We start from the raw sequence: 72,089 nt of genomic DNA, 5'->3' as shown, positions 1-72,089 counted from the left end.
GAGAGATTGGCAGCGAGAGAGACAAGTCAAGGCACCACTCTGGTATACATGGCACAAACCAGGAACCTTAGGAGTGAAAATCCAGTGCTCTACCAGTTGAACTATTTCCCTAGACTCAGTTTCCAGATATTTCCTAATAAGCATCCGTTTAGTATTATAGTAGAATGTTTCACCTTGATATTAAAATATTTTATTTTCATGTGTGAGCTATATTTATATAGAAAAATTTACTAGTATTAAGAAGGAAATATAAACCACCTATTTTTTTAATTTAGTAGTAATAATTATATTAGAGTATTTGTTTATAGGTTACTTTATAAGTATATAACATAGGTTACTTTAATTTTATGCAAACACACATGGAAATACACAGATGAAATAATTAAATATTTTATTGGTATATATTTTACTCTTTATTCTCTTATAGCAATTCTGGTCTATGTTCTAATTACTATCTCCTGTGTTCATGGTGTTAATCACCCATTAAGATTCTCATGCTAGAAAATCTTTCTTCCTAGGACTCTTAAAAAATGTCAAATATTATGAATACTTTCACATATATAGATTTATTGCTTCCAGGGTTATTGCTGTGATCCAGTGGCTGCATGAATAATCCACTGCCCCTACTGGTCATTTTAATATTCCCCCTTAATTTGTAGTACAAAGAGATATTGAGAGGGAGAGAGGAGAGAGGATTGAAGAAAGAGGAGAGTAGAGGAGAGGAGTGGAGAGGAAAGGAGAGAGGAAGAGAAAGAGAGAGAGAGAGACAGAGAGAGGCCTATAGCACTGTTTCACTGCTTGTGAAGCTTCCATCTTTCCATTCTTCCCGCCCCACAGGTGAGGAACAGGAACCTGAAATTAAGTCCTTTAGCATGGTAATGTGCACTCAACTGGGTATGTCACTGGCCAACTCCTACTCTGATATTTCATGCCTTGATTTATTTGCTTTTAAAATAGGTAAATATATTTTTATTAAAATCATTGAGATAGAGTTACCATTTATAGCATTTTCTCTTATAAAACCATGGGCAAAGTTAAGTCATATAAAACATGCATAAAAACAATCTTAAATACATCAATGCACTAAGTAGAGGGGTTAGGGAGATAGCACAGTGGTCATGCAAAAAAAAAATTCATGCTTGAAGCTCTGAAGTCCCAGGTTCAATCCCCAGCAACATAGGCTAGTGCACTGGTTAAAAAGATTAAGTAGGGAGTCCAGAGGTGGTGCAGAGGGTTAAGCGCACAGACAGGCGTAAGGATCCCGGTTCGACCCCCCCCCCCCCCGGCCTCCCCACCTGCAGGGGAGTCACTTCACAGGCGGTGAAGCAGATCTGCAGGTGTCTAACTTTCTCTCCCCCTCTCTGTCTTCCCCTCCTCTCTCCATTTCTCTTTGTCCTATCCAACAACAATGACATCAATAACAACAACAATGTTAAACAAGGGCAATAAAAGGGAAAATAAATAAGTAAATAAATTAAAAAAAGATTAAGTAGAGATTAAAGAGCAGATTGAGAGTCAGTAGTTACAGAGGAACCAGCTGAGTAAAATTCAAAAATGGAAGTTTAAGTGCTCTGTCTTCTCCAGTTCTGTCTCTCCATTGGCACTTGAAGGATTTCCCCCCCCTCATCCATCACTCCAGACATATATTCTAGATAAGATTAAAAATATTATAAACTAGGGGCAGGGCAGTAATGCAGTGGGTTAAACGCACATGGTGCAAAGCACAAGGACCGGCTTAAGGTTCCCGATTCGAGCCCCCGTCTCCCCACCTGCAGGAGGTCTCTTCAAAGATGGTGAAGCAGGTCTGGAGGTGTCTATCTTTCTGTCCCACTCTGTCTTCTCCTCCTCTCTCGATTTCTCTGTGTCCTATCTAACAACAACGATAGCAATAACAGTAATAATAATAATAACAATGATAAGCAATAAGGGTAACAAAGGGGAAAAAATATCCTCCAGGAGCAGTGGATGTGTAGTGCAGGCACTGAGCCTCAGAGATAACCCTGGAGACAAAAACAATAACAACAACAACAACAACAACAACAACAAAAACAGTCTTTAAAAATATTATAAACCATTCTTCTGGTTATCTTTGTAGTGTCCTTCATCAGTTTTAATTTTCTTCCTTACTACCTACCTTCTACCCTTCCTTCCTTCCTGACTATGTACCATGATTCTGAGTTATACATTCAAAATTTAGTTCACTATCATTAAGTACACTGCATCTTTCCATTCCTAACCTGCTTTGCATCATCAAGGGCACTAATACCCACCATCTTTAGCATCAAGGAAGAGGTAGAGAATATTCACCAGTGAAGGACTAGAATGCTGTATCATCAGTTTGATCTGTGGGATCAGGATGTAGGGTACATCTTTGTTTGAGAAAATGATAAGAAAATCCAGCTGAGGAAGGATGTTGTGAGGTGCTTCCTTTCTCCTGTTCATCTATTCAAAAGGATAACCTGCCTAAGGGTTCCAGGAGTCCATGGAATTTCTAGAAGTACCTGCCAGTTTATTTTTCAGTCTTTAGACCTCTAGATAGCTGCCCTGGGAAAGGATGTATTACTGGCGTGAGTTTCTTCACCTCAAGAGAGCTATGCCCCCTAAGACCCATGTTCTTAGTGACTCACTGGGATGTTAGAAGCACAGCAGTTACACTATTCCCTCAGGGTCAAAGAGCCTTGCCAGAGCAGTTCCCTGAAGAGAGGCCAGATCTACCTGTATGTGTAGAGAGAAGGGGAGTGGAAGGTCATGCTTTTTTTCTTTTGTTATCTGAAATATTAGTTCTGAGACTTCGATTTCTGGAAACATGTAAGATGTCACTATTTTTTAAAATCACTGAATTTTTTTTTGGGGGATAATGATGTACAAAACAGTTGTCACATGCATGTGAGTTATCTCTCTGTGAGAAATGTGTACATACCCACCCACCTACCACCAATTGACATTTTTCTCTGGCTTAGTGTACTGGGTTCTCAATTCTCTTTCAGTCCTCATTCACTTCCTCTTTTAGAGTCCCTGGATATGCTTTAATAGATCATAACTAGAGTTTCATCTTGTACTCTTCCTTTCCTTGTTTATTTTTTAGTGTCGATAGTTCAATGCTAATTATTTAAGAAATTAATTTCATTGGCAAGGAAACTGAGTGGCCTGGGGAGGTTGTAGAAATCTCTGTGGGATGGTCACTGGCACAGAGTCTTGTCCTAGATGAGAGGATACTTAGCAGTCACTGGGTGGGGTTACTTGAGCTCTGTTAGGTGCACAGAGGGACTCAGCAGTTGTTGGGCACCTATATACAAAAGGAAGTGCAACCTGATTGTCTCTGGGGCTGGTATGCAGAGTCTGGTGGTGCAAGTGGGAATTCAGCTATTTTGATGGATCACAGTGTTGGTCATCAGTGAGCTGCTGGTACCCATCTCTGGCTCATCAGGATACGTATGTGGGAGTTGGGATCCACACTTGCCAAAACACAGCAGAACCTGGGGATGGGTGGGTAGATAGGGGAGGCTATGGGTCTGGTGGATGCTCAAACAGAGGTTGAAATCTGCATTCCCCTGAGCACAGTAAGTTCTAGGGTGGAGAAGCTGCTCTGGACATGCCTGTATAAGTTGGGTACACATTTACCAATTATCCATGCAAACACAGAGGAACCTGGGGACAGAAGTTTCTCTGGCTTTCCTGAATATACACAGGGAAGTTGGGGTCTGCACTTGCCACTTGCCACCCCAAACAGAGAGGAAATTGGGGAGACAGGCTGCTTTGGCTCATCTAGTCATACACATGGGAATTGGGAAGCCACATTCCCCGCAGCACAGTAGAACCTGGACTGGGGGCCAAGTCTGACTCTGTGGGCTTCTGACTGAGTAAGGAAATTAGAATGAGGCTCTTCCCATTGGCAATGTAGGCAGGCTGAGACTAGCTATTCTGGAGTAGAAGACTTATTCTGGACTCCATGCACAGGATCTGGCAGGCTTGTGGATGTAGATGGCAGTGATGGGAACTGGGATCTGGAGAATCTGAACAGGGACCTCTTTGGCTTGTTTTTTTTTTTTTTTTTTTCTCTCCTTTTCAGTGCTCTCTGAGTTTCTCTCTCCCTCTGCCTTTGAGTTTTCTGTGTCTCAAAGATTACTTCTATATTTGTTGGTTCATTTATTTTCTGTAGTTGTTGCTTCTTTTGTATCTGTTTCACAGAGAGCAATTCTGGAGCTGCTAGATGGTCACCATCTTCTTTCCCTCCATGCAAGGTTTTTAAGATTAATTATATGCCACCAAATTAGAAAACCTGGAAGAAATGGATAAGTTCCTGGAAGTATACAACCTCCCAAGACTAAGCCAGGAAGACCTAGAAAACATGAATAGACTTATTATGACCAAAATATTGAAGCAGTCATCAAAAGCCTTCCCAACAAGTCTAGGCCCAGACAGCTTCACAAATGAATTCTACAAAACTTTTAAGTAGGAGCTAACACCTACTTTGTAAGATTTTCTGAAACAGCAGACACAGGAACACTTACACCTTCTATGAAGCCAACATTAGCCTGATACTAAAAGCAGACAGAGATCAAACCAAAAAAGAAAACCAGTATCCCTGATGAACATAGATGTTAAGATCCTAAATCCTAGCAACCTGACTACAGCAGTACATCAAAAAAGTTATATACCACAACCAAGTGGGATTTATCCCAGGAATGCAAAGCTGGCTCAATATACATAAATCAATAAATATGATTCATGTGGTCCGGGAGATGGTGCAATGATAAAGCTTCAGACTCTCAAGCATGAGGTTCCCGGCAGATGTCAGATTCTTTCTCTCTCCTCTTATCTTTCTCATAAATAAAAAAATCCTTTAAAAATAAATATGATCCACTAAATCAATAAAAGGAAATTAAAAAAAAAAACCACATGATTATCTCAATAGATGCAGAGAAATCCTTTGACAAGATCCAATATCTCTTCATGGTCAAAACATTAAAAAGAATGGGATGGTGGAAAATTCCTCAAACTAGTAGAATCTATATACACCACTCCAGTGGCCAACATCATATTCAGTGGAAATAAACTGAAAGCTTTGCTTCTATGGTCAGGCACAAGACAGAGCTGCCCACTATGCCCACTGTCTCCATTATTATTCAACAAAGTCTTGGAAGTCCTAGCCATATCAATTAGAGAAGAGAAAGAGATTAAAGTGATACAGATTAGAAGAAAGTCAAAACTATTACTATTCACAGATGATGTGATAGCATACATAGAAAACCCAAAAGAATCCATTTGGAAACTCCTGGGTGTTGTCAAGCAATATAGTAAGTTGGCAGGCTACAAACTCAACATGCAAAGATCAGTAGCATGTAAACACCAAACCAGAAGATGAAATCCAGAAACCAACTCCTTTCAAAATAGCAGCAAAAGCAACCAAATATCTAGGGATAAACCTAACAAAAGAAGTGAGAGACCTTTATACTGAAAACCATGAGACACTTCTCAAGAAAGTAGAAAAAAATATAAAGAAATGGAAAGACATTCTACGCTCATGAATTGCAAGAATTAACATTCTCAAAATTACTATTCTACCCAGACCCATATATAGAAAGAGATAATTATAATGTCATTTCATTTATATGTGGAATCTTAAAAAAAAAAAAATCAGGCATAGCTATAGAACTCTGGTGGCTGATGCTGTATGGAGTTATACCCCTGTAATATAGTACATTATTATGCCACTAATAAAGTTATATTACATTAAAATGAAAACAAATCAAATGAATCTAAGACAAAAATCATAAAAACAAAAGTATATTTGGGAGTTGGATAAGGGCAAGAGATTGCCTCACTTAATAATGACCTTTTTTATCAATATCACACCACCCTATCATTTGGGACCCTAGTCAGGAAATCTTTGGATTTCCACACAAATATGATGGGCCTAGATTTTTAGGGGATCCCTCTCTCCACCATCACTGGTCAATTTCATCAGGAACATCATCATAAGCCCTCTTGTGGAACTTAACTTGACCTTGCCTTCACCATAAAGCAGCAATGACAGGGACTGCTCCAGTCTCCAAATGGAGGCCGGGGTATCTTACCCTGCTACTCAAAGAACACTGATCCTGAAATGAGTGCAGCTTATAACGTTCCCAGCTGTGGCCATGAACTGCAAGCTCAGACCAACAGGGACTCAGAGGTTACACAGGCTTTTGTGCTAAATATAAATTTATATATGGGCCCTGGCTCAGGTGGATGGGGTAAACAGTTATTTATTTTTTTAAAATTTCTATTTATAAAATGGAAACACTGACAAGACCATAGGATAAGAGGGGTACAGTTCCACACAGCTCCCACTACCAGAACTCCATATCCCATCTCCTCCCCTGATAGCTTTCCTGTTCTTTAGCCCTCTGGGAGTATAGACCCAGGGCCATTATGGGTTGCAAAAGATGGAAGGTCTGGCTTCTGTAGTTGCTTCCCCACTGAACATGGGTGTTTACAGGTCGATCCATACTCCCAGCCTGTCTCTCTCTTTCCCTAGTGGGGCAGAGCTCTGGGGAAGTGGGGCTCTAGGACACATTGGTGGGGTTGTCCAGGGAAGTCTGGTTGGCATCATGGTAGCATCTGGAACCTGTTGGCTGAAAAAGAGGTAAGATATAAAGCCAAATAAATTGTTGACTAATCATGAACCTAAAGGCAAGAATATTGCAGATGAAGATTTGGGGTCTTTGTTTTGGAAATAACTAGTAGGTCTACCTTAGCTATATTCCAGAGGGCCCATGACTTTATTAGTTTTTGCCTGAGCCTGATATCTGATATGCAGGTGGGCCTAAGTTATTCTTTTGGGAGATGATGTCTTGGCTGGGAAAAGGACCAGAAAGTTGGATCAGGGAAAAGAGTAGTTCCCAAATGTGGGAAAGGTGCATAAATATTGATGACTATAAACCCCATTAATTTGATCTAGGGCCCATATTCAGTGTAGGAGCCTATGTAACTTCTGCATCCCTGTAGGTCCAAGCTCGCATTCTGTGGTCATGAACAGTTAATTTTACTCATGGATTTTTTTTTTTTTTTTGCAAGAATGGGAGCTACTCTCTGCCCTAATCCAACTTTCTAGCCCTTTTCTCTACTCTGACACCATCTTCTCGGACAATATTTTTGTCTAACTCCATGTTAGCTATCATACTCAATAAAAAACCTGTAATAGTCGTAGGCCCCAGGAACATGCCTAAAATGGACTTGCTAGCCCTAAGGTCCCTGTTCTCATCTACTCTACTCCTACTTTTTGTTTCCTGTTCATCAATTACTTTGTTTCACTTTATATATTTCCGTCTTTCAGCCACCAGGTTGCAGATGCTATCATGATTCCATCCTGACTTCCCTGGGCAGACAACCTCACTAGTGTGTCTTGGATCCTCACCTATCCAGAACCCTACCCCACTAGGGAAAGATAGAGATAGGCTGGGGGTGTGGATTAACCTGCCAACACCCATGTTCAACAGAGAAACAGTTATAGAAGCCAGAACTCCCACCTCTACACCCCAAAATAATTTTGATCCATACCCCTAGTGGGGTAGAAATTATAGGGGAGAAATAACTGGGTGGCTCTGGACTCCAACTCCATCGGGAACCAGAGAGGAGGAAGAAGAGAGGGACCTTTGGATCTGGTAATGGGTGTGTATGTGTGACTTGGAAAGAAAGAGAAGATGGAACCTTAAAAAAAAAGTGCAAATATATGCAAATGTAGATAGATAGCTGTAGAGATAATAGTTGGCGCATGTCTCTAACCTTGGGAGAACTGCTGTAGCTTACAATGAAGTGATCAGGGATCCAGAACTCTGGTGATGGGAGCAGTGTGGACTTGTGCCACTGTTATCTTCTAATTTTGTGAGTCAGTATTAAATAACTAATAAAAATATATTTTGGGAGCTGTAAAGACAGCTCACTGGGTAGGGAGTGTGCTTTGCTATCTGCTTAGATTTAAGCTTTGGCATGATATGGAAGATTTGTTGTGTTGTCTCTTTTTTATACTTAAAAAATTTACTTTATTTATTATTGGATATAGACAGAGAGAAATTGAGAGAGGAAAGGGAGTTACAGGGGGAAAGAGACAGAAACATCTGCAGCTCTGCTTCACCACTTGTGACACTTTCCTCCTGTAGATGGGGACCAGGGAATTGAACCTGGTTTTTTTGCACTGTAATGTGCTTTAGCAGGTGCACCACCACCTGACTCCCTTTTTCCCTCTCTCTCTATGTGAATGAAAAAGCAACCTAGGAACATTGAAATAGTGCATGTATGAGGTCCTGGCTCTGCCAAAAATAAAATAAAATAAAATAAAATAAAATAAAATAGGGAGGGGGTAGATAGCATAATGGTTATACAAACAGTCTCATGCTTGAGGCTACAAAGTCTTAGGTTCAGTCCCCCATACCACCATAATCAGAGCTGAGCATTGCTCTGGTAAAGAAAAAAAAAATAGACTGTAGGATACCATAGTTTATCAGGATTGGAAGAAGTACAAACTTCAAGATAGTTGTTGGGTTCAGGCAAAAATTAGTAAAGTTAATCCACCAATAAAAAAAAAAAGAGAAAACTCAAACTCTAAACTAGAAATAAAACTGCCTATAAATATTTTAAAAAATTAGTAAAGTCTTGGGACCCTTGGGATATATCTAAAATGGACTTTCTACCTTTTTCCACAATGGAGACCCACAAATCTCATCTCCTATATTCTTACCTTTAGGTTCCTAATTATTAAACAATGTTTTCTGCTTCATATCTTTATGCTTTTCAGCCACCAAGTTTCAGATATTACCATGATGCCAACCTGACTTCTCTGGGTAGACAAACTTAGCAATGTTTTCCTAGAACCCCACCTCTCCAGAGCCCTGCCCCACTAGGGAAAGATAGAAACAAGCTGGGTATATGAATCAACCTGCCAATGTCCATGTCCAATAGAGAAGCAATTACAGAAGCCAGACCTCCCACCTTCTGCACCCCATAAAGATCCTGGATCCATACTCCCAGAAGGATAAAGAAGAGGGAAGCCTCCAGTGGAGGGGATGGGATGTGTAACTCTAGTGGTTGGAATTGTGTGGAATTGTACTCCTCCTATCCAACAGACTTGTTAATTGTAATAAAAAAATCAATAAAAACAAAGGCCAAGAAAGAATAAGTTAGATATGTTGATTATGGATTATATAATCAATAATAATGTTGTGCTGCACAGATGTATGTTGCTAAGATGGCAAGTAGATTTATTGTGGTTATTACTTGCAACATATATGAATGTTGATTGACTTGAATTTAAGAAAATATCAAATGCCAATTATGCCTCAATAAAAGGGCTAGGATGGCATTTGCTGCCAAACATAGAAAGACTACTTTCTCTTTTGGAGAAAAAGTAAAATTGAAGTAATAATTCCATTCAGGTTAAATTTAAATGAACAAACCTTTTGTGGGAGGAGGCTTAGTAGTTAGTTGATCAACTTGGCTTGTATGGCGTATTTATAGAGGGGAATAGTGGGGCACAAGTTGTCTGGCAGGTATTTGGAGATGTAGTATTCTAACCATTTAGATTCTACTTTGTTATAACATGGTCACTTTATTCCCATTATAGTAGGTGCTTTCTTTCCCTAGAAGTAAGTCTAGTACTGGTAAGGTTTTGATGCCCTATATGACACTCTTCCTATGGGTAGTTTCTATCAAAATAGTAGGAATTGCAAGAAGGTATGGAGGTTGAAGTGTGGGGAATGGAATTTAGAAATCTTCTGGGAGGTTCACTGCTGATGGCGGTGGTTTAGGAGTACTTCTGAGTGTGGCACTAAGTTTTGAGGAAGCTTCTGGGTATTGGGAGATGCTTGGTGGCGACCATTAGTCCTCATAGAGATGGAGTGCTGATTCCCATATTACCCTTTTCTGTTCCATTTATGGTCAAGTCAATAGTTCAGGAACTTTCTTTGGAAAAAGACAGGTGTCTCAGGTGGTTGATATTTCACGTTCATTTAAGGCTGCTCTTCAGTAATTCTATAATTGGGTCTCAGGGGTCTCTCTCCTCCCTGGGACTGTCAACAATCCCTTGTGATAAAGGGAAGGACATACAGTGAATGGACAGAAGAATTTGGGAGTTAGAAAAGGACATGGGGGATAGAGGAGACAATGGTTATCAGAAGAGTGACAAGTATGATATTTTTAACCATTGCTCGACATTATTTCAGTTCAAACTCAATGAAGGAGAAAGCTGAAGTTTGGAACCGTCAATATTTTTTAGACTTCAATAAGTCTTAGTACATATTCTTCTCCAAACACTTTTTTAGGTTTGCAGTTTCAGGTGAGTTTTTTACTTTTGAGTAACTACAATTTAGTTCAGAGATACTTTTAACAATTAAAGAAAGTTTATTTTTACAGATTTTTCTTTTTGTTAACAGGAACAAGTTTCATTTAAATCAGAGAATCAAAAGGGTCTCTTTTCAAGGCATTTAAAGAAATCCTAGTCTTCTACTGGAATCCAAGGATTGTTGTATTTCCATTGGACTTCTAAGAAGTCAGTTTTTAATCCTTTCTGCTGTATTGCAACCCATTTCTTTTCACTCTGGAGAAGAGCTGTATACATTAATAAATATTCATGAAAACAGCTTCACATGGCATATGTTGCTACCCTCACAGCAATTATTTTCCACATTGGGAATTATTACCTTGCTTTTTGGGTAACAAATTCAGAATATATTTAAATTCGTGATTTTATCTTAAAAATTTTTGGTGTATTTTCTGCTTTACAATAAATGCAAAAGAAGAATCATGAGAGTTAACAGATTAACAAGTCAAACAAAATTAAGATTTATTTACTGCTTGCTTTCTACTTATAAAATAGCTCATTAGATTTTACAAAATTTGAGAATAAAATTTTATCATTTCTCAAAGGTAAACTATATTCTTCAAGCGTTTATTATTGGCATAATTTTTTAATTTTCTTTATTGGGGGCTAATGTTTTACATTCAACAGTAAATACAATAGTTTGTACATGCATAACATTTCCCAGTTTTCCATATAACAATACAACTCCCACTAGGTCCTCTGTCATCCTTCTTAGATCTGTATTCTCCCTGCCCACCCACCCCAAAGTCTTTTACTTTGGTGCAATACATATTGGCATAATTTTTGACAACTTCTACCCCCCCCCAAAAAAAAAACTGTGATAGTTTTAATGGAGGACTCTGCTATATCCTTTGCTTGTATGGTATTGAGTCTCTAATTTGGTGTTTTTTTAGGTTATAGGCATACTTAGCACTATTGCAATTTCTTTATCAGTTAGTATTCATCTTGATCATCTTGACAAATAAATGAGCTACAGTGCAAAGAAATTCATCTAGATTGCAAATTCTTCCTGCATTTATTAAGTTTTCCAACTCCAATTTTTATTAGTGATTTTTAAGATTTATTCATAAAATTATGAGATAACGGGTATAATTCACACTGTTCCCACCACCAAAGTCCTGTGTCCCCAGTCCCTTCACTGGAAACTAGTAGTTCTCCCATGGTGACAGATATGGGTTGACTTTTACTTCTATGACTGTCTATATTTATATATATTTGGCCATTTTTTTCTATGGCCCTGCCTTCTCTTTAAGAGACTCTTACACCTATTGCTACTTCTCAATGTCCTTCCTCTTTTCCTTTTCTCTCTTTGGGTCCTGATGGAATTGGAGTTTAGAGACCTCTGGTCATCTTCCCCTAACATTTCTCCCTCTATAGGAGAATGGAACACAGTTCTTTATGGGTACAGAAGGTGGGAATTCTGGCTTATGTAATTGTTTCTCTGCTGGACATGAATATTGGCAGGTTGATCCATACCCCTCAACTGTTTCTATCTTCCCCTAGTGGGGTGGGGCTCTGGAGAGGTGAGATTCCAGGACACATTGGTGAGGTTGTCTGCCTAGAGAGGGCAGGATGGAATCATAGCACAACCTGCAACTTGGTGGCTGAAAGGTGGTAAAATATAAAGCAGGAAAGATGTTTAATAAACAAGAATTATAAAGTAGGAGTAGAGCAGATGAAATTAGGGATTTTAGGGTGGAAAGACATGAGGAAGTCTATTTTAGGTATGTTCCTGGGACCCCATGATTTTAGTAATTTTTTGTTGGAGCTTAATAACTAACATGCTAGTGGATTAAAAATATTGTCTGAGAAGATGGTGTCAGAGATGAGAATAAGGCTAGAAAGCTAGATCAGGGCAGAGAGTAGCTCCCTAACCTGAAGAAAGTATATAAAAATAATTAACTCTTTATCCCATCAACCTGAACTAGTACACTTGGGTAGCAGGAAGAATTTTCAAGCTGTTGATTGTGGAAGACAAAAGTTTACTATTGATCAAAAATGAATTTGAGCTGATACTGGAATTATCTAGCTAAAACTGAGAGGACATTACATTTGTACTAATGAGGGAGATTATTTGCATAGGTTATGATGGCAGCATTTATTACATGATGACCGAAGCTTTGGAATTAATAGGATAAAGGACTTTGAAGGATTAAAATTGTGATTTTGACAAACCTTTTCACAATTAAAGAATATAAGGAATTGAGAACTCAGGGAAATAGTAAGCAACTAAGAAGGAAGGCAGACGAGGACTCATATAAGTACTTCTTGTTGTGGAAACTTACCTTTATTTTTTTCATTTGGTCTATCTATATCCTAGACTTGTGGAAGATATAGAGGCACACTAAAATTTCTCCCTTAATCATTGCCAGGCAGAAACGTGGATGATTCGCATGGACACTATCTCCATAGAAAACCAAACCATCACCGAATTTATCCTTCTTGGTTTCTATGATATCAGTGAACCGCATCTCCTTTTCTTTATCCTATTCACCATTATCTATGCCTCAATCATTATAGGGAATATGCTAATCATTGTGGCTGTGATTAGTTCGCAGAAACTCCATTCACCCATGTATTTCTTCCTTGGTAATCTGTCTATTTTGGAGATTCTCTATACCTCCACAGTGGTGCCCAAAATGCTGGAGGGCTTTTTGCAGGAAGCAATCATCTCTGTGGCTGGTTGCTTGCTCCAGTTCTTTATCTTTGGTTCTCTAGCTACAGCTGAATGTTTCTTGCTGGCTGTCATGGCATACGACCGCTACCTGGCAATCTGCTATCCACTCCGTTATCCACTCTTAATGGGACCCAGATGGTGTTTGGTGCTGGTGGTCACAGCCTGGCTCTCTGGCTTCATGGTGGATGGACTGGTTGTGGCCCTGATGTTTCATCTGAGATTCTGTGGCTCTAACCATATTGACCACTTTTACTGTGATTTCATGCCTTTGGTGAACCTGGCCTGCTCAGATCCCAGTGTAGCTCAGATGACAACATTCATTCTCTCTGTGGTTTGCCTCACTATTCCCTTTGGACTGATTCTGATATCTTATGCCCGGATAGTGGTTGCTGTGCTGAGAATTCCTGCAGGGGCCAGTAGACGGAAGGCTTTCTCCACATGCTCCTCTCACTTAACTGTAGTGTCCACTTTCTATGGAACTCTCATGGTTTTATACATTGCACCTTCTGCTGTCCACTCTCAACTCCTCTCCAAGGTCTTTGCCCTGCTCTACACTGTAGTTACCCCTCTCTTCAATCCTGTGATCTATACCCTGAGGAATAAAGAAGTTCATCAGGCACTAAGAAGACTTCTCTACAGTAAGCAAACTGAAATACTTGATTGAAGGAAGATGGTGGTATAGACTTTATTTGGACTTTGAATATCTCCATTGGGTCACCTTCCAGACTGAGTCAGGAAAATAACTTTGTCTGGAAGGGAGTATGGATGTCCATGCCCACGTTCAGCGGGGCAGTCATTACAGATGTCAGACCTTCCACCTTCTGCACCCCATAATGACCCTGGGTCCATACTGCCAGAGGGATAAAGAATAGGAAAGCTATCAGGGAGGGGATGAGATAGGGAATTCTGGTGGTAGGAATTGTACCCCTCTTATCCTATGGTTTTGTCAGTGTTCCATATATATATATATTTTTTTTTTTTTCCCTCCAGGGTTATTGCTGGGGCTGGGTGCCTGCACTACAATCTACTGCTTCTAGAGGCTATTTTTTTCTTTTTGTTGGCCTTGTTGTTTATAGTTCTTCTTGTTATTATTGTTGTTGTTGTTGGATAGGACAGAGAGAAATGGAGAGAGGAGGGGAAGAGAGAGAGGGGAGAGAAAGATAGACACCTGCAGACCTGCTTCACTGCTTGTGAAGCGACTCCCTTGCAGGTGGGGAGCCAGGGGATAGAACCAGAAACTTTGCCTTTGTGTTTTGCACCATGTTTGCTTAACCCGTTGCACTACCACACAGCCCCTGTGTTTCCATCTTATAAATAATAAAAAAATTTTGTATGTTTTTCTCTGTGAAACTATTTATAATAAATCTAAAAAAATAGTAGTAGAGCAACAATTTTCAAGCACTAATTTTATTTTTATTATTATTAACTAGGCATGATAATTTATATAAAGATATATGTAAAACAGTAGCAAAAAATAAAACAAATATTAAGTTTGTATTGTATGCATATAAATAAAGTCAAATTTTAGATGTTTATAGTCTGATTTTTTTCTCTGAAAATAGTGCCATGAACATCTTTGTACTTCAGCAAGAATATACTTATTTCCCTGGTCCTTTTTGGTATGACTAAATATAATTGGAATAATTAATTTTCTAATGTGGAAATTTTTAATGTTTTTTACTGTATAAATACAATTCACATAAAAAATTCTATGATAGAATGTTTGGAGTTTAATTTCCAGGTCCAAGGATATGCATATTCATATTAAAACTTAAATCTGAATCTACTTTGTTTTTATTACATAATACTTTAAGTATATGCAGAAGTAGAGATTATTATAATGAACCTCCATACATCTGTCATCTAACTTCAATACCAACATTTGCCAATTTTGTTTCAACTATCTGTAGCTCCTTTTCTCAGATCATATTCTAGATGCTATGTGAATATTCTGTTATATAATTGGTGTGAATATCTATTCTGCACCAAAGCAGAGGACTCTGGGGAGGAAGTAGAGCTAGGGACCTGGTGGGCAAGGCTTTGAGATCCTGGTGCATGATGGTGGAAAGGTACCATCTTGGAATGAGAGTGTTTTGCAGACACCTATCATGGTGAAATGAGAAATTTCACGCATGTGTCAACAACTGAACTTTAAACCATTAACTCTCCAGTTTAAAAAAAAAAAAGAAAGAAAGAAAGGAGGAAATTAAACCTTAGGAATTCCAGAGTTTTTTTTTGTTTGTTTGTTTGCCATAAGATATATTTAAAAAAATTTTTATTTACAAGAAGGAAACATTGACAAAACCATAGAATAAGAGGGATACAACTTCGCACAGTTCCCACCACAAGAACCAGATACCTCCATATCCCATCCCCTCCCCTGATAGCTTTCCTATTCTTTAACCCTCTGGGAGTATGGAACCAAGATCATTGTGGGATGCAGAAGGTGGAAAGTCTGGCTTCTATAATTGCTTCCCCGCTGAACATGGGCGTTGACAGGTCGATCCATACTCCCATCCTGTCACTCTCTTTCCCTAGTGGGGAAGGGCTCTGGGGAAGTGGAACTCCAAGGCACATTGGTGGGGTTGTCTGTCCAGGGAAGTCTGGTCACATCCTTCTAGCATCTGGAACCTGGTGGCTGAAAAGAGAGTTAATATACAAAGCCAAACAAACTGTTGGACAATTATGGACCTAAAGGCTGGAATAGTGCAGATGAAGTGTTGAGGGGGTGTCTTCCATTTTGTAGATAGCTAGTAGGCATATTTTAGTTATATTTCAAAGGGCCTGTAGCTATACTAGTTTTTTTGTTTTGTTTTGTTTTCTGCCTGAGCCTGAAATCTGATATGCAGGTGTATCCTAATTATTGTCTGGGGAGATGATGTCATGGTTGCATAAAGGACCAGAAAGCTGGATCAGGGAAGAGAGTAGCTCCCTAATATGGGAAAGGTGCATAAATATTGTTGACTGTAAATGCCATCGATTTGATGTGATCTGGGGCCCATAATTAGCTTAGGAGCCTGTGTGACCTCTGCATCCCTGTAGATCTGAGCTCACATTCTGTGGTCATGAGCAGGAACTTTCCAAGCTGCCCCAATTTTAGAACCCATCTTCCTCAGGTGGAGCATAGAGTATGTTGTCCATCCTCCCTTCAGAGGATGGAACATTCTCTACCATTGTTGATCCAAGTTGAGGTCAAGGTCCTATGGGGGCCCACAAAGGGGTCTATTTTGCTGTTCCTGATAGAAATGACTGGTAATAATGGAGAAAGGGACTTATTTGAGTTCTGGGCCCATCAAGTCTGTTTGGGAATCTGTTAGGACTACTTTTGGGGGAGGAGGGTCTAGTCAGGATATATATATATATGGTTTGAAACTTATCAGACTCAAACTTCTAACTTACTATAATGAAAAACAAACTAAGAGTGGAGCAGGCATGTAGAATAGCAGTGCCAGGGAATGTGCTATTTTCACCTGGTAATTGAGGAAATCTCATCCATATCTCATTAGTACCACTGTCATCTTGCCGAGACCCCCAAACATCAAGCTTTTTGAGTAGAAACCACATTCTTGAATAAAATCTACTCTAGACACAGTCTAAACAACTAAAACAAATGTACAAAGCAACACACTATCCAAGTGAAGCATTATATTTTGCTAACTCTTTAGAGGGGTCTCCACCTCTGCTTCTAGCCTTCACAATATTCAACTATTAGATTCCCTCGACATACTTTTGATCATTGATATCCAGTTGAAGAGTGACCATTGAGAGGAAGAAGAAGAAGAGAAGAAGAAGGAGAAGGAGAAGAATAGGGAGAAGGAGAAGGAGAAGGAGGAGGAGGAGAAGAAGGAGAAGAAGAAGAAGAAGAAGAAGAAGAAGAAGGAGAAGGAGAAGGAGAAGGAGAAGGAGAAGGAGAAGGAGAAGGAGGAGAAGGAGAAGGAGGAGAAGGAGAAGGAGAAGGAGGAGAGGGAGAGGGAGAGGGAGAGGGAGACGGAGAGGGAGAGGGAGAGGGAGAAGGGGAAGGGGAAGGGGAAGGGGAAGAGGAAGGAGAAGGACAACAACAAGAAGTGAAACTGCATTTAGGACCAGAAGAGATATTAACTATAATTATTCACTCACTAATTTTTATTTCAAAATAATTACTGAAATATGTTGTAAGATATCATTAAGTTATATGTACAAAGAAAGTATTCACTCTAGATGATTCAGGAAGAAAGTCAAAGCTAAGAATTGGTCAGAGCAGATCCTGAACAAGGAATCCAGTCTGAGAATCTCAGGGTTACTCTTCCTCATTAGGACTTTGTCTAATATATATAACTAGAATGGTTCTCCTGTTTAAAGTTAATCATGACATATTTAGTCAGACCCCACAATGCAAAATGTACAATAACATAAACTATAGAGGGGGCACAAATAAATAATTCACATTCACTGTTTGCACACAATGCATGTTATAATGAGAAAGAAAAGACAGACATCTAGTGACAGAGGTCGTTAGAGTGCATTGTTTTTATACCACAGTGTAGTAAATTCTTTCTCATCACACTTTTTTTCTTTTTAAAAATTTTTTTACTGGGAGTCGGGCTGTAGCGCAGCGGGTTAAGTGCAGGTGGCGCAAAGCACAAGGACCGTCATAAGGATCCCGGTTCGAACCCCGGCTCCCCACCCGCAGGGGAGTCGCTTCACAGGTAGTGAAGCAGGTCTGCAGGTGTCTATCTTTCTCTCCTCCTCTCTGTCTTCCCCTCCTTTCTCCATTTCTCTCTGTCCTATCCAACAACGACGACAACAACAATAATAACTACAACAATAAAACAACAAGGGCAACAAAAGGGAATAAATAAATAAAATAAAATATTAAAATTTTTTTTTTACTATATTTATTGGATAGAGACAACCAGAAATCGAGAAGGTAGGGGGGAGATAGAGAGGGAGAAACAGAGACACCTGCAGCACTGCTTCACCACTTACAAAGCTTTCCCCCTACAGGTGAGGAGCTGGGGTTCAAACCCAGGTTCTTGAATATTGTAACATGTTTGATCAAACAGGTATGCCACCACCTGGTCACTCTCATCACACTTTGACGTTGTGTGACACATGATTATTTTGCTGGGAAAATCCATGAGTAACATCTGATGTTATTAATGAGGGCAGGGGAAAGGATTATAGTGGAGGAAGATGGCATTTTGGTCATGAGTATGGTGTGATAAAATATATTTTGAGGAGGTGTGGGACAAAATATTTTTTTAAAATTTTGTTAGTGATTTAATAATGTGGTATAAGAGGGGTGCAATGCCCACCACCAGAGTTCTATATCCCTACCTTCTGTTGGAAGTTTCCCTATTCTTTATCCGTCTGGGAGTATAAACTAAAGATCTTTATGGGGAGCAGAAAGTAGAAGGCATGGCTTCTGTAATTGCTTCTCTGCTGGACATGGGTGTTGACAGGTTGACCTATATCCCTAGCCTTTTTCTATCTTTCCCTAATGGGGTAGGGCTCTGGGGATGTGTGGTTCCAGGACACATTTTTTGAGGTGGTCTGCCCAGGGAAGTCAGGTTGGTGTCATGGTAGCATCCGCAACTTGGTGGCTGAAAATCATTAAGATGTAAAACAGAACAAATTGTTTAATAATCAGGAATCTAAAGGTAAATATATAGCAAATGGAATTTTGAGTTTCATGCTGTATGTTGGAAGGAGCTAAGAAGTCAATTTTAGGTATATTTCAAGGGGCCCATGCCTTTACTAATTTTTGACTGAGCCCAGTAAATAACATGCAGGTGGGCTAGGCATATTGTCTGGGAAGATGGTGTCAGAGTTGAGGATAGGAGTAGAAATTTGGATAAAGGCAAAGAGAAGCTCCCAAATGTAGGAAAAGTATATAAATACCACTAACTGTATACCCCATTGATCTGACGTAGGACCCATGTCTATTCATGTTTATGTGGAAAATATTCTTTAATTCTTTTAGGAAAGTAAAAATATTGCTTAAAGTTCCTCTTATTATTACCTAATTTTTAGATCTCAGGTCAGTAATATCTGTAGACACTATCAAGTATAGCACAAACACACACACACACACACACACACACACACACACACACACACACACACACAACATTATGGAAAATGAGGGTTAAATGAAAAGGGTGAGCAACTTCCTAGTCTCCTAGTGGTGATACTACTATTGTCATTGATGGGGATAGTATCAAATACAGTTAATTTTATGGTAATTATGATGCCAACAAAGATAATGTCAACTATAGTAAAGTTGCTTTGGTGAGAGTGTGCTTTACTAGGTCACTGATATAAATGGTAATCTGGATAATAAGAGGAGTAGTGATGATAGTAAATGATCAAGTTTTAATGACATCAGTGCTAATTAGAGGACGATTTAAAGAACAGATATTCAGTCATCCTTAGGCATGTGTGTGTGTGTCTATGAATATAGACATATTTTCCCTTTTTATAATACCTATCCTTCTGTTTGACTCTGGATAGCACTGTATAACAATGTATCAACATGAATATATATTTACATTTATTTATACTGTGAATATATTTAATGATATTTTGGATTATATACTCTAAATTGTTTTCAATACTAGTATCATTGGAAAATTATTCATGAATCTTGATTATAGATGCCAGTTATATTAGTGGTTTAGTAAACAAATCCTCATCACCAACACACACACACAAGCACTCATTGTATACATGAATATACATACATATATACAACTACAGTGGTACTCAGAATCGAATTTTCTTCATCTATTACAGTGTAGTGATGAAGTGAGGTGTGATTTTTATTCCAAAGTACTTCTTTGTGAGGGACTTTCTTAATGCCCTGTTTTTTTTATGTGCAGAGCCCTTTTCAAAGAACTCTTTACATCCTTATTTCTCAGACTATAAATGAAAGGGTTTAGTGTAGGTGTTACTAAGGTATACATGACAGCAGCAAACAACTCCCCTACAGTATGGGAATTTGAAGGGGGCTTCAGGTAGGTGGCAAAAACTGTAGTATAGAATAGGATGACCATGGACAGGTGGGAACTGCAGGTGGCCAGGGTTTTCTTTTTCCCCTTTGTTGATGGAACCTTAGCTACAGCATGGAATATATGGGCATAAGAACTTATGATGCAGAGGAGAGGGCTGATTCCTAAAAATCCAGCGAGAGCCATCATCAATTCTTCATTGAGGTGAGTATCAGAACAAGAAAGTTGAAATAGTGGAGCAAAATCACAGAAAAAGTGGGGAATCTCATGGTTTGTGTAGAAATATAGCCGGGATAGCAATATAGTATGGACCAGAGAGACAGAATGTGCTACACACCAGGAACAGCCCACTAGCAGTCCACATCTGCAAGGAGTCATTAGCAGTGGATAGTGCAGAGGATGGCAGACAGCAGCATATCGATCAATAGCCATGACCGTCAAAAGCAGATTGTCCATATCAGCAAAGACAGCAAAGAAATATAATTGGGCGAGACATCCTGAAAAAGAAATGGATCTGTTGCTGGTCCACAAGTTCTCTAGCATTTTAGGTGTTGTAGTGGTAGTGAAACACAGATCTACCAGGGAGAGCTGGCTGAGAAAGAAGTACATGGGCGTGTGGAGGTGTACGTCAGCACTAATCGCCAGCAGAAGTAGCAAGTTTCCTAGGAGGCTCAGTACATAGAGGGCAAGGAAAAGACCAAAAAGAAAGTGTGACTTCTCTGGGTCACTTGACAATGCTGAGAAGACAAAATCAGGGGTCCTGCTGCAGTTCATTTTGGATGTTGGGTTGCTAAAATAAAAAAAAAAAGTGGAGTCATCACTGTTGATCAGGTTTAAAGGAGCACTGAAGAGTTTTTCAAATAAACAACAGTTAAAGGAATTCATTAACATTAAGCCAGCCCTACAAGAAATGCTAAAGGGGATTAACTAAACTAGAAATATAGAATGACTTCATCTATAGGGGGTAAATAAAAGAAGAAAGGAAAATAAGCAAAGTCCAGTTGAGACAAATCTACAGTAAGTATTCATAGATTGCAGAACTGAGGTTGACAACGGGGACTGGAGAGCAGTGAATAGACTGGGCTGTAAGTGTGGAGGGGGCCCGAAGAACTTTGGTGAAGAGATAGTGGTACTTTGGTGCTTGGTGTGGCATAATATTATATACTGAACAAGTGTGATGTACTTCTAAACTATTAATACTCTTGTAAACTAAAGTTGCATCATCAAATAAATTATATTAAAAAGTTAAAGTAAGACCGGCATAAGTATCTTGGTTGGAGCCCCTAGCTCCCCACCTGCAGGGGGTTGCTTCACAGGTGGTGAAGCAGGTCTGCAGGTGTCTGTCTTCCCCGTCTCGATTTCCCTCTGTCCTATCAAAAAAAAGTTAAAATAATTCATTAAACAGTATGTTTATGCACAGAATCTTTGTAGTGTTAGAATAGATATATACTTCAACAGTGGTTACACAAATATATTAAAATGGGATAAACTGCATAGATTTTTGTATACATATTGAGTACATGTGAAAGTGACAAAATCTGAATAAAGTCTGTAGACTGTACTAGTGTGAGTTTTATAAAACGCTGCTATTTGGAGAAGCCATGTTGGAATCCTCTATACTAAGTTTTTGACTTCCTGTGAATCAGTATTTCAAAGTAAAGTTCTGTTTATTAAAAAAGAGAAAATAACTGATATGAAGATTATTTCACTGCCCTCTACTGATCTGAATCATTCTTGACAAAGGGCTTTCCATTTGAGAACTGGAGAAAAGAAATTAAAATAGCAATGAGAGGAATAAGAGAAAGATTAAAAACATAAAAAAGTAACACTGCTCTACCATTTGTGAAATATCCCTACTGCAGGTGGAGCCCAGGTCTTTGAACATGGTAGTTTACCAGATGCATCACCACCTGGTCCCTACCAGGTGACCTTCTAATCTCATATCAGTTATTGGCTTTCTTAGGAATACTTTTCTTTGTCTATTTAATTAAGGGAAATCTATGTTTTATATGCTATCATAGACCTTCATAGAATTATTTTAATTTTATTTATTTATTTTACTAGAGAACTGCTAAATTTCTGCTTATGGTGGTGCTAGGGATTGAGCTTGGGATCTTTAGTGCTTTAGGTATGAAAATCTTTTTGCATAACAACTAAGCTATCTTCCCAGTCCCTTCATAGAATATATATAGTTGTTAATACAGGTTATATAATCATATTAATTTTCTACATAATTAAATTATGTAGAATGATCACATCTATAGCATGTAACTCCCCCACAGGGTCATAAAGTACATTATGGCAGAACATTTAAAAATATATATATTTATTGGTTTATTTTATCAGAGTACTGCTCAACTCTGGTTTATGATGACACTATAGACTGAAACTAAAACCTTGCTGCCTCAGGCATAAAAGTTTTTGCATAACCACTATACTATCTCCCTGGCCCATTATAGCAGAAGTTGTATCTAGTTTTTCTCTCTATTATATTCCTAGTGATTAGCAACCTAAAGAATAAGTGTCATAAAATGAATAAATACATTAATTAACAGTAAGAAATAGATAAAGGTAATGTATTGTCCTCCCTAGATAGTCCATTTCCTTCTCAACACACTAAAGAGACTTCAAAAGGAGAGAACTAAGTACATCTTTGGTATATGTGGTGCTGAGGACTGAATTTGCTAATACATGTATTCAATCTTAGTGCCTTACCCACTTTAGCACTTCCCAGGCTTTCAACATTTTATGAATGAAAAATAGACTTCTAGTAATATGCTTTGGAAATTTAGATCAAGTTCTACCACAGCTTTTTTTTCACCTACAAAATATTCCTTGTTTCAATCTCTTCCTCACAGTTATTGTTCTTTTTTACTTTCTCTCATCATAAAAAAAAAAAACAAACAGATTATTTCATCAGCCACTTAACTGTCTTGACTCTCCTAAACATTACAATTTAGTCTGTAAACTTTTTCGGCAGTTTCACAAATTCTGTCTGCACTGACTTCAGTTTCCTCAAATATCTTTAATATCTTATTTTCTGTTAAATCATTTAGACATGAGTGTGCCTAGATCCACCTATAAATAAAACATGATTTTTGGGGATTGGCTGTGGTGCACCTGGTTGCGCATACACACTATAGTACACAAGGACCCAGGTTCAAGTCCCCAGTCCCTACTTGCAGGGGAAGCTTCACAAAGTGGTGAAACAGTGCTGCAGGTGTTTGTCTCACCTCTCTTTCCCTTCTAGCTCAATTTCTCTCTATGCAAAAAAATAAATAAAAATATACTTCAATAAATAATAGTATAATAATAACAAACATGATTTTCGATAACTTACCAGTCCTCATTTGTTTCTGCCCTTGGGCTGATTACTACATAGTTGTGTGAATATGGTAATCTCTTCCATGAATTCACTTTCCTTGACTCTAACTCCAAGTACTTATTTTTTTTTAAATAATATTTTTCCTTTCTCACACAAATATTAACAAATACCAGTGTCTCAGAAATTTATCCCCCTTATCACAATAATTCTTGATCATTCTATCTCTTATTACTTTACATTTTCTGATATATGTAGATTGGATGATTACTTAAATAATCACACAGTTACTATATTTATGGCCTGAGAACTCATCTGGAAAATAAATAGTTCATGTAGGATCTTAGATTAGTTATGAATAAGAACTGAGGCTGAATAATAATGTTTCAGCATCCAGAATTAGAGCTCTTTTGGTCCTAACTACTTAAAATTGTAGACTTGGGTAATATCCAAATTATCTCTGTGTGCCCCCAAGCCTTCTTGAACCACCTCTTTATTTTTCATTTCTTTATGACAAATCCTTCAAAGTTGGTTGCCTTCATCACTCATTGTAAATTACTAACAATAATTTACAAATTCTTTATTTACTTTCCATGTTCTTTTGAATCTACTTCAGTTTTTGCTTTTATCATTCTACTGCAATAATTCTCTTTGATGTCTGACTTCAACTGTTAGTCCTTAATATATTTGACAACTCAACAAGACACACATCTTCCTTTGCTTTCAGAAAAACTTATCTGTTTTTTTATTATTTCTTTTTCATTTGTTTTTTTAATCTCTGCTGGGGTACTCACCACTGACAGTGGACTTTTTCAGCTAGAAAGAGAAACGCAGAGACAGAAGTCAGGGAAAGATGTTACAGTATTGAGATTTGTCCTAGTGATATGGGGACTGGACTCAAACCAGGATCAAGCTCATGGCCAAGTAGGTGCACTATCCAAGGGAGATATCTTGCCATCCCACTTCACTTTCTTGTTGTTTACAGTTAGAGCGTTTCATTTTTATGTATTCTAGTCCCAGTCTTTAAATAGCTAAAGAGAGATAATTCTTAAATTATATCTTCAATTCTATTTTCATTTTCAAAATTTAAAGTTTATTTTTTTCATTGCCAGTGGGATTGTTTCTGGGGCTTGGTGCCTGAATGACAAATCCACTGATTCTTGTAACCTCTTTTCTTTTTCTTTTTTTATTTGATAGAGAAAAAAAATGAGAGAGGAGGAGGAGATAGGAAGGAGAGAAAGAGAGACAACTGTAGCCTTGCATCATCATTCATGAAACTTCCCCTCTGAAGGTGGGGATGAGAGACTTGAGCCCCAATCCTCATGCATGGTTACCTTGTGCCTTACTGGGTGAACCATGCCTGCTACCCCTTCTACTCCATTCCTATTTCTTCCTTAAACTACAGACTCTTCATGGTACTAGGAAGATAGCTCAGTTTAAGAGCATAAGTCTTAAATGAAAGAGATCCCAGAGGCCCCGGGTTCAATCTGAACCACAGCTTCATTCTGAACCACAACTGAACAATTTTCTGGTATCTCCATCTTTCTTTTTTTCTCATGACAATCAATCAATCAATAATTGATCAATCACTAAATCTACTTATCATCATGTAAGGTAATGATTTATAAAATGATTAATAAAATCATTTAGCAACAGATACAAGTTTAGCCTCAACTCAAGTACAAAACTTCAATACAACACTATATTTCAATCCCAAACCTGAATCTATTAGGCTACTTGTTAAGTGTTACCTTCTGGGGCCAGGTGGTGGCATGCCTGGTTGAGCACACAAGTTACAGTGCCCAAGGACCCTGGTTCGAGCCCCTGGTCCCCACCTGCAAGAGGAAAGCTTCATGAGTGGTGAAGAAGGACTGCAGGTGTTTATCTTTCTCTCTCTCCCCTCTCCACTTCTGACTACCTCTATCCAATAAATAAATAAAGCTAATAAAATTTTTTTTAAAAAAAGTGTTACCTTCTGTATATTCTACCTCCTCAGTGATGGTCTTGGAAATATCTACTTTATTTAGTGCTTTTTTTTTGGGCAGCTAGGAGAGTTAAAAAAAAAAAAGCAGGCCCCATGCTTACATTGGTTAGACCATGTCCAAAGGTAGAACACACGTAGCTTGGGGCCTGAGGTTTATCAGTCTTTATTTCTCTTGATACCAGAGAAGTTGGCTTGAATTAGGAATCATTTCTGGCCTTAGAGACTTTAGTTCCCAGAGTTACTCATTAGTAGCAGATCTGGAGGAGTTTTCCAGTGAGAAAAGTACTTATAAAGGATGTTCACAAATAAAATACGCAATCAAATAGAAATCTAATATTAATAGTGGGCTGAAAGTGAAATTACTGAAAACTCACACATTTTTCTAGTTACTACTCTGTCTTCTTAAGTTAAAATAGCTTGAAAAAGTAAACACATGGCAATAACATTATGTGGTCCTTAATTGAAGTTGCTCATGTTGATCTATATATTTTGAATAGGTTTCTTTTAAATAAATACTGACTGAAATGTTAAGGATGCCCATATGCAATCTGCCCTTAAAATTTGACATTTATTGGGGTTGGGTGGTGGTGCATCTTGTTGAACACACATGTTATACTGTGTAAGGACCCAAGATCAAGTCCCCCATCCTTACCTGCAGAGGGAAAGCTTTGTAAGTAGCAAAGGAGGTCTGCAGGTGTCTCTCTATCTCTTTCCCTCTCTACCTCCCCTTTCCCTCTCACTTTCTGGCTGTCTTTATCCAATAAATAAATAAAGATAATTTTAAAACAAAAAGTCAATGCTAGATTCCAAAGAATATAAAATTGTTAAAGACAAACTCTTTTTTTTATATTTTGATAGCTTGTGTCTTCATTTTCATTGAACTCTCGAAACATTTTGATTTCTTCCTTGATTTCCTCTTTGACCCAGAAGTTGTTAAGAAGTGTACTGTTGAGCTTCCACATTTTGGCACTGTTACTAATCTTTTGTTGATTGTTAAGTGTTAGTTTAATTCCACTGTGGTCTGAGAAGATGCTTGGGATGATTTCAGTGCTCTTGAATTGGCTGATGCTGTCTTTGTGGCCTAACATATGGTCTATCCTTGAGAATGATCCATGTGGATTTGAGTAAAATGTGTATTCCATTTTCTTGGGATGAATGACTCTGAAAATGTCCAATAGTTCTAGTTTATCTATCTCTTCATTTAGCTCCCTTATGTCTTTACTGATTTTCTTCCTGGATGATCTGTCAAGTTGAGATAGTGGGGTGTTGAAGTCCCCTACTATGATTGTGTTACTGTTAATATATTGCTGTAGCTCTTTCAGTAGAAGTTTGATGTATTTAGATGGCTTCTCATTGGGTGCATAGATGTTAATAATTGTTAAGTCCTCTTGATTGACTGATCCTCTGAGCATTAAGTAGTGTCCATTCCTATCTATTTTAAAGTCTATCATGTCAGATATGAGAATAGCTGTTCCTGCCCTTTTTTGTGGGCCATTGGCTTGTATGATAGTTTTCCATCCTTTCACTTTAAGTCTGTGTTTGTCTTGTTGAGTTAGGTGAGTTTCCTGTAGACAACATATTGTTGGGTTGTGTTTTCTGATCCATCTTCCTACTCTGTGTCTTTTAATAGGTGAATTCAGGCCATTGACATTTATTGATATCAGAGATTGAAGATGTTTTAACGCCATTCTTGTAGAGTTTTAGAGTGTTTTGATAGATGTCCTATTTGTGGTGGTCTGGTTGTTTATAGGAGACCTTTCAGAACTTCTTTCAGGGCAGGCTTGGTGATGGTTGCTTCCTTCAACTGTTGCTTGAGAAGGTTTTGATGCTTCCATCTAGTCTGCATGACAGTCTAGCAGGATATAGTATTCTTGGCTGAAAGCCTTTCTCATTGAGCACTCGATAGATATCTTGCCATTCTCTTCTGGCCTGTAGTGTTTGTATGGAGAAGTCTGCTGCTAATCTTATGGGTTTTCCTTTGTAGGTTAACTCTTTGTTTTTCTCTTGCAGCCTTGAGGATCCTTTCTTTATCCTTATTCCTTTCCATTCTAAGTATGACATGTCTTGGTGTCTTTAGGTCTGGGTTAATTCTGTTTGGGACCCTCTGGGCTTCTTGAATCTTTATGTCTTTGGTGTTGTCTAGACTAGAGAAATTTTCAGCTATTATGGCCTGGAGAATGCTTTCTTCCTCTCCTTCTCTTTCTTCCTCTGGTAAGCCAATAATGTGTATATTGTTTCTTTTGAAGTCATCCCATAGGACTCTGTTGTTGTTTTAAGCATCTCTTAATCTCTTTTTGAGATCTCTTACTTCTTTTTTAGTTGTCTCTAATTCATCCTCAATCTTGCTAATTCTGTTTTCAGCCTCATAGATTCTATTCTCTCTGCCCTCTACTGCTTTCTGGAGTTCATCTGTTTTGTTGCCCTGCTCTGATACTGTTTTAGCTTGTTCAGCTAGTTGCCTTCTTAGCTCAGCGATTTCAGCTTTCAGCTCTCTAATAACCATGAGATAATTAGAATTTTCTTCCATATTCTCATTTGTTGTTCCTGCATTTCTGATTACAATTTTTTCAAATTCTTTACTCACTCCTGTTATTATTTCCTTAGCTAATGTTTGGATGTTGAACTCGTTGTTTTGTGCTTCACCCTCTGGAGGACTTTTAGCGGGACTCTTATCCTGGTTCGATTCTTCCATATTTCTTCTTGTTGATTCAGCCATTTTATATATTATGTTATGAGTTCCCTTTATCAGTACTTTTCAAATTATTGATCACTATTGCCTGGATTGACTTGTGTCTAAGTAATTTAATTCAAGGGTTTACCGTGGTGGAAGTTAACAGTTTTTTCAATCCCTGAGTTGGAGCTCAGTGGTGTAAAAGCCTCTTTTTTTTTCTTCCCTGTAGGCTATGGGAGCCTGAGGGCTTTTAAACTATCAATAGGCTTCTTAGCTTAATCACTGACTCCTGACCAAGAGATAAAGCAGGGTGTGGCAGAGATAATCCAGTGGTTATGCAAAGAGACTTTCACAGCCCCTCAGCTATGCCACGGAGGTATAGGTCTTCTCCTGAGTTTCCCGGTTAGATCTCTGTCCCCTGGTGTCCCTCCCTGTTGCTGCTCCAGATTCTGAGGGTAGTAGCAATGGAGACTCAGAGTTGTACTTGGTGAGTCTCTGGGGAGTCCTTTCCTCCCTTCAGCTGTCCCCTTGTTGTGGAGCAGACTAGAGGTGGTGTCTCCACTGATAAACTGTTGAACTGTTAGCAGTCACTTAATCTCTCCTTAGGCCCCTCTCTCCTCTCTGTCACCAGCCACGTGTGTTTCTACTCACAGGTGATTTACTGGGTTCCTGTGGTCATTCTAGTCCTGTCTTGTTTCGGTCCGGGTGGTCTCCTTTGGTATTCCTAGTTGATCCGGGAGAGGAGAGGAGAAGAGAGAAAGTGATCTGCTGCTCATAGCTCCGCCTCCGGAAGTCCTTTCTGTTGTAGTTATTATTGTTGTTGTTATTCCAAACTTTTTTGTTTTGTTTTGTTTTTACCAGAGCACTGCTCAGCTCTGGCTTATGGTGGTGCGGGGGATTGAACCTGGGAATTTGAAGCCTCAGGCATGAGAGTCTCTTTGCATAACCATCATGCTATCTACCCCCACCCCAAGACAAACTTAAAAAAAAGCTTTTATTTATACAATGGAAACACTGACAAGACCATAGGATAAGAGGGGTATAATTTCACACAATTCCCATCACCAGAACTCCATATCCCATTCCCTCCCCTGATAGTTTTCCTATTCTTTAACCCTTTAGGAGCATGGACCCAGGGACATTATGTTTCCCTGCTGAATATGGGCATTGATAGGTTGATCCATACTCCCAACTTCTCTCTTTTTCCCTAGTGGGGCAGGGCTCTGGGGAGGTGAGGCTCCAGGACACATTGGTGGAGTTGTCCGCCCTGAGAAGTCTGGTTAACATCATGGTAGCATCTGAAACATGGTGGATGAAAAAGAGTTAAGATATAAAGCCAAAAAATTGTTGACTAATCATGGACTAAAGACAAGAATATTGTGGGTGGAGATTTGGGGTCTCCATTTTGGAAAAAGCTAGTAGGTCTAGTTTAGGTATATTCCTAAAGGCCCTGTACCTGACATCCCATATGCAGGTGACCTACGCTATTGTTTGGGGGGATGATGTCACAGTTAGGAAAAGGACCAGAAAGCTGGATCAGGGAAGATAGTAGCTCCCAAATATAGGGAAAGTATATAAATATTGTTAACTATAAACCCCATCAATCTATGGGGCCCATAGTCAGCACAAGAGCCTATGTAATCTCTGTATCCCTGTAGGTCTGAGCTCACATTCTGTGGTTATGGCTAGGAACATTCCAGGATGCACCAATTTCAGGACCCATCATCCTCTGGTGATAGACAGAGTATGCTATCCAACCTCCCTTTGAAGAATGGAATATTCCTTACCATTATTGATTCACATTGAGGGCCAGGTTCAATAGAAGCCCACAGAGGGGTCCATTATTGTTCCTGATAGAGATAACCAGTGACAGTGGTGAGAGGGATCTATTAAAAGACAAACTTTTAAAATATTAATACCCCAAAATATTAATAACCCCCCAAATTAGCATTTCTGTATCAAAATGAGAATTGTTGTTCTAACCTACCTTCCTATTTTTTTATCCAATCCAATTATGTGTCACATAAGGAAGTTTTGGTCAATGACATACTATGATGGTGATAAACCCATACAATAACTAAGTCACCTAATGAAGCATTTTTCAGATGTATTTCTGTTAAATGATACATGACTGTATTTACCATTTCAATTGGCTACTGGGGGAGGTATGTAGTGGTAGTGTATTAGGCTTTCATATCTGAGGCTCCAGAGGCCACAGGTTCAATGACTGTTATTACCATATGTCAGAGCTAAAGAGTGCTTTGATTTTGGCCATCCTCTCAAAAATATTTTTACAAAAGTCTTCCTGAGGACATCCAGGATATAGACTAACAGTGAATAGCAAAGACTCTGCCCCCCAAAATGACTAATATTGACAACTATTGAATCCACAAGCCTCACTAAACTGTAGCTGAGACATCTGCAGACACCAAGGCTTCAGGTGTGTGCTGATGTCCATGGCCAGGGTAAGAGGGGGCACAGGACTGAAGCCAAACACCCATAGGTTGGGAGCTTCAGCAACAAACAGCGCCATTTTGCCACCCAACAACAGCAGTAAAGGCTGTGCAGGGTGCTGACTGTAAGAGTGGGTAAACTCTGTGCTTTGGCCCATGGCCTCAGGGGTAAGAGTCTGTTGAAGTGATGGCGAGGTCACACAACAGTAGCAGGGAATTTGCCTGACCAGTCTGGTCTTCCTCCCAAACTAAGGCAGACATACAGAATGGTAATTGGTGGCAGCTGGCAGCTGAAAGATAGTAAATAGGTGGCAGCTGGTAGCCAAATGCTAAACTAAGTTCTGCTTCTTCAAACACAACTGCCTCTTAATAGCAAACCCCCATGGCTTGAATTTAGACTGAAATTCTACAGAGAAACTATATATACACACTACATATAGTATAAAACGGCTCAAGGGACTAATAAGAAACATAAACCCAGTCCCATGACCATCACCACCTAATATATAAACAAAGTGAAATCTAGTAATTATAATAATAGCATCACCTGTTGGCTCAGCAATAAATGTAGAAACTGCAGAAACAGCAAAAACAAGTTGTAGAAAATGACAACTCAAAAAGACAGAAATGAAAAAGGACTCCAAGAAATTTAAGTATAGAGGAACTATCAAAGAATGGCTTATAATAAAGTCTTCCCCAAAGTCCAAGCACAGTATTGAAAAGCAAATTCAGGAGTTGAAAGAATATTTTATTAAGGAGTTATGAAACACAAAAGAAGTCCAAGTGAAGTTCTCCAAGAAATTAGAAAACATAAAAGAAGAACTTTAATTAGAATTTATGAGCAATTAGGAAGTATGAAAAAAATTCCAAATAGAATTTCAGGGTGTGAAAGACACTTTGAGTGCAGTACAAACTCAAGTATCAGCCTTTGGAAGTAGACCCACTCAGGCAAAGGAAAGAATATACAAATGAGATGACATAATTAGCTCACTCTGTCAATTTAAAGATAATGGAGGGGAGTTGGGCGGTAGCACAGTGGTTAAGTACAGGTGGCACAAAGCGCAAGGACCGGCATAAGGATCCCGGTTCAAACCCCTGGCTTCCCACCTGCAGGGGATTTGCTTCACAAGCGGTGAAGCAGGTCTGCAGGTGTCTATCTTTCTCTCTCCCTCTGTCTTCCCCTACTCTCTCCATTTTTCTCTGTCCTATCCAATAACGACGACATCAATAACAACAACAATAAAAAACAAGGGCAACAAAAAGGGAAAATGAATAAATAAATATTAAAAAAAGAGAGAGGAGAAGAGGGGCTGGGTAGTGATGCACTTGGCTGAATGCACATGTTACAGTGCACAAGGACCCAGGTTCAACCCTCTGGCCCCCACCTGCTTTTCCAACAGTAAAAAGTTTTGTCAACAGTAAAATACAGTAGTTTGTACATGTGTAATATTTCTCAGTTTTCCACGTAACAATTCAACTCTCTCTAGATCCTCCTCTGCCATCATGTTTCAGGACCTTTTACTTTGGTGCAATGCACCAAACCCTGTCCAAGTTCTGCTTTGTGTTTTCTTATTTTTCAACTTCTTCTCCTTTTCCTTCTCCTCATCTTTCTTCTTCATTTTCTTTTTTTTTATTAGTGATTTAATAATGATCGACAAGATTGTAGGATAAGAGGAGTATAATTCATATAATTCCCACCACCAGAGTGCCATAGTCCATCCCCTCCATTGGATGATTCCCTAATCTTTATCCCTCTGGGAGTAGGAACCAGAAACCTCTATGGGGCATAGAAGATAGGATGTCCTACTTCCATAATTGCTTATCTGCTGGACATAAGTGTTGACATGTGGATCCATGCTCACAGTTTGTTTCTGTTTTTCCCTAGTGGAGTAAGGGTCTAGGGAGATGAGATTCCAGGACACATTGGTGAGGTTGTCTACCCAGGGAAGTCAGGTTGACATCATGGTAATATTTTTCAACTTCTTTCTATGAGTGAGATCACCCCACATTCATCCTTCTCTTTCTGACTTATGTCACTCAACATGATTCCTTCAAGCGCCATCCAAGATGGGGTGAAAATGGTGAATTTACCTGTTTTTAATAGCCGTGTAGTATTCCATTGTGTATATATGCCACAACTTTCTCAGCCATTTATCTGTTGTGGGACACCTGGGTTGCTTCTAGGTTTTGACTATTACAAATTGTGGTGCTATGAACATAGAAATACACAAATCTTTTTGGATGGGTATTTTGGTTCCTTTGGATATATTCCCAGGAGAGGAATTCCAAGGTCATATGGTAGGTCTACTTCTAGCCTTCTGAGAGTTCTCCAGACTGCTCTCCACAGGGTTGGACCAATTGACATTTCCACTAGCAGAGCAGGAGGGTTCCTTTGTCCCTATAACCTCTCCAGCATTTGTAGCTGCTACAATTTCTGATGTATGACATTCTCACAGGAGTGAAGTGTATCTCATTATTGTCTTTATTTGCATTTCTCTGACAATCAATGACTTGGAGCACTTTTTCCTATGTTTGTTGGCCTTCTGGATCTCTTTAGTGAATATTCTGTTTATATGTTGTTCTCACTTTCAGATGGGGTAATTTTTGTTGTTGTTGTTGTTGTTGTTGCTAAGTTTGGTGAGCTCTTTATATATTTTGGTTATTAGCTTCTTGCCTGACATATGACATGTAAAGATCTTCTCACATTTTTTAAGGGGTCTCTTTGTTTGGGTGGTAGTTTCTTTTGCTATGCAGAAGCTTTTTAATTTGGTATAGTCCTGTTGGTTTATTTTTGTTTTCATCTTCTTTGTAATTAGATTTGTATCATTGAAGATGCCTTTAAAATTTAGATAGAAAAGAGTTCTGTCAATATTTTCCTTTAAGTATTTGATAGTTCTGGTCTAACATCCAAGTCCTTGATCCATTTGCAATTTACTTTTTTGTTTGGTGAAATATAGTGGTTCAGTTTCATTCTTCTGTACATCTCAACCCAATTTTTCCAACACTGTTTCCTTCCCCATTTAACCGTCTGGGAACCTTTGTCAAATATTAAATGTCCATAGATGTGGGGCTTATTTCTGGGCTTTCAATTCTATTCCACTGGTCAGTGTGTCTGGTTATGTCCCAGTACTAAGGTTTTTTTTTTCTTCTTCTTTTTTGCCTCCAGGGTTATCTTGGGGGCTTGGTGCATGCATTATGAATCCACTTCTCCTGTGGCCATTATTTTTTCTTTTTTTGGGGGGGGATAGGACAGAGAGAAATTGAGAGGGGAGGGGAAGATAGAGAGGTGAAAAGTAAGATAGACACTTACAGGCCTGCTTCAATGCTTGTGAAGCTATCCCCCTGCAAGTGAAGAGCTGAGGGCTAGAGCTGGCATCTTTGCATGGGCCCATGTATTTTGTACTATGTGCACTTACCAGTGCACCACTGCGCCAAGTAGTTTTGATTATAGTGACCCTATAACACAATTTGAGATGTGGAAGTGTAATGTCTTCAGTTTAGTTCTTTCTTCTCTAAATTGTTTTGGCAATTATAGGTCTTTTCTGGTTCCAGCAAAACATTTGTGGCTTTTGTTCTATTCTCCTAAAAATTAGGTGGGATCTGGATGGGGACTGCATTAAATTTATATATGGCTTTGGGCAGCTATTCATTTTGATGCTATTAATAAGGAATACCTGGGGGGGAGGTGAGATGGAACTCTAGTGTGAGAATTGTATGGAGTTGTACCCCTCTTATCTCACAAGCTTTTAAATCATCATTAAATCATTAATATATATATATAATCTTCCCTGTGTCACAGTTGAGAATAGGACTAGAAAGCTTTTAAAACAATTTTAAGAGCCCTGACTGTTCATTATTGGATACTATTAATTGGATTAATAATAGTATCCAAGAATTAATATTATTAATTCTTGGATACTATTCATTCTTGGATGGAAATGATACTGAGCTACTTCATTACAATGGGATTAATTATAAAATAATTGTTTTTTCACTCTCTCAAAGTTATACTTCTCCTCTATATTAACATTTACTCTCCATGAAGATGGATTATTTTTGTATAAAAAAAATGTGTCCCGGGGGGAATAATATAATTTCACATATCAACTTCCTCATTACTGTCTATTTCTATCTCAGAATTATTTGTACTTCTTGAAGTTAATGTCTTCTTTGAATCATCCTATGCAAGGCTGCCTTCACTTGCTTATTTCTCAAAGTATAGATCAGTGGATTTAGTACTGGTGTGACCACGCTGTACATGATGGCAATGATACGGTCCTCATCCATGGAACTACCTGAAGCAGGACGAACATAAGTGATGACAACAGGAGCAAAGAAAAGAATAACCACCATGAAATGGGATGCACAAGTAGAGAGTGCTTTGTGAAGCATTTTGCAAGATTGGGTCTTGCAGAATAGATGGGTAATTATGTAGAAATAGGAAAGAAGTGTTAGAAAGAAAGAGCCCATAGCAATTATGCCAGTGACAATATTAAGCAGCCACTCATTTAGCTCAGAGTTCCCACATGCCAACTTTAACAGTGGTTTAACATCACAGAAGAAATGGTGGATGTGATTAGAACCACAGAAGCTCAAGTGAGAGGTCATTACAGCATGAAGAAGGGCATGGAAGAAAGCAATGGTCCAGGCAGAGACAGCCATCTGGATACATAGTTGATGATTCATGATGACAGTGTAATGAAGTGGTTTGCAGATAGCCACATAACGGTCGAAGGCCATCAAGGCCAACAACATAGCCTCTGTGCTACCCAGGAAATGGAAGAAATGAAGCTGGGTGATGCATCCCGAGAAAGAAATAGCTTTGTGTGTAGAGAGGAAGTTCTCTAGCATCTTTGGCAATGTCACTGTGGAGAAGCATATATCTAGATACGAGAGGTTTCCCAGGAAGAAATACATAGGGGAATGTAGTTTTGAATCAGTGATGACTATCAGCAAGATAGCTCCATTTCCAGCCACATTGACAATGTACATTGTAAGGAAGACAACAAAGAGAAAAGGCCATATTTGTTGGATGTCTGTCACTCCCAAGAGTAGAAATTCAGTGACTGAGGTTTGATTTGGCATCACTTAAAATAAAAGATAAAATAACATATAGAATGTTATCCTTATTGAGAATTGGTCCTCCAAACAAGGCTTTATTTCTTGTCAACACAAAACTGTATTATGATATAACATTATTCTTCTGTATGGTCCCAACTTCAGAAATGCATCTTTGGATCACCAGACTGTTACGTTCTAAGCTTTCTTGGCATTTATGGACTGTGACTCAACTCTCTCTTTTATACTTATTTTTAAAATTTTCTTTATTTATTTTGATATAGACAGTCATAAATCAAGAGGGAAGCGGGCCATAGAGAAGGGAGATACCTGCAGCCCTGCTTCACCACTTGCAAAAGCTTTCCTCTTACAGGTGGGAACTGGGAGCTCGAACCTGGGTCCTTGTGCATTGTAACATCTGCACTCAAGCAGGTGTGCCACTGCCCAGCCTCTCAACTCTTTTAAATTAGATTTATTAACATTTTATTTTCTCCCAACAACTCAGAACAAATTGCAATCTACTAACCTCTCCAGTTACGAACTTCTGTATTCAGGTATGATCTTTTTCTTTCATTTACTTAATCATTTTCCCCATTTTTAATTAGTGGCTTCACTGTGTTTTACAGAATCATAAGATCTCAGGGTAATAGTTTTATACCCACATATGGTTTGTATAAGTTATCACACCCTCCACAAAAGTTCTGTGCCCTTCCCTTCCCTCATAATCACAATAGTTTTCACAAAGTTTAAGAGAGAAATTTGTTTCTCTCCTTTTTTTGCAAGTTCATTTAACAGTATATATATATATAACAGAGATATTGTTGATTTGCAAGACTTACTTGTTTCTTTAAGTAGCCCTGGGATCTCATGCATGTGTGATTCCATTGCTTCTGGGCCAACTCTTCATTTCTTTTAATTTCAGATGGAGAGAATGAGAGAGAGAGAGAGAGAGAGAGAGATGGAGAGAGAGAGAGAGAGAAAAAGGGAGAGGGGGAGGGAGAGGGAGAGAGAGAGAGAGACAGAGAGAGAGAGAGACCGAGACCACAGCATTGATCCACCACCTGTGGAACTTCTTATGTCCTATTGTATTCTGCTATGGTGCTGGGGCTCAACCTGTGACCTGACACATGGCAAGGTATGTACTTTACTAGGTGAGTTACCTATGGGACAAGCATGTTTATGTTTTCAGGATATAGTTTCATGCCTTTTTAAAACATATGTTAGCACACTTGGATCACAACCAAAATACAACTCTCCTTACACCAAGGACAATGGATCCCCAGACCTCTTTCAACACCCTTCCCTATCCCTTTGGTAACCTCAGATCTGCAGTCATAGACTAATATGGTTGTTTACATTCTATTTTGTCAGTTTCCCTGATTCATCTTCATGACTTAATAGGATAAATTTAAAAAGATTTATTTATAAAAATATTATTTATAAAAAAACAGCCCAGCAAAATGTTGTTTAAAATATTAGGGCAAAATACATACCTGAAAGCAAAAGTGCACAATAGTTCGCAGTGAGTCAATAAATGAAACAAGCAAGTAGAAAGACCTAAAAAGACACCATAAAGTACCTAATGAAATAGTTTCTACTTAGACTTAGATACCCTCCTCACCTACTTCCTATTATACTTCCCTCAGTCACTCCAAAGCTAACATTATCAAAATATGGACTACAAAAGCTGAATAAGAGCAAGAGACTGGCATACTTTAATTATGACTCTTTAGTCACTATCAGGCCACCCCATTAGCTGAGAGTCCTGAGATTCCCACACAGACACAATGATACTAGAGCTCGAATAGATCCTTATCTCCATTATCACTGGTCATCTCCACCAGGAATAACATAATGGACTTTTTTGGGGGTCTCCATAGGACCTTTCCCTCAATGTGGATCAACAAAGGTAGAGAATGTTCCATTGTCCGAAGGTGGGTTGGATAACATACTCTAACTACCACTTGAAGAAGATGAGTCCTGAAATTGGTGCAACTCAAAATGTTCCTACTGATGGCCACAGAATGCAAGTTCAGACCTACAGGGATGCAGAGGTTACATAGGTTCCTATACTGAATATGGGCCCCAGATGAAATTGATGGGGTTTACAGTCAACAATATTTATATACCTTTCCCATATTTGGGAGCTACTCTCTTCCCTGATCCAGTTTTCTAGCCCTTTTTCCAGCCATGACATAATTTTCCCAGACAATAACTAGGGTCCACCTGCATATCAAATGTCAGGCTCTGGAAAAAACTAATAAAGTCATGGTCCCTTTGGAATATGCCTAAAATAGACCTACTAGGTATTTCCAAAACTGAAACCCCAAATCTTCATGTGCCACATTCCAGCCTTTAGGTTTATGATTAGTCAACAATTTATATGGCTTTATGTGTTAACTCTTTTTCAGCCACCAGGTTCCAGATGCTACCATCATGCCTTCTTCCCAGGGCAGACAACCCCACCAATATGTCCTGGAGCCTTACCTCCCCAAAGCCCTGCCCCACTAGGGAAAGAGAGAGAGAAGTTGGGAGTATGGATTGACCTGTCCATGCCCATGTTCAGCGGGGAAGCAATTACAGAAGCCAGACCTTCCATCTTCTGCACCACATAATGATCCTGGGTCCATACTTTCAGAGGGTTAAAGAATAGGAAAGCTATCAGGGGAGGGGATGGGATACGGAGTTCTGGTGGTGGGAATTGTACCCCTCTTATTTTATGGTCTTGTCAGTGTTTCCATCTTATAAATAAATAAATAAAATATTTATATATAATATATAATATAATATATAATATAATATATAATATAATATAATATAATAAATAAAACATTTCAGCGTCTGGCTGGAGAGATGGCATAATGGTTATGCAAATGACTTTCATGCCTGAAGCTCTGAGCTCCTTGTTTAGTCCCTAACAACACTATAAGCTAGAGCTAAGCAGTGCTCTGGTTAAAATAATAATAATAATAATACAAAAATAACAATAATAATAATTTTAAAAAGATTAAGCACATCTATGATGCTCTCTTAGTAATCTCTTTCTGATTATATCCCTAGAAACATCATCAAAGTTTATTGAGATAAAACATAAAAATTGTAAGACAGTACAGTGGTTATGCAAAAGACCTTCACCTGGAGCTCCAAGGTCCTGGATTTAATCGTTGACACCACTGCAAGTCAAAGCTGAGCAGTGTTCTGGTGGGGGTAGGGGGGAAGAAGACTGTTAATCAGATATTAAGCTGAAATAAAATTTGAAATTTGATCACTGTGGTAGTGAGTTTATCCACTTTCTGTAATCTTTCTGTAATCTTTCTGAACCATATATGTACTTGAATCTGAACTTTATTTACTTTTTATTAAGAGGTTAATGGTTGCCACATGGGTACAATCTCCTTTCTCACCATGACAGGTGTCTGCAAAACACTCTCACCCCCAACTTAGATCCTTTTCCATCATGTTCCAGGATCTGAAAGGCACCCCCATCGTCCTTCTTCCCCAGAGCCCTTTGCCTGAGTGCAATATATCTAACCAGTCCAAGTTTAACTTTATGTTTCCCTTATATTTTTTAAATAGAATGCTCTGGCTACTGTAAAGAGAAATGTTACTGTGTTTCTCTTAATCTGTAGTCATGAAACACTTTCATTTCACAGATCTTCCTGAAGAAGAAAAAGGTCTTCAGGTGGGTTTACCAGTTCCTTGTTTCATTATATGCTGATGTCCTCTTGAAGGATGTATGAGTTTAGTCCTCTTAAAATCTTATATTTTCTTATGCTGTATTTCCTAAAATTCTATTTTCATCTTGTCTGAAATAAGTTTTGCTCTTCAAATATTAAAGAATGTTACACCTCAAGTGCAATTCACCTTCACTTCTTATTCCAGCAATGTGTCACTGGCAGTCACAATTATTTTCATGACCTTGCAAGTCTGATTTCATATAAGCTGTCTTCAAGGTTGAGACAAATTTCCATCTTTTTTTTATTTGAAAAATGTCTTTTCTCTTTTGCTCTTTCCACCAAACACAATTATCATTTTTCACATTGTTTTTTTTTTTTTTTTCAAAATTGAAACAACAGCATTTTCTCCAGTGAATGCTAACACTCCTGAGGGAATGCAAACTAATTACAATGAAGTTTAATTTTGCCTAAAAATGCACTTTCTGCTTAAATACAGGAAACTGAATTTTTTCCTCTTTATTTACAAACTATCATTTACATTATTTTTAGGTACTCTATCAAAAGAAGATATAATTTAGTATTTAAATGAGGAAGTTTAAATGCTCTTTTCAATTTTTATGAATGGATTAGCTCTTTACTACTGAAATGGAGAAATGAAAGAATATATAGGAAACTTATAGGAAAAAAGAAGCACTGAGAGGAAAATAGCAGGAAAACTGAATAGGAATGCAGTTATTGGGAATAGCTAAAGGTAGAAGAAAATGATTTGGTCCTACTTAAATGAAAAGTGAGTGAATTACGGAACACATCAAAAGAATACATAAAATTATAAGCTATACAGTTGGAAGAAGTTTTTAGAAAAATAGCTAACACCTGCTATACTTTCATACAGGCTGTTTTAAGTAATCTGTTTTCTTTGATTTCCATATATACTTTGTGTCTTTAAACAAGCTTTAACACTAATTCTTAACATACAAATGATATACCAAATTAAGTTTTTGGTTCTATAAGCCACAAAAGACATCTTGTCAAAATTTGTTTTGGAAAAAGACTTTTTTCTAAGCTTTTTTTTTTTTTTTTTTTTTGCCTCCAGGGTTATTATTGCTGGGACTTGGTGCCTGCACCATGAATCCTCTGCTCCTGGCAGCCATCTTTGTTCCATTTTTGTTGGATCGGAGAGAGAGAAATATAGAGGAGAAAGACACAGGCAGACCTGCTTCACTGCTCCTGAAATGACGCCCCTGCAGGTGGGGAGCCGGGAGCTCCAAATGGAATCCTTGCTCTTCACACTACGTGCGCTTAACCTAGTGCTACTGCCAGGCCCCTATCCTTTTCTCACTTTTAAAGAAAACGAGTAACCAGAGTCCTTTGGACTAAATGGTTTATTTCACTGTAAGTATGTAGACATTAAGTATTTCTTTGAAGAATGTCTAGAGCAGCAGCTATGATGAAGGGAGAATGTGATATAACAATGCCAATGTGGTAGATAAAGTGACTTCACGATCTAGAAACACAGGGAGGATTCCATCATAAGACTGGAAACGTACCCCTCGTATCCTATAGTCTTGTCAGTATTTCCATTTTATAAATAAAAATTAAAAAAAGACTGGAAATCAACTCTAATACTGGGCCTTTGCCCTTAGAACTTACAAGCAGAAAGATCAGTCACTAACAGAGAAAATAAGGGTAGCTTTTAAAGCCTGTTGCCTATTTTATTCTCTTACCTGTTTGGTTATTCAGATTCACAGATAAAGGTTTTTCAGGTTGATACTCTCAGTGATTGATTGTAAATAGAAAAATATTTAAAAGGGTAGTTCGTGTTGACTGTAGGATGAGTTTTTCATTTTCAAAAGTATCTTCCTTCTTTTCTGAAAAATTGCCTGCCTTTTTATCAACAGTACATCTCTAGCTAAAACAGGTCCCGGAAGAGAGAGTCCCTTGAGTGCTGAGGAAAAAAAATACTGTAAGGAGAAACAGTACTTTACCATAAGTACAAAATGCTAAAGTTGGGAATTCCTGTTTTATGATTTTTTCCATTCTCTTTGTATTCTTTTTCTCCTAATGTTTTTGTTATGTAGTTTTAGAACCATGGATGATAACAAACTTTGTTTCATTATTCAAATATCTTTTCATTTCTAGGGCAAAAGTGTGATGATCCACTTAAAAAAATATTTATTAAATTATTATTTTGGATAAAGATAGAAATTGAGAGGAGGGGGGAAGATAGAGAGACACCTGCAGCACTGATTGAATCTTCTTTCTTGCAGAAAAGTAATGTGGGATTGGACCCAGGTCCCTGATCAACCTGATGCATCACCACCCAGCCCTAAATTCACTCCTTTATCCTGAGAATTCATATGGATAATATTCTTTTGTGTATATGACAGAAAGAAAATTGATAAGAATTAATGAATGGAAGTATATCTCACTGACAAAATTTTTTTACATTACTTTTAAAAATTTATTATTATTTTTTATTGAGAGGTTAATGGATTACAGTACACTTGTTAGCAAGCACATGGGTACCATTTCTGATAGGGGTCTGCAGAATACTCTTACCTCCACTTAAAGTCTTTTTTTCATCATCATGTACCAGACCTGAAGTCATTCTCCCTGCATCCCTCTCCCTACCCCCTTTACCAGAGTCCTTTGCTTTGGTGACAGACACATTAAACACAGTCCAAATTCACTTCATGTTTCTCCTTTCTGTTCTTGTTTTTTAAGTTTTGCCTACGAGTGACATCATTCCATTATCATCTTCCTCTTTCTAGCTTATCTCACTTAATATGATATCTTCAACCTCCATACATGATGAGGTGAAGATTTCATAATTTTTAATTGCTGAGTAATCATATATATATATATATATATATATGATTGTCTTTGATATTATATTATTTGAGCTAGATTTTTATGGAAAAAGTAGTATCATTTTTCTTTCTAAAAATGTGTTGCTTTAATTTTGGTAACAACCCTGGATTGTTTCCTTTAATCTGGGGATCCAAAAATTACTTTCCTTCTTAGGAAATAATTCTTATCTACCCAATTTATATGTTTATTTCTTGCTATATCTTTGGCTAAGACAAGCATATAGTATAGTGGCTTGCTAAGTGGCTCAACAGTGACGTATTGGACTCTGAAGCATGAAATCTTGAGTTCATTCCCTGACAGTGCAGGTACCAGAGGGATGTCTGGTTCTCTTTCTCCTCTTGTGTCTAACTACCAGATAAGTAAAATCAACAAAAAAGAGAGGTTCAAGCCCCCCCCAGCCCCCACCTGCAGGAGAAAAGCTTTGCAAGTGGTTGAAGCAGTGTTACAGGTGTCTCTGCCTCTCTCCCTCTCTATTATTCCCTTCCCTCTTGATTTCTGATAATCTCTATACAATAAATAAATAAATAAATAAATTGCAAAATAAATTAATAGTCCCTCCAAAGGATCAGAAGGTAGTAAATGTCATCTTCTCAAAAAAGAGAAAGAAATCCATATTTTATTTTTCCTAGAGTATTTCCATCTCTTCATAAATTTTCTCTTCTTTTTTGTTTGCAAATATGGAGTCTTGCATATATGGGATTTCACCTTTTGGACAACTTTTTCATTATGAGATGGAGAGAGACACAGGGAGAGAGAAAGGCACCACAGCTCAAGAGTTTCCTCTAGTGTCACACTATCTCTCAGGTGCTGTTAGGGTTTGAATGAAGGTTGACCTTGACAAGGCAATGACTAGCCAGGAGTTAGTTCCTCTGGCCCAGAGGGGCATATCTATGTGATCCGCCATTTATCCACATTGTCTACTAATAGTTAGCAATGGAACTATTTATTAAAATAGTCATCCATCTTCCTAGTGTTTTCGGATTTTTTTTTTTTGTTATCTTTTGGCATTGTAACCATATATGCTTCAGGTGTGCATCATTACAAGCCAATGTATGTATATACTACATTAAACTCATCACTAAAGATCCAGTTCTGTCTTTCACCATATACTTTACCTTTCATCCAATTTATCCATTTCTCCTCCATTCTGGTAAGTATTAACTTGATGTAAAAGTTATTTAGCTCATTCTTTTTTGCTGTATATCTTTATGAACAACATATGAATGACATCATAAGGTCTCAGACTCTCATGGAAACAATGACCTGAACTTCCTGGGCAGTGGGCCCAGCTCCCAACACAGGTGGGGACAGGAGGCATGAACCTGGGTACATGTACACTGTAATATGTATGCTCAGCTAGGTGTATCACTACCAGGCCCCAGGTCTTTGATTTCTTTCACTAAAATAGTATCGCTAAGGTTTATTCATCTTGTTTGAAATGACAGAATTTCAGAATTTTATTGTATTATTCCATTATATATGCACATAGTTAGATATATTTTATTAATGATATAGTAATGGATTATAAGATCATAAGATTATAGGTGAATAGTTCTATACAACCAAAATTCTCCCCCTGCCATGTGCCCTTCCCCTGCCATGGCTCTTCCCTCTGCCCCCTTTTCTTCTTCTAGCGTTTGCCCTTCTTCCGTAGCCAGTCAACAGCGTCAGGTTGAGCCTGATGTAAAGTTTCGAGACCTCCTTTGAATCTGGAGAGGTGGCAGTCATTGACTATGTGGGTCATTGTCTGTAGCCGCAGGGGCAGTTCGGGTCGTCTCTGGCTCCCCAGCAATGGAACATAGCGGCGCACCGGCCATGGCCTGTTTGATAGCGATTGAGGAGGGCCCAATCATAACATGCTAGGTCAAAGCCGGGTTGACGCTTGCAGGGGTCTGTGATGAGGTGTTTGTTCTTTTTTTTTTTTTTTTTTTTCCATATCCCACCCCCTCCCCCGATAGCTTTCCCATTCTCTATCCCTCTGGGAGCATGGACCCAGGGTCATTGAGGGTTGCAGAAGGTAGAAGGTCTGGCTTCTGTAATTGCTTCCTCGCTGAACATGGGCGTTGACTGGTCGGTCCATACTCCCAGTCTGCCAAGGTGTTTGTTCTTTATCTCAGCTGACTGCCAACTCTGTTTCCAAGAGACTGGAACAGAGAAGTTCAGTGTAGGCATAGGGGACCAGATTGGGTGACGAGACATCAAGCGTTGGACAGCCCAAGGATAATGATCATAATTTTCACAAAGTCTTATAGACAGTTTGACTAGAGTTTTTATTTTCTTTCTAATAAGTTCATATGTTTCAGTAAAACTATGTGGTAGTTAACTTTCAGAGAAATGCAGGTCTTTTGGCAACAGATATAAATTATAAAAAGAGTCCTTGAACACAAACACCAAATTAAAGCAACTCCAGGTATTATACACGATAAGGAGGATGATAAAAACAAAAAGATATTGTAGGAAATATTAAAAATTATTAGAGAAAAATGACAGTTAAAAAGACATAGATATTGTGCAGGTAATACTTACCTGCAGGGGAGATACTTTAAGCATGAAGATGGTTTTCCTAGGGTGAGGCTTGTCTATTGCACTTCACTTATGCTGACCCCTAAGATTTTCCCAAATGTGGGAAACTTGATTGCGTGATTTGTGGTAGTGGGGGACTGTGTTTGTGCTCTCCTCTATGGACAAAAAAAAAGAATATTATGCATTTAACTATGTTATACATAAAGGTTTAAATATAATATATATACATTTGTATATACATATATATGAATATATCTAAGAGAGTCTTTTAAAACTGTTTTTGCTTCAATGTCCTTTGCTTGAACATTCTCTGTCCATTTCTTTTTTTTTTTAATATTTATTTATTCCCTTTTAGTGACCCTTTTTTTTATTGTTGTAGTTATTGTTGTCATAATTGTTGGATAGGACAGAGAGAAATGGAGAGAGGAGGGGAAGAGAGAGGGGGGAGAGAAAGATAGACACCTTCAGACCTGCCTCACCACTTGCAAAGTGACTCCCTTGCAGGTGGGGAGCTGGGGCTCCAACCAGGATCCTTCCTCTGGTCTTTGCGCTTTGCGCCACCTGCGCTTAACCCGCTGCACTACCGTCGGACTCCCTCTCTATCCATTTCTTCTTCCCCTTTCACACTTTTAAAGTTGTCATATATTTCTATGACTTGTGTTTCTAAATCTGTTTTAGTGCATCATCTTGGTGAGAATTGTTTCTCTGTGGTATTCCTTTCAATAACTCTTGCAAGGTAGGTTTTGAGAGTGTCAAATATATATATTTGTATTCACATTTTGTATTCCTTTTTAGAAATTTTTATTTATAAAATAGAAATATTGACAAGTCTGTAGGTTAAGAGGGGTACATTTACACACAATTTCCATCACCAGAACTCTGTATCCCACCCCCTCCCTTGATATCTTTCCTATTCTTTGGGAGTATGCCCCCAGGATCATGATGAAGAAGGTGGAAGAAGGTGGAAGGTCTGGCTTCTGTAATTGCTTCCCCACTGAACAAGTGTCAATTTTTAAAAATAATTTTTAATGACTTTATTAGGGAAATAGTGGTTTGCAAGACAGTTGCTGCTGATCAACCCCCCACCCCCTGAACTGCTTGACTCTGGGTTATGCTGGTACTGGGGATTGACTCTGGGAACTTGGAGACTCAAGACATGACAGTCTTTTTGCATACCTATTATCCTGTTTCCCTGGTTCCATTGTGTTTATATATTACATGTTTTTCCAAGCATCCCTTAATAGAAACTTAAGTTGGTTTCAACATTTGGGTGGAAAAAAAAAAGAAATGAAAAGAATAAGATTGCTAATTGGTGTAGCCATTATAGAAAGTAATGTATTAAATATTTTTAACATTTAAAATATTAGAATTGGAAATCCTATGATTAATCCCACTTCTTAAGTATTTATCTGAATACAAAAATGCCATTTTGAAGATATGTACATGCATGCTTTCATGTCATCTAAAAAACAGAAAATCTTACTTCTTTTCCAGTTAGAATCTTCACTTCTTTTGTCAGTTCAGGCTTTTTGGTTTAGTGATGGGAAGCATGGAACTCTGAAAATTTGTCTGCTTTTTTTTAATTTTTTTTACAATATGACATTTTGTATTAAAAAATATTATCCAAGGGCCAGGTGGTGATGAACCTGGTTAAGCACACATGTTAAAATGCACAAAGACCCAGGTTCGAGTCCCTGGTTCCCACCTGCAGGGGAAAATCTTCACCAGTGGTGAAGTGGTGCTGCAGGTGTCTCTCTGTCTCTCTTCCTCTATATCCTCCCTGTCTCCTTTGATTTCTGGCTGTCTCTATCAAATAAATAAAGATAATAAAATTAATTAAAAACCCCAAGAACAGTACATAAAATAGAATCTCATTTTTTAAAAAAAGAAAACTAAAAAAAAAAAGGATATCATCAGTATGTGGCTACAGCATCTCTTTCCAGCTGTGGCAATACATCAACTCACAACAAAAAGTATAATTGTCTGCCCCTTCAATCTGGAATTGCCTTGTCACTTTTGCATTGGTCACTACAACATGAAGAAGACAGTTTCATGTGATCATCATACTTGCCTCTGCGTATTTCTTCAGCCTCTTGTAGTCCCATGTTTTTGTGATCCCAGAAGGCAGAAGTTGAGTAGTTCCCTCACCCCTTTTCCATCCAATGACCACATGAACCTGCACCTACTTGTAGCTTTTTAGTAAGCTTTTTAAGAAACCCTAGTTGTAACTGGCAAGTTTTCAGGTGATTTTTTTCCATTGCTTTTTTTTTTTTTCTTCAGGGGAGCAAAATGAAGTAGTCATTACTCTCTGGTCATGCCACTAGAAGTTGACTAGGCTTTATTTTCCTATCTGGCTTCTGGGACCTGAGTAGACCACAGAGCTTTAGTTCTCAGCTATGTTTTCCTTTAAACACTTTTGAGTCCTTGTAGGCAGTTCAATATCCTATTGTCCATGAATTCCCAGAGTAGCACACACACACACCTTCATGCCACTGACAGTGTGCTCTGCTGTGTTACTCCCAAAATGACACCAACTGTTAATAAACACAAGTTCTTTACTCCTAAGAATCTCTCCCTCACTCCTTTACCATCCACTGACCATGTGCTGCTACAGGTACAGCTCTGATTAAGTAAGTTTCTAAAGAAATCCCAGCTGTAATTTGTGAGTTTTTATGTGGTACTTGTTGTTTTATCTAGTTGAACAGTTTAGGGGAGTGACATGAGGCAACTGCACTCCCTGGCCATGCCTCTGGGTGTTTAGATGATATATTTTTGATAGAGCAATGGTTCAGAAAATTTGGTGGTGGATATGATAAACTTTGTGCATACATAAAGGTGTGAATCTGTACTCCTAAAGTTTTACAGCACAGCACATCAAGATACTGCATCTATTATAAGGTGTCAAATATTATATCTCTATCTCAACTGTATTCTCAAGGGCTACTAGCAAATCTATAAGAAAACTCACCAATGCATAACATGCAAATAAATTACTATAAGAAAATTTGGTTTGTTGATAAGAGAAGTTTTTTTTTTTTTTTGGTGAGAACTGGTATGATAAATAAGTATTCTGAGCCTCAAGAGAAAATAAGAGTCCTTTCCCTTAAGTTAGGAGACAAAAAGATATCTTTGTTCTATGTCTTTATTAGAGATTTTGATTCTTTCTCTGGAATTTTAGAGCCCATGAGTGAATATACTCTGACACTTAAGAACTAAAGTACTGTATTTTTCTCTCAAGACAGAGGAAAGTGGCAAGATGTTCCAATTGGCCAGTTATGTGCCAAGGATAGCCATCTATCTGGAGCAGTTCTGATTCCACATAAGAGTTCTTGAAACAAAGTTACATTGTTCCTAAACAAAATTAAAAGAAACACTGCTAGGGGCCAGGTGGTGGAACACATTACAGTGTGCAAGGACCCTGGCCCCCAATTACAGAGGAAAAGTTTCATGAATGATGAAGCTGTGGCTCTCTCTCTCTCTCTCTCTTCTATCAAATAAAATAAAGTTTTTAAAAAAGAGAGAAGCAATGATGGACAACCATATACTCAGGCACTGAGGCAAGAACCAAACAAAGCAAATACCAAGTCCTGTGTTCAGAGGTCCCAATAGTGTGTCTTTAAGGTTCTTGGAAGGATTCCATAAAATGTGAGACTCTTCTGTATCCAGAGAGTATTGTTCTTGTCCTCTACAGTCCAATGCACTGGCCTCAGGGATTAGGAGACTCTTGGTGCTCAGGTAGATTCATCAGCATGAACTCTCCAGAGGAAGTCATTATCTGACTTTCCTTGTGTTTATTAAGCAGCCATATTTTCTAATCTAAACCTGAATGATACTATGCTGTTCTGGTGTATTTTTTCTTTAAGTCACAGGTGAGTGTTTTCTAATTCCTTTCCTATAGTTCCACTTCTTTAGTCCTACCCTTAGATGAAAGACCAAGTGAGTTTAACTGTGGTGCTTAATGATCTGAAAAGTTTCAAAGAAGGTACTTATCAAATTGTTTGCCAAATGTCTTAGCTCACAGGAGTAGGTTGTGTGTTTGTCTGAACTAGAAAACTTCCATTACTTCAGGTCATTTCTTTTCTTTCTCTTTTTGTTGTTGCCATCATGGGGGCTTCACTGCTCCAATTTGATTTTTTTTTTTTTCAGAAAGAAGGAGAAATAGAGGGTAGAAAGGGAAAGATATTCTGGTACTGAAGCTTTCTTAAGTGTTATGAGGACCAGACTAGAATCAAAGAACAAATGTAAAAATTTTGCTGATTAATTTAGAGACATATATAGCTCAAACATTACATTTCAGAAAAAAATTGAGATTATTCTTCACATATTGTGATTATTGTTATCATGAGGGACTATCACAATATGGTGCTAAGGGAAAAAAGGAACTTTCAACATGTACCTTATAATTCCCATTTTGAAAATTTATGCATGGAAAATTAATTAGGATGTTACTCAAAATATTAGAAGAGATTGAGAAATTTTATTATTTTTTATTTTGCTCATATGTTTCTCCAAAGTTTCTTTTTAAATTTATTTTTAATGTTTTATTTAATTAATGATTTAATATTGATTTAAAAGATTTTTAAGGGGTATAAATTGTAACAGAGGTGTAATTCAATACAGTTCCCACCACCAAAATTCTGTGTGTCATCCTCATCCATTGGAAACTTTCCTATTGTTTATCCTTCTGGGAGTATGGACCAAAATTATTTTTGGGGTACAGATGGTGAGAATTCTGGCTTCTGTATTTGCTTCTTTATTGGACATGGGCATTGGCAGTTTTATCCATACTCCCAGCTTTATTCTCCTTCCCTAGTGGGGTAGGGCCCTGGAGAGGTGAGGTTCCAGGAAGTACTGGTGAAACTATCTGCTCAGAGAAGTCAGAATGGAATCGTAGTAACATGTGAAACTTGGTGGCTGAAAGGCAGTAAGATGGAAAACAGAACAAAATGTTTAATTAACAAGACCCATAAAGTAAGAATAGAGTGCATGATAGTAAGGATTTTAAGGTAGAAGAAACTCTATTTTAGAAATGTTCCTAGAAGCTGATGTCTTAATAATCTTTGCTTGAGCTTGATAGCTAATATGGTGGGGGGGGGGGACCAGAAATATTGTCTGGGAAAATGGTGTCAGAGTTGAGATTAGAACTAGGAAGCAGGATTAGGACAAAGAATTGCTCACAAACTTGAAGAAGACATATAAAAGCAATTAACTGTTTACCATTATGATCTATCCTGGGGACCATATCTATTCATATTTATTACAGGAGCCTGTACACCCTCTGAGTCCCTGTTAGACTGACTTCACAGTCTGTAGTCACAGCTGGGAACATTCTAGGCTGTGCTCATTTCAGAGTCAGTTTTCCTTAAGTGGCAGAGTAGAATGACCCAGTCTCCATTTGTAGAGTGGGATAGTCCCTACCATTGCTATTTCATAGTGAGGGTAGAGTCAGAAAGAAGCCTGCAACAGGGCTTATAATGACATTCCCAATGAGTGTGACCAGTGATGGTAGACAGGGGATCTATCAGAGGTATAGGCTCATATTATCTATGAAGGAATCCAGGAATTCTCTCTCTAGGACCCTGGGTGATGGGGTGGCCTGAAAGTGGCCCAAGAGGCCACCATTAAGTGAGCCAGTCTCTTGCCCATATGGAGCTTTTGTAGTTACTTCTTTATCTGACAAACTTAGACTTTATCCCAGTTGTTAAAGTGTTGAGTGTCCTTTGTTGTATCCAAGTCAGTATTAGTTATGGAGGAAATAGACCTAGGATTTTAGTTAGCCTCATTTTTTTTTTCTGCATTTACTTGTTTGATGATGCTAATATAGGTTGTCATAGGGACAATAATTGTCCTTTACTTGATATATAGATTTTTGCCAATGTAACACTTGGCTGGTTTTATAATATTTCTTCTTCTTCTTCTTACTTTTTTTTTAAAAGTTTATTTATAAAAAGGAAACACTGACAAAAAACACAGGATAAGAGGGGTACAATTCCATACAATTCCCACCACCAGAACTCTGTATCGCATCCACTCCCCTGATAGGTTTCCTGTTCTTTATCCCTCTAGGAATATGGACCCAGGGTCATTCTGGGGTGCAGAAGGTGGAAGGTATGGCTTCTGTAATTGCTTCCCCATTGAACATGGGCGTTGACAGGTCGATCCATACTCCTAGCCTGTCCTTTGGAATATAACTAAAATAGGCCTACTAACTGTCTACAAAATGGAGATCATCCAACTCATCATCTAAACTATTCCAGTCTCTAGGTTCATGATTAGTCAACAGTTTTTTGGCTTTATATGTTAACTCTTCTTTCAGCCACCAGGTTCCAGATGGTAAGATGATGCCAACCGGACTTCCCTGGGCAGATGACCCCACCAATGTGTCCTGGAGCCCCACTTCCCCAGAGCTCTGCCCCACTAGGATATAGTATTTCTTCTTAAGCTTATCGAGTAACAATAATGTTGATGCTCTGTCAGAAGGGATTAAAAAAGATGGAAAAATATTTCATTTTAAAAAATTTTATTTATAAAATGGAAATATTGACAAGACCATAGGATAAGAGAGGCACAATTCCACTCAATTCCAATCACATCTCCTCTCTTGAAAGCTTTCCTATTCTTTATCCCTCTCGGAGCATGGACCCAGAATCATTATAAGGTGCAGAAGGTGGAAGGTCTGGCTTCTGTAATTGCTTCCCTGCTGAACATGAGGGTGTTGGCAGGTTGATTCATACTCTCAGTCTGTTTCTCTCTTTATCTAGTTGGTCGGGGATATGGAGAGGTAAGGCTCCAAGACACATGGTGGGGTCCTTTGCCCAGGGAAGTACTGTAGGCATCATGGTATTATCTGGAACCTGGTGGCTGAAAAAGAGTTAAGATATAAAGCAGAACAAATTGTTGAGTAATCATGAACCTAAAGGCATGAATATTGCAGATGAAGATTTGGGCCTCTGTTTTTAAAATAGCTAGTAGGTCTATTTTAGGTATATTCCAAAGGACCCATGACTTTACTAGTTTTTGCCTGAGCCTGACATCTAATTTGCAGGTGGACCCAGGTTATTGTCTGAAAAGATGTTGTCATAGTTGGAAAAAGGTGTAGAAAGCTGCATCAGGGAAAAGAGTAGCTCCCAAATATGGGAAAAGTATATAAATGTTAACAAACCCCATCGATTTGATCTGGTGCCCATATTCAGCACAGGAGCCTATATAAGTTCTGCATCCCTGTAGGTCTGGGCTCACATTCTGTGGTCATGGCTAGGAACTTTCCAGGCTACACTAATTTCGGGACCCATCTTCCTCAGGTGGTAGGTAGAGTATGTTATCTAACCTCCCTTTGGAGAATGGAACAGTCCCTGCCATTGTTGATCCACACATTGAAGGCAAGGTCCTATAGGGGCCCACAAGAGGGTTTATGGTGCTGTTCCTGTTGGAGATGACCAGTGATGGTAATGAAAGTCATCTGATAGAGGTCTAGGCCCATCACATCTATATGGGAATCCAATAATTCCTTGACTAGGGCCCTGGATGATAGGGTGGCCTGGTAATGACCAAAAGGGCCATCATTAAAGTGTGCCAGTCTCTTAACATTATTCAGTTTTTGTAGTCCTTTCTTTATCTGACAAAATTGGACTTACAGTGACTGAAGGAAGTGAAATAGGAAGTAGGTGAGGAGGGTATCTAGGTCTAAGTAGAAAATTTGAGTAAGTGCTTTATGGTGTCTTTTTTAGATCTTTCTACTTTACTGCATTTATTGAGTCACTGGAAAATATTGTGCACTTTTGCTTTAAGGTATATGTTTTCCCCTAACTTATATACATGTGTATATGTGTCCAATCTCATGGGCCCTGCTCTGTCTAGTTTTTGAGGCTTTGTTAGGAATTGCACTACACGAAATGGAACTAAGGAGTCCTATGAGATAGGAAAAGTCTCACCAGAGCTGGAGGGTTGACATTCCATGCTTGATGTCTTTGGACACAGAACCAAGTGAAACATGCTGAGGTGGTCCTAGTTGCATTGATTAGGTTGGGATCAGCAGATGCAGTATCATTTGGTATGAATTGAGAGAATCATGCCATAAAGTGAGTCCCACCCCAAAGGTTCCAGGGCTGGGATAAATATGGGTTTTGTGGGGAATGGGAAAGTTTCCTGCTTGCTTAGAGTTTAAGAAGGCAATAGTTACTACTCTAACAAAATTATCTGGCAATTGGGTTAACTTTGAAAATCCCATTTAGGATTTTCTGTATCATATAAGACCTCACCATAATTTATGTCCTTTAATGCTATTTACATATAGCTGTATCTTATAAAGTAACACCACCAGTTGCTTCTGTTCTCCCCGGTTTAAGCTTACAGGTGAGTTAATATTTCAAAGAACAAGTCATTATTAGAAATGTTTTAACAAATTTGAACCCACTGTTAAAATTCAATCTGATTACCAATTTGAGTCTTTAAGTGCTTAGATTGAAGGAATCTATACTCAGAACTGTGGTCTATGCATCAAAAAGTATGAGACATTCAATCCATTTTTTTCTGGAAGAATATTTTTTCCTAGGGAGTTGGGTTAAGTGCAGGTGGCACAAAGTGCAAGGACCAGCATAAAGGTCCCGGTTTGAGTCCCCGGCTCCCCACTTGCAGGGGAGTTGCTCCACAAGTGGTGAAGCAGGTCTGCAGATGTCTACCTTTCTCTCCCCCTCTCTGTCTTCCCCTCCTTTCTCCATTTCTCTCTGTCCTATCCAACAATGATGACAACAATAATGACTATAACAATAAACAACAAGGGCAACAAAAGGGAATAAATAAATAAATATTAAAAAATAATATTCCTTCCTTTTGTATAATTAACTGAGTAGATAGAGTGATTGAGGGAAATGAAGTAAGGAGTAGGAGGGGGGGGTGAGGCCCAAGTAATGAATACATGATTAGAGAATTTATAATGTCTTCTTTAAGCTTTTCTAGAATGCCAAAATTATTAGGTCTAAATCTAATCATGGAGGGCTATTAAGATCTTTTCCTTTGAGGTATATAGTTGCCCCTTACTTGTGGATATATGTACTCATGTACCTAGTACCTTTGGCTCTAGCCTGTATCTAATATCTATAACTGTGTTAGAAAACATGTCATTTAAAATGGAACTAGGTCATTCCATGTGTTAGGAAAGATCTCACCTGACTAGAGGAGTTAAGATGTTGACATCTCAGGCTTGGCATCTCTGGAGACTGTGCAGTAACACAAGTCAGTAGCAGCATAACATGGTAGTGTTGATTTAGTTGAAGTCAACAGAGGCAGTATAACAGGGTAAGAGATCAGAGTAAGAAACATCAAAAAATATGAGCAGTCATAGAGGTTCTAGGACTAGGAGAAACATGAATCTTAAAAAGAATGGGAAGAGATCCTCACAGTCTTACAAAGAGTTCAAAATAATAATAGTTAATTATTATAACCAAGCTAGTTGGGAACTTGTTTTTCTTTGAAAATCCAATGGTTAGGATTTACTGTAATATATTTGACCTCACTATGCTTTATGAAATTTAAGGATGTCTACTAATAACAGCATCTCTTACATACTGACAGGGCCAAATGGTTTTGATCTATCTGGCCTAAGGCTGTAGGTAACTTAGGTATATTAAAATAAATAAAGAAAAAAATACAAGCTTTTTTTTGTTTGTTTGTTTTTGTTTTTGTCTCCAGGGTTATTGCTGGGGCTCGGTGCCTGCACTACGAATCCACTGCTCCTGGAGGTCATTTTTTCCCTTTTTGTTGCCTTTGTTGTTTATTGTCATCATCGCTGTTGTTGTTGTTATAGTTGTCACTGCTGTCATTGTTGTTGGATAGGATAGAGAGAAACGGAGAGAGGAGGGGAAGACAATGAGGGGGCTTTACTGCTTGTGAAGCAACCCCCAGCAGGTGGGGAGCCGGGGGCTTGAACCGGGATCCTTACACCAGTCCTCGTGCTTGGCTCCAAGTGCGCTTAACCCACTGCACTCTGCCTGGCCCCCAAACATAAAGCTTTTAAGCATTTAAGCCCAGAGTAAGAATTTGATTATCTTACAAATATGAGACATTAAATATTTAGGTAAAAGAAAATATGTTCTCCAAATTTTCTAAAAGAGACCAGCTTTAATGAAAAATAGGAAAATTAGAAAAAAAGTTAAGAAAAACTATGTCTAGGTGAACCTTGAGCATGTATTCTGCTATAGCTTTTCAAATTACTCTAAAGCAATCTATAATGTTGAAAAATATCCCCTTGAGTTTTGATTTATCTAGTAATTTAGGTACTGAAGAAGTCACAGATGAACTAGCAACTTAGTCACTCAAAATATCTATAATTATCAGTGTTAATTTGCCGAAGTTCTCCTTACTGAATTCTCTGTGGCACCAATAACTTATAAGTACCTTAGTGAGTAGAAGCTGTGATGAAAATGTTGCTAGGAAGAAATGTTACTGAGGTAAATTGACAGAGAGATTGGTCTGGGCATCAGAACTGGTTCTTCTTATTGTTAGAGAAAGTCAGGAAAACCCAGAAGTTTCATAGTTAGAGGAATTATGTGCCCAATGAGAGGAATATGTGACCAAAGCTCCACTACACAAAGTGTAGTGATGCCTTACGGGAACTAGCTTCAAATAGCTATGTGAAAGGAAGAAGAGAGTTTTGATGGGAGGAAACTAAGGAAGAACACAGGGTAGGAAGATAGGTGAGGATTCTAGAATACTGAAATATACATACTCCAGTAAGTGCCTTTAAATAAAGAATTAACTGGGAGAAAGGGAGAAGAGAGATTCAACTAACCAGAGCATCACTTTGGCATATTCAATGCAAGGAATAAAACCAGGTTCCATGCTTTATCCACTACATCATTCCATGCCTCTCTAAGGCTATTTTTAGTCTTAAAAATTCCATTATAAAAGAGTCCCTGTAGTCAAGATCCATGTCAACTATTTGTCTCTTCTGGCCACACAGATATGATATATAAGAGTATTTATACCACATTTGACTGACCTAATGAAAGAAACATAATCACCTTTCAAAACCCCTTCTCATTCACCTATCCACTTTCATCTCTATAAAACACCGTAAATTAAATTTTATAAAAGTGCTAAAGGAGGGGTAGATAGCATAATGGTTATGCAAAGAGACTCTCATGCCTGAGGCTCCAAAGTCCCAGGTTCAATCCCCCTTACCACCATAAGTCAGAGCTGAGCAGTGCTCTGATAAGAAAAAATAAAAAGTGCTAAAGGATGGAGAGGAGGGTTCAGGAATGTCTCTAAACAGGCTGATGAAGTGCAAAGAACCTTCTCACAACTAGTAAAATCCAAGATGCATTTATATAGCTCCAAAACTTTAGGTGAGCCTGATCTGGTCACTATGATGGGAGACTGGAGTACAGCACTCTTTTGTGGTTTTCTAATGAAAAAAATCTATCTGGAGAACTAGCAAGATAACTCAACCTTGAGGGAGCCTGCTTTGTCATATGTACAGCCTCCCTAAGTACTCTGCACTAGGAAAACTTCTGTTCTATGATGTCTTTCCCTCTCTCCTTCTGTCTCTCTGTATCTCTTGTTCTCTCTGGAAAATGTAGCAAGGAGAAGTGAAGGGGGTTCTGTAAGGAGGACCCAACTTGAGGTAGGAGGCTGGGTTTCCATATCAGTGCCACACAAAAGCTACACAGACAAAATGAGCAGAAATCTGTGGATAGTGAAGCGGTACCTTACATTATTTGTCATCCTCTCTATTATTTTTTCTTCTCTCACTTTCTTGTAAAAATTAAAACACTGGGTCAGAAAGTGACTCAGTGGGAGGGTACCCTCCATATAAATATGAGACGCTGTGTTGAATCTCTGGTACTATATAAAAACAATGGCCTTAGAAGGGTTGCACCAATATTTTAGAGATATCAGTAACAGCAAAGAAGCTGTGATTTATGAAATTGTTCTGTCTGTCTGGATTGGATCTGATTCAAATGATGGTGATTTTTATTTGTAACACTACTGTATCTTATTTTATAGACCATCACTACTGCCTCACATGATTACTATAATCTGTGCTTCTCTCAGCCCAATTCCAAAGAGGAAGCAGGCAGCATCATGGAAGGAAAGAATGAAACAGCTCTTACTGAATTCATCATTTTGGGATTCTCCAATCTAAATGGATTTGAGTTCTTACTATTCACTACTTTCTCTTTCATTTATATTTGTACTCTGGGAGGAAATATATTTATTATCTTGGTGACTATGGCTGATTCACATTTACACACACCCATGTATTTCTTTCTAGGGAACTTGGCCCTTCTTGACATCTGCTACACCACCACCAATGTTCCCCAGATGATGGTGCATCTCTTATCAGAGAAGAAGAGCATTTCCTATGGGGGTTGTGTGGCTCAGCTTTTTGCTTTCATTTTCTTTGTGGGATCAGAGTGTTTCCTCCTGGCAGCAATGGCATATGATCGATACATTGCAATCTGTAAGCCATTAAGGTATTCAGTTATTATGAATAAGGCTCTGTATATGCAGTTAGCAGCTTCAAGCTGGACCGGTGGCTTTCTCAATTCAGTGCTGCACACAGTACTGACCTTCCACTTGCCCTTCTGTGGTAACAATCAGATTAACTATTTCTTCTGTGACATTCCTCCTTTGCTGATTTTGTCTTGTGGGGACACATTTGTCAATGAATTGGCATTGCTCCTCATTGGCGTGTTCATTGGTTGGACTCCTGTCCTGTGTATTGTCCTTTCCTACTTTTACATAATCTCTACCATCTTAAAGATTCATTCCATGGAAGGGAGACGCAAAGCTTTTTCTACATGTGCCTCTCACCTGACCATTGTTCTTCTCTACTATGGTAGCGCCATTTTCACATATATGAGACCAATCTCAACTTACTCACTAGAGAAAGACAGACTTATTTCAGTGTTGTATAGTGTTGTCACCCCCATGCTAAATCCTATCATTTATACCCTGAGGAATAAGGACATCAAGGAAGCTGTAAAAGCTATCGGGAGAAAGTGGGGGCTATCAGTTCCTTCTACTGACATGTAACCTTCAGTTACCTGTGGTGAAAGCTTGTAGATTAGTGTTAAATTTTTCACTTTCAGCTATTTCTAGTAACATAGTTGATTGCAGTGTGGGGACAGATATTGATCAGTTAACACATTTAGTCCAAGTGGACATATTCTGTTTACATATTTATTGATATTTTTATGAGAGGTAAGTAGGGTGAGAGAGAACTAGGACAATAGTAGTCTTTTAAAATTTTTTTGATCTTTATTTACTATTACATAGAGACAGGGAGAAATTGAGAAGGGGAGAGGAGATAGTGAAGAAGAGAGACATCTGCAGCACTGCTTTTGCACTTGTGAAGCTTCCTCCTGCAGGTGGGGGCCAGGGGCTTGAACCTGAGTCCTTAAGCACTGTAGTGTGTGTGCTTAACCAGGTGTGCCACCACCTGGCCCCTGACAATAGCAGTCTTATGCAGCTTTGGATATTGAAATTGGTACCTTACTCATGCAAGTTCTTTTTTCTTTATTGATTTAATAATTATTGACAAGACCATAGAATAAGATGTGTACAATTCCAAAAAATTCCCACCACCAGTGTTCCATATCCTGTCCCCTCCATTGGAAGCTTTCCTACTGTTTATCCCGTTGGCAGTATGAACCCAGGATCATTATGGGGTGCAAAAGGTGGAAGATCTGGCTTCTATGATTGCTTCCCTGCTGGACATGAGGGTGTTGCCAGGTCGATCCATACTCCCAGCCTGTTTCTATCTTTCCCTAGTGGGGCCAGGCTCTGAATGGTGGGGTTCCAGGACACATTGGTGAAGTTGTCTACCCAGGGAAGTCAGGTTGGTGTCATGGTAGCATCTGAAACTTAGTGGCTGAAAAGCATTAAGATATAAAGCAGAAAAAATTATTATATAATCAGGAGCCTAAAGGTAAGAATATAGCAGATGAGTTCTGCATTGTATTACTGAGTATCTTCCCAGCTTCTGAATATATTCTTGTGCATTTGCCATTCTTGAGAAAGCGATATTAATCAGTGCTACCCTATTTTAGATTTTCCTTCTTACTTATCCTTATTTTAAATATATTTATTTATTTATTATTGTATAGAAACAGAAAGAAATTGAGAGGGGAGGAAGAGATAAAGAGGAAAGGAGAGAGACAAAGGGACACCTGCAGGCCCGCTTCACTACTTGTGAAGCATCCCCTCAGGGGCTTCCACCTCACTTCTTGCACACTGTAATGTGTGTGCCTAACCAGGTGCACCACCGCCTGAACCCTTATTCTTTATTCATGCATCCTCTATCCAAAAATAATGGCCCTCTTTCCTGCAATATGTGTTTTATGAACATCATCTCTTGGTTCTTTACTTCCTTCTTTATATTTTTTTTTCACAGAGGTAGATAAATGTGATTAATGTGTTTCTAAAATATGGTGATTATATTTATTAAACTAACCTTATTGATTGTCATGCCTTTGTACTTTCTTTCTTAGTTTCTTAATAAATTAACATTTTTGACTATGTTCATATTATTTACTGTTTTGGTCAAAGTTTGTGGGAATAGTGAAATAATGTTTCATCTTCAGTTATTAGTCAACACCAATTTGTTTTCTTTTTTAAAAAATATTTATTTATTTATTTTCCCTTTTGTTGCCCTTGTTGTTTTTCATTGTTATTGATGTCGTCGTTGTTAGATAGGACAGAGAGAAATGGAGAGAGGAGGGGAAGACAGGTGGGGAGAGAAAGACAGACACCTGCAGACCTGCTTCACTGCCTATGAAGCAACTCCCCTATAGGTGGAGAGCCGGGGGCTCGAACCGGGATCTTAAGCCGGCTTTTGCGCTTTGTGCCACATGCACTTAACCTGCTGCTCTACTGTCCAACTCCCACAAATTTTCCCAGTATGAAAATTTGCTTTCATACTGGGAAAAGACAATCATAGTTTCTCCATCTCAAATTATGTCATTTTATGCAAAACATCACTTTTTATCTAGGGAAATGTCAACCAAAATCTCAGTGAGCTTTCACTTACTGTAGTACTATAGATCTAAATTTTAAAAAGTAGAAAGGATAAATGTTAAGGGTGTGGAGGAAAATGAAACTTGGTTTACTGTTGGTGGGAATGTATATTGGCGTAACATGGAAAATGGTATGAATAAACCTAAAAAAATTAAGAATGGAAATTCTGTTTGATGTATAGTACCACATGTATATATTTACCTGAAGGATTTGAAGATACTAACTCAAAATAGCATATTTACATTTGTATTTTCATGAATAATTACCATAATTGCCAAAACATGGAAACAACCTAGATGCCCAGGACAGATTGCTGATTCAACAAGCTCTGGCTTTAATGTACTTATTTCTGCAATAAAAATAACTACTAAAATGAATTGGCAAAACCTATAAAAACTAATTCTAGGTGTGATTTTATTGATTTCATTAGCATATATCCTACTTGGTCATAGCTGAGTAGTTGTACACTAGGTTTTCATGTGTGAAGCCCCAAAATTCTAGGTTTAATCTTGGGTATCACCATAAATCACAGCTGAAAAGTTGTGGTGTCTTTCTTGCCCCACCCCTCTCTTCCTATTACTAAAATAAAATAAGTAAACTAAATGCTTCTGTGAAAAATGATATAGGGCCATGGAGATAGCACTAATGTTGGTACAAAAGAATTTAACGCTTTAGGCACCAGAGGTCCTAGGTTCAATTCCAGGTACCAGTATAAGTCTGAGCTGAGCAGTGCTCTGGTAAAATAAATGAAAATAATAACTAAATAAATTACTATAGAATTTTAGGATTGTAGACTTCACATCTCTGCATATGTATTCTTACCACATCCACTTCCATAGTTCTATTGTCATCTCATTATCAAGATAAACCCTCTACCCAGTACTTCCTCAGTTTTGCATCATTCACAGGGTAATTTTTATAATTTTCAGAGTTTAACATTTAGTTCCTGCAGCTAATTATTGTGTGTTCTCTACTCAGAATCTGACTCATACTGTGAAGTAACAAGGATAGTACTTAACCTAAAATGTTAGCAACAAATCTAGTAAATCAGAAATTTGATTTTATTGGACATTGGTGAACAAGAAATGACTCAACAACAAGAAAACAAATGACCTCATCCAAAAATGGGGAGAGGACATGGACAGAATATTCACCACAGAAGAGATCCAAAAGGCCAGGAAACATGAAAAAAAATGCTCCAAGTCTTTGATTGTCAGAGAAATGCAAATCAACACAACATTGAGATACCACTTCACTCCTGTGAGAATGTCATACCTATGCCTATTTTAGGTATATTCCAAAGAGCCCATGACTATACTAGTTTTTTTTTCTTTTTCAGTTTTCCGTATATTATTAGAAGCAATATCACTTTTTATAAACATATTACCAGGTATTAGGATTCTCAGTGATAGGAACCATAGTTTCACTGCTTTTAAGTTTTATAACAACTTTTTATCATAATGGACAAAAGACTGCCCAAAGTCTATTTTTTTAAAAATCAATGCATGATATTGTGTCCTTTGAGACAAAATGGATGGAAGTGGAGGTGATTATGCTTAGTGAAATAAGTAAAGAGATGAAAGATAACTACCAGATATTTTCACTCACATGTGGAATCAAGGGATCTGATCAACATTAATTTTCTTTTTTTTTAAATTTTTATTTATAAAATGGAAACACTGACAAAATAAGAGGGGTACAACTCCACACAATTCCCACCACCAGAACTCTATATTCCATCCCTTCCCCTGATAGCTTTCCTATTCTTTATCCCTCTGGGAGTATGGACCCAGGGTCATTCTGGGGTGCAGAAGGTGGAAGGTCTGGCTTCTGTAATTGTTTCCCTGCTGAACATGAGTATTGACAGGTTGATCCATACTTCCAGCCTATCTGTCTCTTTCCCTAGTGGGGATGGGCTCTGGGAATCTGGGGTCCAGGACACATTGATGGGGTCATCTGCCCAGAGAAGTCCGGTTGGCATCATGTTAGTATCTGGAACCTGGTAACTGAAAAGAGAGTTAACATATAAAGCCAAACAAATTATTGACTAATCATGAACCTAAAGGCTGGAGTAGTTCAGATGAAGAGTTGGGGGGGGTGCTCTCTGTTTTGTAGATAGTTAACTGAGCCTGTCATCTGATATGCAGGTGGATCCAATTTATTGTCTGGGGAGATGATGTCATGGCTGCATAAAGGACCAGAAAGCTGGATCAGGGAAGAGAGTAGCTCCCAAATATGGGAAAGGTGTATAAATATTGTTGACTGTTACCCCCATTGATTTGATGTGATCTGTGTCGGGAAATTGTGAGTATGTGGTTGAGCTTGGCCATGCTTGACCTGAGGAGTGCGTCTATCCTGTAAGTCTCTCTCTCTACTGAGAGGTTGAGCAAGGAGGGACAGGAGTGACCCCAAAGGTTTGCCCCGTCTTATCAGACTCCCTGCCTCACAAAGCATCCTGCATTGCTGATACTATGGCCATTAGATAAAAAGAAAGTGGGAGATGTCAGGAAATTGTGAGGAGCTTCACAAAGCACCCTGCATTTTCCCACCTCCAGGAGCCAGCATTTTTTAAAACATTAAGCCTACTCCACCTTGCATTCCCTTTATCTACGTATCAATATCATCCTTTGTTTTACAAATGACTAAAGGTCTCCTTCTTAATTCCCTGCAGGGTATTGCTAATCCTACCAGTTGAACCCCTAGCAACAGTTGCTGGGGAGGTCCATACCATTCCTTGCCCCCTTTGCCTTTTCTCCGCCCCTTTCCTAACCATGTATGGTATTGTCAAGCCACTTCTGTTTCTGTCTTGTCCCTTCCCAGTCTGGCCTGGAGGAGGGCATACATGCAGAGTGGGTGGCTGACGCTGGCCATTGCGCTTTGTGCCATATGGCTTAACCGGGTGTGCTACCGCCCGACTCTGGGGCGTTTGGATGAATAAGGATTTGAATTGCCTTGCCTCCATGAGCTTAGTTCCTGGGTTATCTCTCTCTCTCATGACGCTAGCCCGACAATCTGGGGCTCATATTCAGCTTAGGAGCCTATGTGGCCTCTGCATCCCTGTAGATCTGAGCTCACATTTTGTGGTCATGAGCAGGAATGTTCCATGCTACCCCAATTTCAGGACCCATATTCCCACATTAATTTTCTAAACAAAATTAAATGAATCAAAACAAAAGAAAAGGCAAGCAAATTGTTTCTAAGATTTGTGAAAACTGTGGTAGTTGTCTTTGGGAGGGGGGAAGGTAGAGCTATACAACTTTGGTGGTGGGTGGGGAACTATATATATTGTAATCTTAAAATCTTATAACGTACTGTTAAATAACAACAACAACAAATCAATGAAGTAGCCTGGAAAGCACACCAAAGAAAGGTATAAATTGATAGCTTCTTAAAATTGATTTAATAACGACTGACAAGACTGTAGGATAAGAGGGATACAGTTCCACACAGTTCACACCACCAGAGTTTGGCATCCTGCTACCTCCATTAGTTTTTCTATTGAGAGATAGGTTGGGAGTATGGATTGACCTGTCAATGCCCATGTTCAGTGGGGAAGCAATTACAGAAGCCAGGCCTTCAACCTTCTGCATCCCACAATGATCTTGGGTCCATACTCCCAGAGGGGTAAAGAATAGGAAAGCTATCAGGGGGAGGGCATAGGATACAGAGTTCTGGTGATGAGAATTGTGTGAAGTTGTACCACTCTTATCCTATGGTTTTGTCATTGTTTCCTTTTTATAAATAAAAAAATTTAAAAAAAGAAGCTTTTCTACTCTTTATTCCTCTGGGAGTATGGACCCAGGATTATTGTGGGATGCAGAAGATGAAAGATCTGGCTTCTGTAATTGCTTCCCTGCTGTACATGGGGGGTGTTGACAGGTTGATCCATATTCCCAGCCTGTTTCTATCTTTCTGTAGTGTGTCAGGGCTCTGGAGTCTCTCTCCATTTCTATCTTCCCCATTTCTCTTTATTTCTTTCCTCTCTAGCCAATAAGTGAATCAACAAAAAATATTTATTTATCACAGGGATTCCAAGATTCCTATTACCACATATTCCAAGACAGTGTTCTGATTTCTTTCTTACTAAAATTAAAAAATAAGCAAACAAATCAGTCTTTTTTCAAAAAAGAATAGTCTGATCTCTTGATAGTATTTTTTGTAGTTGACAGACTAAGTTAAACAGGTTAGAAAATTCATTAATTAACTCAGTAGAAAGGGAAAACACGAAAAAGGCTCTAGACACTACTTTAGGTGCTAAGTGTACCAGAGCTGAGCAAATGATTTTCTTTTGTTTCAGAATTTTCTTTCAAGTTGAAGAAAATAGACACCATGTGTAATAACTAACACACATTATAACATCTGCACATTATAACACCCACCACATTATGGTTAATGTCACTGAGAACAATATAGCAACAAAAGATAGCACAATATGCATGTGTGTGTGTGTGTGTGTATGTGTATATGTATGCATATGATTTAATATAGGATCATGAGAGCATTCTACATTGTAAGGGTTCACTTTATGGCACGCAAGAGATGACAGAATTAGGTGAATCTACCAAGTGTAAGAGTGTTCCAGATAAGTGGTGATCTGGTGCACAACCCCTGCAATGAAAGTGTGAATAATGAGTTCCAGTGCCTGCATAGAGGACAGTGTGGCTAAGTAATCATGGAGTAGAGTGGGAGTATATGCAGGAAGTAAATAGAGGTCATCATGTAGCATTTGTAGGCTATGGTGTTAACTTTGAGTTTTTCTTTTTCTTTCTTTTTTTTTGTTTTGAGTAAGATGGGAACCATTAGAGAATTTAGAGATTAAGTAACATATATATATAACTTAAGGTGGAGGCTAGGGGCTTGAACCTGGGTGTTTGTGCACTGTAATGTAAGTGCTTAAACAGGTGCGTCACCACCTGGCCCCTTAAGTAATATTTCAAAGGTTTGTCTGGATAGTGTTTTGAGAATAGTGAGATGAAAAAAAAAGTTTAAATTAAGATAAATAATTTGCATGAACAGGGATGGTGGCCTGGATAAATGAAATCACTTAGGAATAGATTTTACATCTTTACTCATGAATTAGATTAGTCTGCTATTTTCTTGCCATTCAAGTCCCTCTACAAGTGCTGAAACCTAGATCATAGTATATATATGAGGTTGAAGAGTATTTTTATTTTTCAATCTCTAGAAGAATTTGAGTATTTACTGCTGTTTCTTACAGAAACACTTATGGAAGAAATATGGACTTGATTCTTCCTTTTGGGGGAAGATTTTAAATTACAACTCCAGTTTTTTGAAAAGGATGATAGGGGACCGACTTAGTGGGGATTGTACGGTTATGTGTAAAACTGAGAAGTGTTATGCATGTACAAAATATTGTATTTACTGGTTACTGTAAAACATTAATCTTCCAGTAAAGAAAAAAATGGGGAGTCGGACGGTAGGGCAGCGGGTTAAGTGCAGGTGGTGCAAAGTGCAAAGACTGGCATAAGGATCCAGGTTGGAGCCTCTGGCTCCTCACCTGCAAGGGAGTCCCTTCACAAACGGCAAAGCAGGTCTGCAGGTGTCTTTCTCTCCTCCTCTCTGTCTTCCCCTCCTCTCTCGATTTCTCTCTGTACTATCCAACAACAATGACAAAAATAACAATAATAACTACAACAAAGAAAAAAGAACAAAAGAAAAGCCAGAATAGATGTAAATAAATAGATGTGAGAGGATGGGACTTGTATTACAATGTTAAGAGGAACACTGCAGGACAACCATATATATTCAGGTGCTGAGGCAGGAACCAGACAGAACAAATATCAAATATCAAGTCCTGAGTTCAGAGGTCCTAAAGGTGTGTCATGGTTCTTGGAAGGATTCCATAAAATGTGAGACTCTTCTGTATCCAGAGAGTATTGTTCTTGTCCTCTACAGTCCAATGCACTGGCCTCAGGGATTAGGAGACTCTTGGTGCTCAGGCAGATTCATCAGCATGAACTCTCCAGAGGAAATCATTATCTGACTTTCCTTGTGTTTATTAAGCAGCCATATTTTCTAATCTAAACCTGAATGATACTATGCTGTTCTGGTGTATTTTTTCTTTAAGTCACAGGTGAGTGTTGTCTAATTCCTTTGCTATAGTTCCACTTCTTTAGTCCTACTCTTGAAGAAAAGACAGTTTAACTGTGATGTTTAATGATCTGAAAAGTTTCAAAGAAGGTGGTTAGCAAATTGCCAAGTGTCTTGGCTCACAGGAGTAGTTTGTGTGTCTGTTTGAATCAAGAAATTTCAGGCCATTTCTTTTCATTTTTATAAATATTTATTTATTTATTCCCTTTTGTTGCCCTAGTTATTTTATTGTTGACATTGTTGTTGGATAGGACAGAGAGAAATGGAGAAAGGAGGAGAAGACAGAGAGGGAGAGAGAAAGACAGACACCTGCAGACCTGCTTCACCGCCTGTGAAGCGACTCCCCTGTAGATGGGGAGCCGGAGGCTCGAACCGGAATCCTTACTCCGGTCTTTGCGCTTTGCACCACATGCCCTTAACCCGCTGCGCTACCGCCAGACTCCCATTTCAGGCCATTTCTTTTCTTTCTCTTTCTTGTTTTCACTATGGGGGCTTCACTGCTCCAATTTGAGTTTTTCTGAGAGAGGAGAGATATGCCATACTGGCATTTTTTTTTTTTAAATTTTTTATTTAAGAAAGGATTAGTGAACAAAAACATAAGGTAGAAGGGGTACAACTCCACACAATTCCCACCACCCAATCCCCATAATCCCCCCCCTCCCATGGTAGCTTTCCCATTCTCTAGCCCTCTGGGAGCATGGACCCAGGGTCGTTGAGGGTTGCAGGAGGTAGAAGGTCTGGCTTCTGTAATTGCTTCCCCGCTGAACATGGGCGTTGACTGGTCGGTCCATACTCTCAGTCTGCCTCTCTCTTTCCCTAGTAAGGTGTGTCTCTGGGGAAGCTGAGCTCCAGGACACATTGGTGGGGTCTTCAATCCAGGGAAGCCTAGCCAGCATCCAGGTGGCATCTGGAACCTGGTGATTGAAAAGAGAGTTAACATATGAGGCCAAACAATTTGTTGAGCAATCATGGATCCCAAGCTTGGAATAGTGGAGAGGAAGTGTTAGGGAGGTACTCACTGCAAACTCTAGTGTACTTCTGCTTTCAGGTATATATTTTGCAGTAGTTTATGGATACGTGTGCACATAAGCTCTCTCTCACAGAAACTGGTGTATATCTAGATTATGGGACTTTGTTAGAAAGTGAACTACCTGAGATGAAATTAGAGTGTACTATAAAAGGAATTAAGTGCTGTGAGGACCAGGCTAAAATCAAAAGACAAATACATAATTTTGTTGATTAATTTGTAACTATTTACCATGTCAATCTGACAAAGGGCCCATATATATTTATATTTAACACAGGATCTTGTATAAGCTCTGATTCCCTGTCAGTGTGAGTTCATTGTCTACGGTCACAGCTAGCCTGCATTCATTTCAGGACCAGTTTTCCTCCAGAGTAGGTTGACTTAGCCTCCCTTTGGAGAGTGGGGCAGTCCCTGCCATTGCTAGTTCACAGTGAGAGAATGGTCCTGAAGAAACCCACAAGAGGGTTATACTGACATTCCTGATGGCAGTGACCACTAATTGTCAAGAGAGAATCTATTCGGGGTCTAGGCCCATTGTATTTACCTACTTTATCTTTTAAAATTACTCTGAAGCAATCTATAATGTTGAAAATATCCCCTTGAATTTTGAGTTATCTAATAATTTAGGAAGAAGTTACAGATAAAGAATAAACTAGGTATTAAAATACACACTTAAATCATCTATAATTATCTGTATTAGTTTGCAGAAATTCTCCTTACTGAATTCTCTTGGGCACCAATAACTTAGTAAGTACTTTAGTAAGTAGATATTGTGATGAATATGTTGACAGGAGGAAATGTTACTGAAGTAAACTGACAGAGAGATTGGGCTGGGCGTCAAAACTGGTTCTCCTTATTCTTTCTGATTGACTAGAGAATGTCATGAAAATCCAGAAATTTCATAGTTAGGAGTAACAATTAGAGGGATATGTGGCCAGTGTACTATTATACAAAGTGCTAATATGCCCTACGTAAACTTGCTTCCAATAACTACGTGAAAGGGGAGATAGAAGAGAGTTTTGGTGGGAGGAAAGTAAGGAGGAAAATAAGGTGAGAGGAGAGGATGCTAGAATACTGTAAAATTCATATCTTATTAGAAATGCCTCTGAATAAAGAATTAATTGGGAGAAAGGGAGAAAAAGAGAGATTCAACTAACCAGAGTATCACTTTGGCATATGCAATGCAGGGAATTAAACCAGGTTCAATACTTTATCCACTTACATAATTTCCATGCTATTTTTCATCTAAAAAATTCTGTTTTAAGAAAAGAGTCCACATAGTCCTGATCCTTGTCAACGACCTGTCTCTTCTGGCCACACAGATCTGATATATAAGAGTATTTGTGCCACATTTGATTGACCTAATGAAAGAAACATAATCAAGTTTCGCAACCCCTTATCATTCCCATGTCATCTTTTATTTCTATAAAAATATTAAGTTTTGTAAAAGTGTGAAATGTGGAAAGCAGGGTTCAGGAATGTCACTAAACATTCTAAACATGACAAATTACAAAGAAGCTTCTTACAACTAATAATCTGCAAGATGCATTTATATAGCTCCCAAAATTTAGGTGAGCCTGATATAGTTACTATGCTTGGAAGACTCTCTGGAGACACTTTTTTTTTACTTACCATTTTTTAAATTTTTTTATTGTCTTTATTTATTAGATAGAGACAGCCAGAAATTGAGAGGGAAGGGGGTGATAGGAAGGAAGAGAGATAGAGAGACACCTGCAACACTGCTTCACCACTCGTGCAGTTTCTCCCCTGCAGGTGGGGACTGTTGGCTTGAACCGGGATCTTGCACACTATAGCTTGTGTGCTTAACCAGGTGCACCACCACCTGGTCCCCAAGGATTATGGCACTGTTTTGTGGTTTTTATAATGAAAAACTGTATTTGGGGAGACAGCAAGATAATTTATCTGTGAGGATGTATGCTTTGTCATGTGTACAGACACCCTAACTCCTCGGCACTGAGAAAGCTTCTATTTTGTGATGTCTTTCCCCCTCTCTGTCTCTTTGTATCTCCTATTTTGTCTGAAAAATATGGCCAGAAGTAAAGAGGGCTCAGTAAGGGAACTCATCACATGAGTAGCCAACTTGAGGTAGGAGGCTGGGTTTCCGTATCAGTGCCACACAAAAGTTACAAAGACAAAATAAGTGGAAATCTACAGATAGTGAAGTAGTACAATGTCTGTCTTTATTTTTTTTTCCTCTCTCACTTTCTTGTAAAAATTAAAACACTGGGTCAGGAAGGTGACTCAGTGGTACCCTCCATATGTACATGAGATGCTGAGGTGAATCTTCGGTACTATATAAAAACAATGGTTTTAGGGACCAGGCAGTGACACACCTGATTGAGTGCTCACATTAGAAGATCCCTGACCCCTAACTGCAGGATGTAAATCTTCACAAGTGGTGAAGCATGTCTGCAGGTGTCTCTCTGTATCTCTCCCTTTCTCTTTCCCCCCTCTAAATGTCTCTCTGTCTTTATCCAATAATAGATAAATAAAATATTTTAAATATAAAAACAATGGACTTAAAAGAGTTGCACCAATATTTTAGAGATATAAATAAAGAAAAAAAAGAAGCTATGATTTATGAAATTGTTCTGTCTGTTTGGATTGGATCTGATTCAAATGATGGTGATTTTTATTTGTAACACTACTGTTTCTTATTTTACAGACCATCACTACTGCCTCACATGATTACTATAATCTGTGCTTCTCTCAGCCCAATTCCAAAGAGGAAGCAGGCAGCATCATGGAAGGAAAGAATGAAACAGCTCTTACTGAATTCATCATTTTGGGATTCTCCAATCTAAATGGATTTGAGTTCTTACTATTCACTACTTTCTCTTTCATTTATATTTGTACTCTGGGAGGAAATATATTTATTATCTTGGTGACTATGGCTGATTCACATTTACACACACCCATGTATTTCTTTCTAGGGAACTTGGCCCTTCTTGACATCTGCTACACCACCACCAATGTTCCCCAGATGATGGTGCATCTCTTATCAGAGAAGAAGAGCATTTCCTATGGGGGTTGTGTGGCTCAGCTTTTTGCTTTCATTTTCTTTGTGGGATCAGAGTGTTTCCTCCTGGCAGCAATGGCATATGATCGATACATTGCAATCTGTAAGCCATTAAGGTATTCAGTTATTATGAATAAGGCTCTGTATATGCAGTTAGCAGCTTCAAGCTGGACCGGTGGCTTTCTCAATTCAGTGCTGCACACAGTACTGACCTTCCACTTGCCCTTCTGTGGTAACAATCAGATTAACTATTTCTTCTGTGACATTCCTCCTTTGCTGATTTTGTCTTGTGGGGACACATTTGTCAATGAATTGGCATTGCTCCTCATTGGCGTGTTCATTGGTTGGACTCCTGTCCTGTGTATTGTCCTTTCCTACTTTTACATAATCTCTACCATCTTAAAGATTCATTCCATGGAAGGGAGACGCAAAGCTTTTTCTACATGTGCCTCTCACCTGACCATTGTTCTTCTCTACTATGGTAGCGCCATTTTCACATATGTGAGACCAATCTCAACTTACTCACTAGAGAAAGACAGACTTATTTCAGTGTTGTATAGTGTTGTCACCCCCATGCTAAATCCTATCATTTATACCCTGAGGAATAAGGACATCAAGGAAGCTGTAAAAGCTATCGGGAGAAAGTGGGGGCTATCAGTTCCTTCTACTGACATGTAACCTTCAGTTACCTGTGGTGAAAGCTTGTAGATTAGTGTTAAATTTTTCACTTTCAGCTATTTCTAGTAACATAGTTGATTGCAGTGTGGGGACAGATATTGATCAGTTAACACATTTAGTCCAAGTGGACATATTCTGTTTATATATTTATTGATATTTTTATCAGAGGTAGGTGGGGGTGAGAGAGAACCAGGACTACAGTAGTCTTATGCAGCTCTGGGTTTTGATCTCAGACATGTAAGTTCTGCGTTGTACCACTGAGGTACCTTCCCAGTCACTGAACATATTATTGAGCATTTGCCATTCTTGAGAAAGAAATAGTAATCAACGCTAACCTTTTTAGATTTTATTCCTTATTTACTCTTTATTCATGCATGTTCCATCTGAAAAATGATGGCCCTCTTTACTGCCAAAAGTGTTTTATGAACATCATCTCTTGGTTCTTTTCTTCCTTCTTTATATTTTTTCCCTCAGAGGTAGATAAATGTGATAATGTGTTCCTAAAATATGGTGTTCATGTTTGTTAAACTATTCTTATTTATATTCATGTTTCTGTATTTTCTCTCTCAGCTTCTTAAATAAAGTAACATTTTGACTGTGCTCATATTATTTGCTGTTTTTCAAAATTTTATTTATAAAAAGGAGACACTGACATAATCATAGGATAAGATGGGTACAAATCCATACAATACCCACCACCAGAACTCCATATCCCACCCCCTCCCTGATAGCTTTCCTATTCTTTATCCCTCTGGGAGTATGGACCCAAGGCCATTGTGGGATGCAGAAGGTGGAAGGTCTGGCTTCTGTAATTGCTTCCCTGCTGAACATGGGCATTGACAGGTCGATCCATACTCCTAGCCTGTCTCTCTTTTTCCATGGTGGGGAGGGGCTCTGGGGAAGCAGAGCTTCAGGACACATTGGTGGGGTTGTCTGTCCAGGGAAGTCTGGTTGGCATCATGGTAGCATCTGGAACCTGATGGCTGAAAAAGAGAGTTAACATATAAAGCCAAACAAATTGTTGACTACTCATGAACCTAAAGGTTGGAGTAGTGCACATGAAGAGTTGGGGGCGTCTCCATTTTGTAGATAGCTAATGGTGGAGGCTATGTCACGGCTGCTTTCAGACAAAGTCCGAGCAAGCCATGACTGAACTGAAACTATTCATCCTTTTTGTACAGTGGCGGAGGTGACATCACATCTGTTTCCAAAGTCTGGACAGGAACCTACTCCAGAGTGGGAAGTTCTAAACTAAACCGAAGCTGTTTGTTTTTAATTACATTGATTATTTGAGGACTTATTGGCTATATTGCAAATACACAAATATTACCTGGGGATAATAGAAAGAGATACCCAGGGGAAGTACATAGTGACAACAATTATGGCAGTGAGTGTAACAAGACTAAAAATGCCCTAGGAGCAGAAGCTGCTGTACCCATTGGGAGGCTTTCAGAAAAAGAGCTACTTGTCAGCACTACAGCTTCTCAATTAGCTGGACTCAGACCAAAAGCTTGTAGCATGAGTGGCAGACTGTGATCTCCAGCTAATTATAAAGAGGCCTTATTACTTACCCTCACCCACAGAAAGTTAGTAAACTTTTACTAGCTAAAAGTCAGTGAACTTTCATATATGC

At 38.6% G+C, this 72,089-nt stretch overlaps 5 protein-coding genes and 1 non-coding gene across 6 annotated transcripts; 4 read left to right on the top strand and 2 right to left on the bottom strand.

Moving 5' to 3' along the window:
* The first annotated feature begins 12,741 nt into the window (after window positions 1-12,741).
* Window positions 12,742-13,698, top strand: LOC103121743 (olfactory receptor 11A1). Its single transcript, XM_007532275.2, has one exon. The coding sequence runs from the start codon at window positions 12,742-12,744 to the stop codon at window positions 13,696-13,698; it is 957 nt and encodes a 318-aa protein (XP_007532337.2).
* Window positions 13,699-19,867: 6,169 nt separating this feature from the next.
* Window positions 19,868-20,978, bottom strand: LOC103121776 (olfactory receptor 1M1-like). The gene has a single exon (XM_007532319.2). The coding sequence runs from the start codon at window positions 20,912-20,914 to the stop codon at window positions 19,868-19,870; it is 1,047 nt and encodes a 348-aa protein (XP_007532381.2). The 5' UTR covers window positions 20,915-20,978.
* Window positions 20,979-34,611: 13,633 nt separating this feature from the next.
* LOC103121742 (olfactory receptor 12D2) lies at window positions 34,612-35,565 on the bottom strand. The gene has a single exon (XM_007532274.2). The coding sequence runs from the start codon at window positions 35,536-35,538 to the stop codon at window positions 34,612-34,614; it is 927 nt and encodes a 308-aa protein (XP_007532336.1). The 5' UTR covers window positions 35,539-35,565.
* Window positions 35,566-44,577: 9,012 nt separating this feature from the next.
* LOC132538354 (U1 spliceosomal RNA) lies at window positions 44,578-44,740 on the top strand. The gene has a single exon (XR_009549750.1). It is a non-coding gene; the product is annotated as a U1 spliceosomal RNA (small nuclear RNA).
* An 11,923-nt stretch (window positions 44,741-56,663) lies between these two features.
* Window positions 56,664-57,617, top strand: LOC103121741 (olfactory receptor 5V1-like). Its single transcript, XM_007532272.1, has one exon. The coding sequence runs from the start codon at window positions 56,664-56,666 to the stop codon at window positions 57,615-57,617; it is 954 nt and encodes a 317-aa protein (XP_007532334.1).
* Window positions 57,618-69,502: 11,885 nt separating this feature from the next.
* On the top strand, window positions 69,503-70,456 carry LOC103121740 (olfactory receptor 5V1). The gene has a single exon (XM_007532271.1). It carries the CDS (start codon window positions 69,503-69,505, stop codon window positions 70,454-70,456), a length of 954 nt encoding a protein of 317 aa, XP_007532333.1.
* Window positions 70,457-72,089: the final 1,633 nt, after the last annotated feature.

Source organism: Erinaceus europaeus, chromosome 4 (genome assembly GCF_950295315.1).
Source record: "Erinaceus europaeus chromosome 4, mEriEur2.1, whole genome shotgun sequence".
Classification (NCBI taxonomy): Eukaryota; Metazoa; Chordata; class Mammalia; order Eulipotyphla; family Erinaceidae; genus Erinaceus; species Erinaceus europaeus.
Note: the sequence above shows the minus strand (reverse complement) of the source record. Positions and strands in the feature narration are given on the sequence as shown.

Coding starts and splice junctions, on each gene's coding strand:
- LOC103121740 (XM_007532271.1), top strand. CDS start 69,503: ATGGAAGGAAAGAATGAAACAGCTCTTACTGAATTCATCATTTTGGGA.
- LOC103121776 (XM_007532319.2), bottom strand. CDS start 20,914: ATGTTAATGAATTCCTTTAACTGTTGTTTATTTGAAAAACTCTTCAGT.
- LOC103121742 (XM_007532274.2), bottom strand. CDS start 35,538: ATGCCAAATCAAACCTCAGTCACTGAATTTCTACTCTTGGGAGTGACA.
- LOC103121741 (XM_007532272.1), top strand. CDS start 56,664: ATGGAAGGAAAGAATGAAACAGCTCTTACTGAATTCATCATTTTGGGA.
- LOC103121743 (XM_007532275.2), top strand. CDS start 12,742: ATGATTCGCATGGACACTATCTCCATAGAAAACCAAACCATCACCGAA.